The following is a 72,089-nucleotide window of genomic DNA, read 5'->3' as shown; positions in this document are numbered from 1 at the left end:
CTCTTTTTGTCTAAACTATTTATCGTCCATGTTTCACTTCCATACACGGCTACACTCAACACAAATACTTTCAGAAACGACTTCCTGAAAAATCAATACTCGATGTTAACAAATTTCTCTTCTTCAGAAACGCTTTCGTTGCCGTTGCTAGTTTTATATTCTCTCTACTTCGACCATCATCAGTTATTTTGCTCCCCAAATAGCAAAACTCCTTTACTACTTTAAGTGTCTCATTTCCTAATCTAATTCCATCAGCATCACCCGACTTAATTCGACTGCATTCCATTATCCTCGTTTTGCTTCTGTTGATGTTCGTTTTGGATCCTCCTTTCAAGACACTGTCCATTCCGTTCAACTGCTCTTCCAAGTCCTTTGCTGTCACTGACAGAATTACAATGTCATCGGCGAACCTCAAATGTTTTTATTTCTTCTCCATGGATTTTAATACCTACTCCGAATTTTTCACTTGTTTCCTTTACTGCTTGCTCAATATACAGATTGAACAACATCGGGGAGAGGCTACATCCCTGTGTCACTCCCTTCCCAAACACCGCTTCCCTTTCAGGTCCCTCGACTCTTATAACTGCCATCTGGTTTGTGTACAAATTGTAAATAGGCTTTCGCTCCCTGTATTTTACACCTTCAGAATTTGAAAGAGAGTATTCCAGTCAACATTGTCAAAAGCTTTCTCTGAAAAGTGTAGCAGTTGTCAGGTTGATAAAGAAAACACATCCTGTAGGTGGAAACTTATAGTTCTGCCCTGCTCTGTCTTCGTTGTATCTGCTAACTTCATCTATCATGTGTTATTTTGCTCATGAAGTAACAGAATTCCTTCACTTCATGTACTTTACAGTCGCCCGTTTTAACGATAAGTTTCTGATTAACCCTATTTCTGCTACTACTCACGATTTTCTCATTCCTTTCGTTTACTCTCAGTCCAAATGTTGTACTTAGTAGATGATTCATTTCTTCAGTACGCCGCGTAATACATCAAACGCTGACTCAGTGACGCAATGTCAGCAGTGAGTCTCATCATTGGTATCCTCTCGCCTGCAGTTTAATCGCACCCCTGAAGCTATTCTTCGATTTATAATCTGAGCTATGGAAAAGACGGTCTTCATCCTTGTCATACACCCTCTTCAATCCTACGACTTCGGACTTTTTCTTGTCTTTTTTTGTTCCGTCTTGGTTAATATACCCTAGTTTTCAGGGTATAAGATATATTTATTGACAATTGAGGACAGTGTAATGAACAACAATACATCAGTATTTACTTCGTTTGCAGAATAAAAATTATAGCTATTAGAAGTAGTATATTTTTAGGTTGGTTAAAACCTCCAAGTACATAGCAAGAGCAAGCTGCCCCTGGACAGCAGGTCAGGTGTTAAAGTGAGGCCACGTGGATAAGTGTGGACATGTGGATGCAAATCCATTATTCTATACTCACAGGTGTAGTTTTGCAGTTACAGCTGTGCAGAATATATCAGGTAGTAAATTATGTGATGCGTTTTCGGGGAAACTATTAGAGGCGGGTACGTATTAAAGTATCACTGTTCACAATGTCTGCACTTATACGACCAATATCGTGTGTACAAATACTACAAATTCTCAGAATAAATGGAGTGAACTTTAGCGGTATAAATACACACACACCAAAAACGTTTTGCATCACCCCAGTTCCCAGAACTCCTGAATATAAACGTTGACTGTGGATAGTGTAGCACAGACACAGTCCCTTTGACTGTTCAGAGATGTCACTACACCCGCCCAAAGATGTAAACAACCATGCATGAGCAACGCCTATTAGATGGAGGGGGTCAGACAGCTGACCAGGTCCAGTCATTCCACCAGGAAGGAGGTATACGGCTCGTATTGTCTGTAGTTCAACCATGCCTAGACGGTCAATACCGCGTTTCGATCGCGTCCACATTGTTACCTTTTCTCAGGAAGGACTCTCAACAAGGGACGAGTCCAGGCGTCTCGGAGTGAACCAAAGCGATGTTGTTCGCACATGGAGGAGATACAGACAGACAGAAACTGTCGATGACATGCCTCGCTCAGGGCGCCCAAGGGCTACTACTGCAGTGGGCGACCGCTACCTACGGATCATGGCTCGGAGGAACCCTGACAGCAACGCCACCATGTTGAATAATGCTTTTTGTGCAGCCACAGGACGTCGTGTTACGACTCAAACTGTGCGCAATAGGCTGCATATGAGCAGCTTCACTCCCGACATCCATGGCGAGGTCCATCTTTGCAACCACGACACCATGCAGTGCGGTGCAGATAGGCCCAACAACATGCCGAATGGACCGCTCAGGATTGGCGTTCTCTTCACCAATGAGTGTCGCATATGCCTTCAACCAAGCAGTCGTCGGAGACGTGTTTGGAGGCAACCCGGTCAGGCTGAGTGCCTTAGACACACTGTCTAGCGAGTGCAGGAAGGTGGGGATTCCCTGATGTTTTGGGGTGGCAGTATGTGGAGCCGACGTACGCCGCTGGTGGTCATGGCAGGCGCCGTAACGGCTGTACGAGACACGAATGCCATCCTCCGAGCGATTGTGCAACCATACCGGCAGCATACTGGCGAGGCTTTCGTCTTCATGGACGACAATTAGCGCCCCCATCGTGCACATCTTGTGAATGACTTCCTCAGGATAACTACATCGCTCGACTAGAGTGGCCAGCATGTTATCCAGGAATGAACCCTATTGGACATCCTGGGATAGATTATAAGGGGCTGTTTATGGACGACGTGAGCTACCAACAACTCTGAGCGATCTATGCCGAATCGTCGTTAAGGAGTGGGACAATCTGGACCAACAGTGCCTTGATGAAATTGTGGATAGCACTCCACGACGATTACAAGCATGTATCAACGCAAGAGGACATGCCACTGGGTGTTAGAGGTACCGGTGTGTACAGCAATCTGGACCACCACCTCTGAAGGTCTCTCTGTACCGTGGTACAACATGCAATGTGTGGTTTTCAAGAGCAATAAAAAATTGCGGAAATGATGTTTATGTCGATCTCTATTCCAATTTTCTGTACATGTCCCGGAACTCTCGAAACTGCGGTGATGCAAAACTTTTTTTAATGTGGGTGTATCAGCAGTGTCTCCTAAGTGTCGCAAGCTGCTTCCTCTCTCTTGTTCTCGCTAATACATGCACTTTTACTTTTGTGATGTGTAGCTGGAGACAGCTCCAGCAACCATTTTTAATTACCTCTTCCATGCGACGCCCAATGTTGACAAAAATCTTCGGTTTGTTTCCCGTTATAAAAAAATTAAATAAAAAGATTTTTAGAGAGGAATTTCACGTGTCCATTCGTTAGAACGGTCCAATATTAGTCTACTGCGATATTTGTTTTATCGACATGTTGTAACAGGGACAGTAAAACACGAAGAATAAACAGTAGTCCAGTACCAAGAGAACCACCATGGCCTGCGTTGACGCTACCGCCATACAGAAAAGCTGCTCTGTTGCTCCTGAAATACATATTATTCTGAGAATTTCGAACATCTTGCATCATTTTACAATGTCGTCTGCTTTTTCTAGATCCACTATCCCTAGGGTTTTTCTGAAGTTTCGCTTTCATTACACTGTTCAACAATAAAGTTTTTACGAAAAATAAAAGTACCCAGTTCTTACAGATTTTGGCACGCTGAATTCGAAAGTGACAATAACTTTTGCTTTTTAGCTCGTGTCCTCGCACTCTGCGAAGGTTTTTACATCCTTATTTCTGTTCTTTTTTTACTTTTTAGTTTTTTAATTTACTTATTAGTTTTTTTAGCTCTCGTTTTCATGTTACATCACATATGCCACTGAAATCACAAGTGAATTAAGCACACCCTTAGTGATATTGACTGATGAAGACCGGCTCCATGTGATATTACGTCAGTGTTCTGTGTCTAGCTAAGAGTCTGACACTGCTTGCCTTCCGGAGTTCTCCATCGGCTACTGTGAGTTTCTGATTTACTGTGTTATGCTGTTACGCCCCGTAGAGGTGTTGATGACAGCAAAAATTTATGTTACTTATGTACAGGTGCCATCCCTGGACACAAAGGAAGTACATTGCCACAACCAGTGAAAAAGGCTTATATCCTAGATTTCGAATGCCGTGTAGGGAACCAATCAAAAGCGTGAGCTCTTCGTGTTTTTTATACATATTTATCAAGTATCGATGAAAGGAAAAAAGTTTCCAAGCATTTTGCAGTGCCGACCACATGGCGCGAAACTACAAACGACCTAACAGATTGCTACTTCCGCTTGATGTCTCCACTCATAAAGGACTTAACAAGAAAAAGAAGAGCATCATACAGTAGCATCATATACGAAGAGTGATGCCATCAGTGCCTCTTGGAGTCAGTTTTCCCGTTCCGGACTCTACATTAGCCACACCAAAACTTTTCAGTGAAGATGTAGCTCAGCCATATACATTACATCCTTCCAAATGCAACTATCCCAGCTTTACACCATTGTTATCTAGTGAAATGCACAAAATTACGTGAACTGAAAACAGTGATCTTGTCACAGACTTCGACCTTCCGAAACGTAAGGCGGAACTATTAGCTTCTCGATTGAGGAAGTGGAATCTTCTAGAAGAATCAACTCGAGTATGTACTTTTCACCAACATTAAAGTGCGCCTCCGGTAGCTGAGTAGTCAGCGCGACAAAATGTCAGTCCTAAGGGCCCGGGTTCGATTCCCAGCTGGGTCGGAGATTTTCTCCCCTCAGGGACTGGGTGTTGTGTTGCCCTAATCAACATCATTTCATCTCCATCGACGTGCAGGTCGCCGAATTGGCGTCTACTCGAAAGACCTGCATCCGGCGAACGGTCTACCCGGCGGGAGGCCCTAGCCACACGGCATTTACCAACATTAAAGGCCATTCGAAAGGTTTTAAACATAACAAATGAAGAAAATTTGACGCAAGACCTTGAAGCCACCGGCCGCTGTGGCCGAGCGGTTCTAGGCGTTTCTGTCTGAAACCACGCGACTGCTACGGTCGCAGGTTCGAATCCTTCCTCGGGCATGGGTGTGTGTGATGTCCTTAGGTTAGTTAGGTTTATGTAGTTCAAGTTCTAGGGGACTGATGACCTCAGATGTTAAGTCCCATAGTGGTCAGAGCCATTTGAACCATTTTGAACCTTGAAGCCTTTTCATAGTGGTTCCAAAACTAGTTTGACAGCCATGCTATTACATAATGGCATATGCAGCCCTACCAGAGGAAGGTTGCTTCATGATAACAGCTACACTGTCGGAAAGAAACATCGCAGCACAAAGGAGTTGTGAAACAAAACGAAAATTCTAAGCGTGTTTCTACATATGAAAGATGACGTCTATTCAAATTACGCGCCAGTCGCATAATAGAGGTGCTAGTAGCACCACTGTGAGGATGCAAATCAGGTTTGCTTTAAATATATGCTGTAACGGTCGTGAGCGTTAGTTTCATTCGAGGTTGGACACGATGAGTTGATGTTAGTCAAGAATGCCTTCAAGACGATAAAGACGCATTTTCAACACCTCACTGAATCTGAACAGAATGAACATCCAGAGTCTCATAGCCGCATTACGTAACCACTCATGTAATGCGGCTACGAGACTCTGGATGTTTATTCTGTGGTACTACAGAAAACCTTGGCAGGAATGTAGCCACTGTACATGATTGCTGGCAACTGTCGTCCCGAAAATGTACTGTCGCAATAAGACCGGGCTCCGGACCGCAACGTGGTACTACCGAGAGGAAAGACCATGAAGTATGGCATACGGCTCTGGTGCATCCTACTGCATCACGAGCAGTAATTTGAGAAACAGTTGGCACGAACTATTTCAAATCGGTTACTTCAAGGGCGCAATGCAGCGTGCATTCCACTCGTCCCAAATCACCACCGTTTGTGGTTCCAATCGAGGGGCGAAGGCGGACAGGGTGGAGGCCTGTAGTGTTTCCAGATAAAAGATGGTTCTGCCTCGGTGTCAACGATGACAGTACGTTGCTAAGGAGGAGGTCAGCTGAGGACCTGCAACCCGCCTGTCTCCATGATAGACACACTGGACCTAAACCTGCAGTTATGGTCTGGGGATTAATTTCATATGACAGCAGGAGACTCTCTTAGTTATCCCACGCATACTGACTGCAAATTTGAAAGTCAGTATGGCGATTCGACCTGTTGTGGTAAAATTCTGTGTGGCTAGGGCCTCCCGTCGGGTAGACCGTTCGCCTGGTGCAAGTCTTTCGAGTTGACGCCACTTCGACGACTTGCGTGTGGATGGGGATGAAATGATGATGCTAAGAACATCACAACACCCAGTCCTTGAGCGGAGAAAATCTCCGACCCAGCCGGGAATCGAACCCGCGCCGTGAGGTATGGCATTTCGTCGCGCTGACCACTCAGCTACCAGGGGCAGACACCTGTTGCGGTGCCATTCATGAACATCATTCCCGAGGGTGTTTTACAACAGGTTAACGCTCGTCCAGATACCGCTGTTGTAAACCAATATGCTCTACAGAGTGTCAACATGTTGGATTGGCCTGCTCGATCACCAGATCTGTCTCCAGTCGAGCACATGTTGTATATCCTAGCACGACAACTTCAGCGTCATGCACAAGTAGCATTAACCATACATTGACCGACTAAGGCATGGAACTCCATCCCACAAACTGGCATCCGGCACCTGTACAACACAATGCATTTTCGTAGTGATTAAAATTCTTCTGGGTATTATGTCGCGTCATTGCTAAAAACTAACAACAATAATAAACTAAAACCGACGTTTCGGCCGAATAGCAACGGCCTTCCTCAGGGCTCGACTGGTTTTGCATGGGGATCGAAATTATTAAGCAGCCTGACAACATCAACAGAGAAGATAGCTACAAACTCAAGGCGTCCTGGCTGCCGGCCATCCCAGTCCAACGGGCCGCGGTCGGTCGCGGGGCAGTAGTTACAAGGGACACGGAAGTATCTCCACAGCCGTAGAGCAACTGTCAGTCCACTTCTGCGCACACCAGGAGGAAATCTTGCCGACCAGAAGCCGAACGCTGATTGGCTGACAGCTACCAATCGTTCACGACATGGACATCCACGAATAGCCTCTTTCCTTCCATTTTCCCTTACGTCATGACTAGCCAAACAATTCAGAGGGCCAATAAAAAGTTTTACAACAGTGACATCAGACATCGATAGTCTGTAATAAATAGAAGCACCTTTCCCAATGCAAAACCAGTCGTGCCCTGAAGAAAGCCGTTGCAATTCGGCCGAAACTTCGGTTTTAGTTTATTATTGCTGTTAGTTTTTAGCAATGACGTGGCATAATATCCAGAAGAATTTTAATTACTATAATACCGTCCGCAGAAGCCTACGTTCTTATCTCAGTGACCTGTATGGGCAGGAAATCTACAAACACATACGGAAACTGGAGCTGCTGAGGAAGAGGAAGGTGAAACTGCTGAATGATTTGGCGTTCCTGAAAAGGTGCCGAGATCATCATATCATCCTGAAATTCATCAGGGTACGGCCTCAAATCGATACGAGAAGAGCAAGAACCTTTTACTATCGGGCCAGCCATGCATTATTAAGGGAGAGGGTGCAACGCCTCCGGAGCTTCATAGACTACAACAACAGGCAACTGTACAGCATGCATTTATGGCTGTCAACTACGTTATCAACGAAGTACTGGGATAACATCGAGCGAATAACCCACAACCAGGCCTGCATGGAGGAGGACTTGGTCAGCCGTCGGCATAAATAGTAATTTGAGAAGCTAGCGGGAAACAAACACCACTCACAGCTAAGTCTGGATACAGCTCGTACCGTGGTTAACATCTCGACACAGACCATCAGTGAGACAGCGACGTCAGTTCTGTCCAAAGGGTTAAACTTCGCATTTACACCCACAAAGATTCCCACTGAAGAAAGCATTCAATCTGTGGAGGCGTCACTCCACCTAGTACCACGTGTCGAAGCAGAAAAGATAATGAAGGAAACTGTAAGAATTTTGCAAACAGCAAACCACCCAAAGCCAATATCACACGTGAAGAAAGACAGGCCATGAAGGAGCTCAGGAATAACAAGGATATTGTAGTCCTACATGCTGACAAAGGAAACGCTACGGTTCTGATGGACACTTCTGAATATGAAAAGAAAATGGACGAACTGCTAAGCGATGCCATTTACAGAGTACTAAGGAGTGACCCGACGGCGAGAATAAGCAGAAATACGAAGGCCCTCGTAAAGGACTCAAGAATTGATCCTGATACAGCGAAGAGACTAATCACCAAGGTGCCTGTTCCTCCTAGAATCTACGGAGTACCTAAGCTCCATAAGGAGGGTTACCCGCTGAGGCCCATAGTGAACGGAATAGATTCACCTACGAATTATGTTGCGAAACATCTGGCACCTAAGTTACGCCGTCTTGTGGGACAAACAGACTCCTACGTGAAAGACTCTTCCCACTTCATACAACTGATTACAGAATAGCGAATAAAGCCATCAGACATTATGGTCAGTTTTGATATCAAGTCTCTCTTCACTAACGTACCTATTGAGGAGACTATGCGCATTCTACAGGATCGGATCCATCCAGATATCCGCGATCTGGTGCCCTTATGCCTGTCATTTACGTACTTCACCGGGCGGGGAAAATATTACGAACAGTTAGATGGAGTGACAAAGGGTTCCCCGCTCTCCCCTGTACCTTCATGGAAGCCTTTGAGCAAATGGCCCTAGCTTCCGCTCCGTTAAGTCCCAGTTGTTGGCTACGATATGTGGACGACACATTCGTTATCTGGCCTCACGGTGAAGCGGAATTGGGAAACTTCCTCTAGTACTTAAACAGCCTGCACAAAAATATCAAGTTCACACATGAGACTGAAAGCAATGGTACCTCGTCATTTCTGGATGTGGAAGTATACAGAGCTGTCGATGGTAAACTGGGAGACAAAGTGTACCGAAAACCAACGCACACTAATCGGTACCTGCATGCGGAGAGCCACCACCACCCAGCTCAAAAGTATTCTGTTCTGCATACGTTAACTGCCCGAGCCTACCGGATAAGCGATGAAAATAACATTAAAGAAGAATTAAAAGAGCTACAACACACGTTTCGTGCCAACGGCTATGATGACATCATCATAAGAAAGGTAGCTCAAACCTAAGGGAGCAGAACACGAGAAGAAGGCAAAGAAGAGAAGCTTCCACTGGTGCACTTGCCATATGTAAAAGGCCTCAGTGAACGGCTAGGCAACGTCCTCCGCCGCGAGGTTTCAAACCGATTTTTCGAACCAGTCACAGGATCCACGAAATGATACGTTCCACGAAGGATGTAGACAATAATCTTAACACTGCAGGTGTTTACGAACTACGGTGTGTGTGCGGAGGTGCCTACACTCCTGGAAATTGAAATAAGAACACCGTGAATTCATTGTCCCAGGAAGGGGAAACTTTATTGACACATTCCTGGGGTCAGATACATCACATGATCACACTGTCAGAACCACAGGCACATAGACACAGGCAACAGAGCATGCACAATGTCGGCACTAGTACAGTGTATATATACCTTTCGCAGCAATGCAGACTGCTATTCTCCCATGGAGACGATCGTAGAGATACTGGATGTAGTCCTGTGGAGCGGCTTGCCATGCCATTTCCACCTGGCGCCTCAATTGGACAAGCGTTCGTGCTGGACGTGCAGAACGCGTGAGACGACGCTTCATCCAGTCCCAAACATGCTCAATGGGGGACAGATCCGGAGATCTTGCTGGCCAGGGTAGTTGACTTACACCTTCTAGAGCACGTTGGGTGGCACGGGATACATGCGGACGTGCATTGTCCTGTTGGAACAGCAAGTTCCCTTGCCGGTCTAGGAATGGTAGAACGATGGGTTCGATGACGGTTTGGATGTACCGTGCACTATTCAGTGTCCCCTCGACGATCACCAGTGGTGTACGGCCAGTGCAGGAGATCGCTCCCCACACCATGATGCCGGGTGTTGGCCCTGTGTGCCTCGGTCGTATGCAGTCCTGATTGTGGCACTCACCTGCACGACGCCAAACACGCATACGACCATCATTGGCACCAAGGCAGAAGCGACTCTCATCGCTGAAGACGACACGTCTCCATTCGTCCCTCCATTCACGCCTGTCGCGACACCACTGGAGGCGGGCTGCACGATGTTGGGGCGTGAGCGGAAGACGACCTAACGGTGTGCGGGACCGTAGCCCAGCTTCATGGAGACGGTTGCGAATGGTCCTCGCCGATGCCCCAGGAGCAACAGTGTCCCTAATTTGCTGGGAAGTGGCGGTGCGGTCCCCTACGGCACTGCGTAGGATCCTACGGTCTTGGCGTGCATGCGTGCGTCGCTGCGGTCCGGTCCCAGGTCGACGGGCACGTGCACCTTCCGCCGACCACTGGCGACAACATCGATGTACTGTGGAGACCTCACGCCCCACGTGTTGAGCAATTCGGCGGTACGTCCAACCGGCCTCCCGCATGCCCACTATACGCCCTCGCTCAAAGTCCGTCAACTGCACATACGGTTCACGTCCACGCTGTCGCGGCATGCTACCAGTGTTAAAGACTGCGATGGAGCTCCGTATGCCACGGCAAACTGGCTGACACTGACGGCGGCGGTGCACAAATGCTGCGCAGCTAGCGCCATTCGACGGCCAACACCGCGGTTCCTGGTGTGTCCGCTGTGCCGTGCGTGTGATTATTGCTTGTACAGCCCTCTCGCAGTGTCCGGAGCAAGTATGGTGGGTCTGACACACCGGTGTCATTGTGTTCTTTTTTCCATTTCCAGGAGTGTATATAGGAGAAACAGGGAGACCTATCAGCTTGCGAGTAGGAGAACATGAACGCTATGTACTATTACAACAACATAATAAATCGGCGATAGCGGAACACCACCGTGACTGTGGACAACCTATCAGGTTCCAGGAAGCCCGAATACTGGCGAAAGAATCGTGGATCCGAGAACGCAAAATACGGGAGGCGATCGAAATTATTAAGCAGCCTGACAACATCAACAGCGAAGATGGCTACAAACTCCCGGCGTCCTGGCTGCCGACCATCCCCGTCCAACGGGCCGCGAGCGGTCGCGGGGCAGAAGCTACACGGGACACGGACGTATCTGCACAAACAGCTGTAGAGCAACTGTCAGTTCACTTCCGCGCACATTAGGAGGAAAACTTGCCGTTGCAATTCGGCCGAAACGTCGGTTTTAGTTTACTATTGCTGTTAGTTTTTAGCAATGACGCGGCATAATATCCAGAAGTATTTTAATCACTATGACACCGGCCGCGGAAGCCTAAGTTCTTATAACAATGCATTTTCGTTTTCATGCTTGCATTCAATATTCCGGTTTAGCGTATGGCATTTAGACACAATTGTTATTACAATCAATATGCAAAATTGTAATAATTTGGTATTAGATACTCTTACAGTTACTACAATAGTTATACAGAATTATACAAAATTATACAAAATTACACATAATACACATGTTACAGTAGTTATACAAAGTTATAGTAGTTTGGAAGTAATTACAAACAAACATCTAATGAGTTAATATATGCAATTGATTCTGGAGTCGCCATCAGGAAATCTTCTGGAGTCCCATCATAGGCTGTCCTGGGGCAGTCTTCTATTATGTGCTGGATAGTTTGATTTTCTCCACATTGACATAGCGGCGATTCTGTCATGCCCCACTGGTAGAGGGAATAGGCGCATCTGCCATGTTTAGTTCTAATTCTGTTTAAAGTTGCCCAGGTTTTGCGTGATAAGTCAGATACATGGAAGTTTGCTGATGTTCTTTAAGGACCATTCTTGGTGCCAGGCGCTGGTTATGTTGAATTCTTCCTCTGTTGCAGATGTGGCTATTGCGGTTCTGATGGGTGACCTTCTGGAGCGGAGACGGCTCTGGGTGGCATCTTCAAAATTCTCATGGATGGGTAGATTCCGATTGCTCATTATCTTTTTGTACTCTCTTATAAGAGCGTTTGTGCGGCGTAGGTTAGGGGGTGGTATGTGGCTTAGTACTGGGAGCCGTTCCACGGGTGTAGTCTTTATTACACCAGCGATCATTCTCATTGTGTTATTGAGCTGTGCATTGATTCTATGGGTGTGGGGGCTGTTTAGCCATACCGGCGCACAATATTCGGCAGCTGAGAAGACGAGACTTAAGGCTGATGTCCGTAACGTAGTAGCTGCCGCTCCCCATGTCGTTCCACAGAGCTTCTGTATAATGTTATTCCTTGTTTTTAGTGTCTCTGCTGTTTTCATTAGGTGACCTTTGAAAGAGAGTGTTCTATCGAGGGTCACACCTAGGTACTTTGGGGTTTTATTGTGGGTAAGCCATGTGGTCTCGAATTTTATTCTGAGCTCCCTCTTAGCCGCTTCATTGTTTAGGTGAAAACATGATACTTCTGTTTTGTTGGCGTTAGGTTGCAGGTGCCATTTTCGGAAATATTCTCCCATCTTCTCCAAGTCAGCTGTTAGGGTCTCCTCTGCCCCTTCAAATGACTGACTTCTCGTTGCAAGGACCCAGTCATCGGCGTAGCCAAACTTCTTTGATCTTGTTTCCGGTATGTCTGCAATGTAGAGATTGAAGAGGAGTGGTGCAAGCACCGATCCTTGAGGTAGGCCATTTTTTAATTTCCTCGGTGAACTAATATCTGAACCCATGGTGACTTGGATCGTTCTGTCATTCAGCATGTTGTTTAGTAGGCGAGCTGTTAGTTTACATGGGATTATGCGGAGGAACTTATAAATCATGCCTTCTCTCCAGACTGTGTCGTAGGCAGCTGACAGGTCTATGAATGCTGCAGAGGTTTTAAGCTTTCTTTGGAACCCAGCTTCAATGTACGTCGTGAGTGAGAGAACTTGATCGACACAGCTGCGGTTTGGTCTGAAACCTGCTTGTTCGATTGGTATAGCATTGGGTATTTTCTGGCAGATTCTATTGTAGATGAGCCTTTCTAACAATTTATATATTACTGACAGTAGTGCTATGGGCCTGTAGCTCTTCGGTGAGTTTGTTGGTTTCCCTGGTTTTAAGATGGCTATTATTTTCGATCTTTTGAGGTCACTAGGCACATTACCGGTTTGGATGATGTCGGTGAAGAATCTCGCCAGCCAGAGTTTTGTGTATTTACCGCAGTGTATCAGGAGTTCTGGGTTAATGCTGTCGAGTCCTGGTGCTTTCCCTGGCTTGACCTCTTTGAGTGCTGTTTCTATTTCTTCGAGTGAGAAAGGGAGAGCGTATTCAGTTTCTGTCGCCTTATTCCTCAGATTCCTGAGTTCTCGTTTTATCTTGATCGTGTGTGCTCTGTCACTAGGGGCTCTGGACGTGGCCACTATATGAGATGCCATGGTGTTTGGGGAGACGTTTGCTGTCTGTCTTTGAATAGGTGCTCCACTTCCTAATTTCCTTAACAGGGTCCATGCTTCTCGGCTTGAAGTCTGGAAATTCAGGATCTCCATTGCTTCTGTCCATTTACGTTGTCTTGCAGTATCAAGACCGTGGAGAAGGTCATCGGCCAGTTCTTTGTCGCCCGTCTTGAGGAAGCGCTGGTAGAGCTCGTCACTGTTTTTGGACCACCCTGGGACATACTCTCGTCGGTATCCCCTAGGGATGTGCTTCTTGGCAGTGCTTATTACTGCTCCGATGAATCTTCTATAGTTTTTATGGGTAGGTGGTATCCATCCCAGACATTTATCAAGGTCTCGAGAGTACTTTTCCCAATTTGCTTTCTTGAAATTCCATCTGGGGCAAGGCATGGAAGTCACCAGTGGGATTTGGCTGCCAATTTCAATAATGACTGGTCGGTGCTGGCTATGAGGAAAGTCGCGCAGGACTTTACGGGTAGCTGGTAGTGGTTGGTTATTTCCGTCAGTTGAGGTGAAGCATAGATCCGGGTTGTATTCCTGCTCCCAGGCAGCTGATCTGAATGTGTAACGGTCTTTCGCATCAAAGATAAGGTTAAGATTTTCATTTTCAGCCCATTTCACCAAGGTTTCACCATTAGCATCACATTCCTTGTATTTCCACTGTTCGTGGTGGCTATTGAAGTCTCCCAGATAGATTGCTGGGTGAGGTTGAGCCTGAATTACTGATCTTGGCCATGGAGTGGTTGGAGGTTTATAAATATTTGTAACGGTTACGCTCCCAATTTTTACTGTGACATTATGGATTCCATCACCTGACGACGTGGAGATAAGGGAGGCATTTTCTATATCATGTCTGATGTAGGTTGCAACGCCATGGGTATGGTGGTAAGTGGCACCAAGTAATTCAGATCCGGGTATTTTGCCCCTTTTCCGCAGTTGTACTTCAGTACTACAATGTGTTTCCTGAATGGCGATCAGATCAATGTTGTCTTTCTTCAGTAGTTTTGATAAGTATTGGCACTTAGAATAGCTTATGCTCTCTATGTTGAGATGGCAGATTCGGACCGTAGGTCCAAGTTTCCTTGTTGGCATATCCTTAGGAGGACGTTTTTTGTGTCTACTTGCATAGTCAGGAGAACCTTTCACGGTTTGTCTGACTGCCATTATGTGCTAGCTCATTTAGCGTTACCCGGGGTGCACCACGTGGAGGCGAGCTAGCTTTACATATTCCGGTGACTACACCCATTAGTGGTCCAGCATTTAAGATTCGCAATGGCTTGTCTCGCGTTTGCGTTAATCTGTTATCATGCATTGTTAATCACTTAAATGTGTTACCTACACAAATGTAATCCCGAAATTTCATTACTGTACATTATTGATTTTTTTCGTCTTGTAATTTCTTCTGTCAGTGTATTTTACACAACAATGACTATGGTAAGCATCAATACCTCATATGTGCTGATTTAAAAGTCATCGGTATGCTTCAGGGCCTACGAGATAGGTACATTAGGTACTGTTACTATATTGATGACTGGGACAGTCGCACTACGGATTAACATTACAAACAGAAGGACTGGCCATGGTGAAAAGTTTTCTTGTCTGGCAAGAAAGATGTCTCCTACCACCCTCTTGCAAATTCTAGTCAAGGCCTGGTAGCACCGCAACATGCGAAGTTGATGAAGTTACTTGAAAAACCAGTGAATAAAAAACGAACGAGCATTTGAATACTTGCGTGGAAAATTCCCTTCATTAGTACTGAGCAGATGCAGCAGGAAGTATTTACTGGCCGGTAAATACGCAAGATCAAAAAAATGGTTCAAATGGGGAGCACTATGTGACTTAGCTTTTGAGGTCATCAGTCCCCTAGAACTTAGAACTACTTAAACCTAACGACATCACACACATCCATGCCCGAGGCAGGATTCGAACCTGCGACCGTAGCGGTCGCGCGGTTCGAGACTGTAGCGCCTAGAACCGCTCCACCACTCGGCCGGCTACGCAAGATCCTTGCAGATCAGTAATTCGAGTGAATTCTCAGCTCCGATGAGCTAAAAGCGTGGCAGTGCTATAAAAAAAAATTAACTCATTGTTCATGGGCGGTAAGTGCGCTGAAAGTGCATTGAACTTAGGAAAGACCCTATACGTGCCTATGAGAAACTGAAATGTAACGAGTCACTCAAAATTCACTTCACGTATTCACAGATCGACGTTTTCCGTGAATATTGTGGGGCGTTTAATAATGAACATGGCGAAAGCATTCGCCAACAGATCTCTGTAATGAAACATCCATATCGAAGAAGATTCAGTGCTTCACTGCTTACAGATTTCTGCTCGACTTTGCAGAAAGACTCGCATCTTCCCCCTAATAGTGTATGTTAAATTTAGCTAAACGGACCGTAGCTTTTCATGTACATAGTCTAAAGCAATTTGATCTTTTATTCCATATTGTTTGTGAATAGGTTATACTTTACTATTTTGCATTGTGGATATATTTCTGTGATATAGCATACGAAATATGTAAAAAACTGGTGCGTATCTTTAATTGTATAGCTCCGTTTAAGTATTATTGTCATTATTAATATCTTTGAATGGAACATGAAAAATATATGTGTCAGTATTTCGGTAAAAACATAAACTTCAACGCCTTGTATCTAAAATCCTACATCTACTTCTACATGGTTACTCTGCAATTCACACTTAAGTGCCTGGCAGAGGGTTCATCGAACCATTTTATTACTTCTTCTCTACCATTACCCTCTCGAATGGCGCGTGGGAAAAAGAAACACCTAAATCTTTCCGTTTGAGCTCTGATTTCTCTTATTTTATTACGATGATCATTTCTCCCTACGTAGGTGGCTGTCAACAAAATATTTTCGCATTCGGAAGAGAAAGTTGGTGATTGAAATTTCGTAAATAGATCTCGCTGCCAAGAAAACCGCCTTTGTTTCAGTGACTGTCACCCCAACTCGCGTATCACATCAGTGACACTCTCACCCCTATTGTGCGATAACAAGAAACGAGCTGTCCTTCTTTGCACTTTTTCGATATCCTCCGTCAATCCTACCTGGTAAGGATCCCACACCGCATAGCAATATTTCAGCAGAGGACGGACAAGTGTGATGTAGGGTGTCTCTTTAGTATAGATCCATCCGAGAAAAACGTACAGCATATTTGTGATTATTGCATAGAATTAAACACAAAATCACTGTCATATTTCTGGTAAATAAGTGAGTGTTTGGACAGTGACACGCTTGATAGATTATTGCCCATTATAACATGTGAAGAACATAAAAGCGACAGTAACTTCCTAGTGTGACGCTACAACGCAGTCCTTGCTATGAAATTTTTCGCTTGCTTAACACATGAAACTGTTTGTATACGATGTATTGTCTAGTGTAAATATGTATTGTAAATACTATGTTTAAATTATGCAATATTTAACACTGGCAAGTCAGGGCATATTTTGTTAACGTTGAAGTCAGAGAGATTGTTTTGTCGCGCCTCTGGGCGCGGGAGCGCGCCAGCGGGCAGTAGTAGCAGTGACGCCGTGCTCGGAGTAAGACGTACAGTCGAGTGCTGCTAGTCCTAGCTGTGTTACATCTAACGGATAGTGTGTGGATCTAAGTGCGACGGGAAAGTAATGGTCGGCATATCTGGAAGCATGGCCGGGCGAGTTATTATGGATTAGCAGCAGTAAAAGCCCGATGCCACATTGTGTCGCTGCCGTGGACTTCCGTCGATCCAACGACAACGAGAGAAGTAGGATCTACGTAATTTTCGTAGGATAAAATTGTAGAAGGCTTGCCAGTGACTGTGCTTTTCTCTGAAGTTGAACAATTAATAACAAGCACTTTATAATCGAAGGGTTGCAGTTACATTCCACCTGACAATAACACCAAGTAGGTTCCTTCCAATCCTTACCTTACTCAACCGAGTGTGTCACGCCATTATCAAGAGAAAATATGTTAATTATTAAATTATCTGCATAGACGGTGAAGAGAAAATTTCAGACTGGTTATCGTAGTTAATTGTTGCACTTAATAAGCTTACGCCAATCGTAGTAACTTAATAATAGACTGAAGCAATAAATTTGATGACTAAGATTTATTTCAATCCATATTCAGCTGAAGTTAATTCAAGGATATTTCATGAAACTATAAAGCTTATTCCACCTGACAATCCCCCAATTAATGAATTATTATCAGTCAAAACATAGTTAATCAATTATTGGCAATATATTACATTATCAGTAGATTAAACTGTGCAAAGTACCTAATTTTAAAGACAGAATGACAGTCCATTATTCAAAATCTCGATAGATAATTATCTGTGTTGTCAGCATTGCACTTAGCTGACAAATTATGAACAAAATGAATGTAGTTAGATTGTTATGACATTGTTTTATATGACTACTGAGCCTGACATAGCACTTACATAAAAGTTCCCGTTCCACCTGCTGCGCTACAAAGAGGTAAACTTTATTTTTGACATAATTATTCACGTACTTAACAGTGCTGTCGCTCATCAGTTGAGCTGGCGACCGATTTTTTAATTGCTTTTACAACTTAATCATTTCTTTCGGCTAAATTTCCACTGGCAAAATTTATTTCCAAATTACTTCCATTATTTCATTTACCGATAGTTATTGAATGAAATTACTTATTCAATAACGATCAGGTTATAACGTCTCCTGTTTCCTGCGGAATAATCATTATTTAATTCGGATTCGGATGCTTTATCCCGACGCGGGTAAACATTCATAATACACGGCCATTGTCAACTTGTAATTTCGCAAACCCCGGGAAGCAGGGGGGTCTTATACTAGCATGAACTTATCTAGATTTTTAATTGCCGTTTTCAACTTCAGTACATTCAAATCCACATAAACCATTTACCTTGGCCTTTTTTTTTTTTTAATGTTAAAGTCTAGTGATATGAAACGCAGTTTAAAGACTAGCTTTCTTTGCCATTCGACGTAGCGGTCTTTTCTGCCATGACTGTCCATAAACCAACGAAATGTATTATATGCAGATGATATACGCTATCATCTCCATGGGCCTGTTCTACGGCTGCATCATCTTCACGTCCCAAGACGGCTTCTTCTGGTCGCTTATCATTTATGTAGGGGCACACTTGCGCTTCCTCAACTTCATGGTGACCAACATGTCAAGCGGCGACAGCGACACGAAGTCTCCTAGAGGGTCTCCACAACTGGAGGAGAAGATGAGGCGACGCCTCAAGGAGTGCGTTTGCTACCACAACGACATAGACAGGTGGGACTCGCCGTACAGAGAAGGTAGGATAGCATCGGAGAAGCAGTCTTTTCAGAAATTATTCTCAATCTTATACTGGAACATTCCTCAAACTAAATAATACTATGATGCTTCAGTGAATAGTTTAATGAATTTCATGTCACAGGAATGTACATCCGCTGATGTTTTAAATAATTTTTTTTCCATTCTTTGCATTTTGGCCGTTTAAATTTTTCCAATTTTTTAATCAGCGTAATTTTAATGTGTAAAAACATCTTTTTTGTTAAAAAATTTGAACTGAATCGTAACTAGTTATAAATTTGAAATTGTCCAACAGCTCATCTAGTTTGTGAAACAATATGTCAACTTACTGAAAACTGCTGCATGCTGGAAACTCGCAGATTCACCTTACTGCCTTAAGTCTTCAAGTCTTCATAAAATCGTAGTAAATACCTTCAACCACTTCTGTTTTGCTCTCATTGAACCCATGCATTATTTTAAATTACGCTGCAGATTTATACACTAGGTACAGGAACTCATTTCTACTCAAAACAAAAAGCTGGCTATCTAAATTTTTTAACATTATCGTGTGACACTGTTTCCTGGTCTCGGAAGAAAACTTAATACACTACTCTCCATTAAAACTGCTACACCACGAAGATGACGTGCTACAGGGGCGAAATGTAACCGGCAGGAAGAAGATGCTGTCATATGCAAATGATTAGCTTTTCAGAGCATTCACAAAAGGTTGGCGCCGGTGGCGACACCTACAACGTGCTGACACAAGGAAAATTTCCAACCGATCTCTCATACACACACAGCAGTTGACCGGCGTTGCCTGGTGAAACGTTGTTGTGATGCCTCGTTTAAGGAGGAGAAATGCCTACCATCACGTTTCCGACTTTGATAAACGTCGGATTGCAGCCTATCGCGACTGCGTTTTATTGTATCGCGACATTGCTGCTCGCGTTGGTCGAGATCCAACGACTGTTAGCAGAATATGGAATCGGTGGGTTCAGGAGGGTAATACGGAATGCCGTGCTGGATCCCAACGGCCTCGTATCACTAGCAGTCGATATGACAGGCATCTTATCCGCATGGCTGTAACAAATCGTGCAGCCACGACTCGATCCCTGAGTCAACACATGGGGAGGTTTGCAAGACTACAACAGACTACAACCATCTGCACGAACAGTTCGACGACGTTTGCAGCAGCACGGACTATCAGCTCGGAGACGCCGGCCGCGGTGGTCTAGCGGTTCTAGGCGCGCAGTCCGGAACCGCGCGACTGCTACGGTCGCAGGTTCGAATCCTGCCTCGGGCATGGATGTGTGTGATGTCCTTAGGTTAGTTAGGTTCAAGTAGTTCTAAGTTCTAGGGGACTGATGACCACAGATGTTAAGTCCCATAGTGCTCAGAGCCATTTGAACCATTTTTATCAGCTCGGAGACCATGACTGCGGTTACCCTTGACGCTCCATCACACACAGGAGCGCCTGCGATGGCGTACTCAACGACGAACCTGGGTGGACGAATGGCAAAACGTCATTTTTTCGGATGAACCCAGGTTCTGTTTACAGCATCATGATGGTCGCATCCGTGTTTGGCTGCATCGCTGTGAACGCACATCGGAAGCGTGTATTCGTCATCGCCATAGTGGCGTATCACCCGGCGTGGTGGTATGGGGTGCCATTTGTTACACGTCTCGGTCACCTCTTGTTCGCATTGACGGCACTTTGAACAGTGGACGTTACATTTCAGAAGTGTTACGACCCGTGGCTCTACCCTTCATTCGATCCCTGCGAAACCCTACGTTTTAGCAGGGTAATTCACGACCACATGTTGCAAGTCCTGTACGGGCATTTCTGGATTCAGAAAATGTTCGACTGCTGCCCTGGCCATCACATTCTCCAGATCTCTCGCCAATTGAAAACGTTTGGTCAATGGTGGCCGAGCAACTGTCTCGTCACAATACGCCAATCACTACTCTTGATGAACTGTGGTATCGTGTTGAAGTTGCATGGGCAGCTGTACCCGTACACGTCATCCAAGCTCTGTTTGACTCAATGCCCAGGCGTATCAAGGCCGTTATTACGGCCAGGGGTGGTTGTTCTGGGTACTGATTTCTGAGGATCTATGCACCCAAATTGCGTGATAATGTAATCACATGTCAATTGTAGTATAATATATTTGTCCAATGAATACCCGTTTATCATCTGTATTTCTTCTCGGTGTAGAAATTTTAATGCCCAGTGGTGTATTTCCTAAAGCATATTTGATGGCAACCTCTTTGTACCTAATCTACTGTACTTTTTCGAACTAAATATTTTTCTCTCGTTCCTCTGTTTGTCATTTCAAGAAGACTATTTTTCACAACTTCCTTTATGTTCTTTTCATCCCGTTTGTACCCAGATTTCATGGAAAAAAGTAAAAATGTATGTTTTGTACTATACGTTTTGCCCACTACAATCCGAAATTGTTTCTTTCTATAAAATCTATCGTAGCTTTACACTCCCACTTAGGATAGACTGTTACAGCCAGCTGTATCGAGAATAAAATCAGTTGTAACTAAAGGGAGGCCTACAATAAAAATGTGGTATTATTTACTTGCAGACAAAGCACAACACTCAAAATTTTAGTTCATGCACCGAAAAATTGAAGAGGAACAGATAACTATTTTTCGACTCCCAAGCGACCTGCTGTTTTGATACGGAATGGTGTGAGTGCGTCTTGTTCTTCCGTAGCTGACACTGCAATGGCGCGATAGTTGTTGCCACTACCGCTGTAGTTTAGGAACAACTCTTGCCAGACACTACCCGCTGGTCGACTCTGCCCTACCATTTCCCGCTGCATACTACAGCGCAGTTCTGCATTCGCAGTAGTATCACCTGTGGCGATGATCCACTGTGCGTATGTTTCAGGTGTGTTCAGCGACTGAGTTCCCTGCTGGGCCCCGTGATGCTGGGACAGTTCCTCACAGACATCGTCACCATCAGTGCCAGTGCCTTTGTAGCTACAATGCTGGTAAGCATCCCACTGTCCGGTAAGTTTGTTGTCTTACCCGCAACACGCTGCAGAATGTGTTGTAATTTAGTGGCCTACAACGAGAAAGCAGGAGTTGTATTTATCACCAGGAATAGTCTATTAATATCGGCTTCCGCAGCTACGACTCGATTAGCGTTCGACAACTTTGACTATGAAAACGAGAGAACTCATGCAGGTCACCTACATAGACCCTAAGCGGAAGCTAGCTAGGGGGAACAGTGAAAACATTTTGGCAAAGAGGATTTAGTATTTAGTCTTTCTGTTACCCTCCGTTTCGGTACCATAATGGCGATGCAGGCACGGGTCCATTTATTGATTTAACGTAAGGCCAAAACCAATTAGGATTTCATGTCAGATCGGTAGATAATTTTGCTTTCGAACTAGTCGAAGACTTCACATATGGCTATTCATACGCTAATTTTTGCTTCTCTCATTTTTGTTTGACTACGAGTCTTTGTCTACGTTTCAGTATGAAGTGAAGCTCCCTTTGCTTTTGGAGCACTATTCTAACACGGCTGTCAAACCACGGTGGGTCTTTCCCATCCCTCACTTTTCCGACATATCTAAGGCCTGTTGCACAATAATCTTCATCTTTGTCCACCTAAATTCATTATTTTGTGTGTCAGAGATCGATGTTCGGGGAAACCTGCTTTTAGTCACTCTCGTTAAGCAGCTATATCTCTCTACCTCTCTTTTCAGTCCAATTTACAGCCGTATTCAGTGATGCTGTAATGGCCGTATAATCACGCATTTCTTTGCTAATTGAGTCCAAAACTTGGTGCCTGTGTTGACAAGGGCATGTAATATGTTATTCTGATTATTAGTTTCTTCGGCTAACTACTCAATATAAGTCTTGGATAAAGCACTTAAAATATAATTTCAGGCGATTTCCTGTCCACACTACCCACCAAATCACTTGAGTCTCACACTTTACAGTGGATAAGTTAAAATCTCCAGGTAAAATAATGTAACCAAGATATTTTCGCGCAACCTTCACGAAGCTTCATTTAAAATGTTCCGCCACTACGGCTTCTGAGGTAGGCGATCTGTAAATGCATTCAGTTACCATTTTTGAACAACCTTCAACAGTTATATTAACTCAAATTATGTCGCATTTGGAATACGTACCAACCTTATTTGACATTATTTAGTGATATAAACACGCACACTACACTAATTCAGGTATACATACCGACATCAGAAGCAGGAGATGAACAGATGGAGATAGCATACGAGGACATTGAATGTAAGTGGGATGATACTCTCATAATTGGAACGCTGGGGTAGCCGAAGAAATGAAATGCGGTGGTCTCAGTAGTAGGTATGAATACAAGAAAACTTAGAGTTGTACAGTAAATTTCTTCTGGTAATAGCGAATATACTTCGAAAAATCACAAATGGAGAAGGTGTCCTTGGAAAATTGTGGTGACAGGGACGGTACGAACAGGATTATGTCTTGGTGCAAAAAAATTCGCAAAAATGTGGTAATGTCTTTTGGGACTTAACTGCTAAGGTCCCTAAGCCTACACACCACTTAATCTAACGTAAACTAACCTACTTTATGGACAACACACACACACACACACGCACACCCATGCTCGAGGGAGGACTCGAACCTCCGACGTGGGGAGCCGCACGGACCGTGACCAGACGCCCCAGACCGCGTGGCTACCCCGCGCGGCCTATGTCTTGGTGAGACGATTCCGTAATCAGATATTTTAGCAATGATGAAGTGCAGGCTGAATTGTTAGATGGACGTCAGGCGGAAGTGTGACACAGTAATACTGAAGAACTGTGATGTGCGTTTAAGGTTCTTTAAGGTTGTGGATACTGCTCTACTGAGTACCACTGTATTTCAGTTTATGTGCACGGACGATTCTGAAAATGAAAGCCACAGAAGTTGAACAGGCAAATATAGAAATGAGGAACTTAACTCTGAAGAATCATTGATTAACGGAAATATACTTCAAATGATCGATAAATGAAGTAAGTACAAAAATATTCAGGAAAAGACCGGATTATAATTTCATTCATAAATCAATATAAGTCATGTAGGAATGGAATAAATAGAAAGCACAGGAAACCTAAGGCAAAATGGGTACGAGAAAAATAAGAAAAAATCGAAAAAGGAATGGTCGTCGAGAGGACAGTTTCGGCATGTACAAACATCAGCAAAAGTTTTGCATCACCACTTTATTTTGAACTGTATTGAAACAAAATGTTCGTGCAGCGTCAAAATCGTCTGTGTCGCAAGCCGAGTTTTTAACAGTACTCCCGAGTAGCGTCATTAGGTGGTAGAACGTGCCCTTGCTCGGATTCAGGCATCAGTCGGTCGCGGCATGCGATCGATTGCATCATCAAGCCAGCCATGATCCAGACTTTTCCACTCTTTAATGGTGATTTTGCGTAAGTCACGTAGAATACGAGTACATGGTCGTTGTCGACGCCCAAACAAACCTCGTTCTCGTCCATCCCATTTATGTTTGACTGAGTTCGTGTGCTGAGGTCAGGCAGTTTATTCCATTCTGATCGTCCTAGTATGCTGAAGGAAAGAATTTCCGAGAACAGAACGTTGATTAAGAGAGTTATCATTCATCCAGATGAAACTGTCACCGAAATGTTGGCAACACGGCCCCACTATTCGTTGCATAATGTCGTCCCTATATCGTAAACCAACGAGACTTCCTTTCAACAACCACTAAAGGTGTACTGTAGTCCCACGTAATGCCACGCTAGAAGATCCTCCACCACCACCTCCGTGTACATGTGGTACGCAGTTTTGGAGGCGTTGGATACTACCGCGTTGTCTCCAAACACGTTGTCTGCGATTATCAGGGTACTAACACATCCGAATTTCGTCCGTGAAAAGCGCCCAATACTGGGGCATGATTTCATGCCCATCTGTAAGGAGTCTACAGTGTTGTGGTGCACGACGTGGTACTCACCACTGTTGTTGGCAATGCAGATTCGCGTCATGCAATCGTCTCCTAACTTTTCATGTGATATAAGACGTCTCTGTAGCCTCTTCGAACGCCGAATTCAGTTCTGGATCACTCAGCCCACGGTACCTTCGATTCAAAAGTTGCAGATATCGATCACAATGAGCACCTGTCCAACGTGGAGAGCCTGTGCGTGTTAAGTCCTCAACACTACCCATCAATTGGCACCGATTCCATGCCCACACGTCGAATCCTGTGCACACGTCTAGCAACTTCTCTGATTGACAAGACTTCTGCGTGGATAGAGATTATGCACACCCGATCACTAGTCGTCATTATCCTTCGTGGCACGATGGATATTTACTCTAGTGTGCCACAGGCGTCTCTAATGCGTCCAGGGTGGTGCTACACTTTAGCTGAAATGCTGCAGTGCATTCGAGTGAATCGTTCTACCCATCATACTGCACATGGTAAATGTTTCTATCTTTACAAGCCTTCCGATCGGTAGAGGAACACCCACAACAACATTACACCATCTCGACGTATCTAGGGGACGAAAAACTTTTGTTGATGTGAGTTCAGGAGTGAAAAGTACCTCCGGTGAAATTAAAAACTTTTTGTCAACATTAAGAGTGATGAAAGAACTTCACGGTTAAACGAAGAGCAGAGGGCGGATAGTTGCGAAGATTGTACTGAAGGCCTCTACGAGGAGGGAAAACTGTCAGCTGACGTAATAAAAGGAGAAACTAAAATCGATTTAAAAGAGATAGTGGAACCGTTATTACAGTCATAGTTTGACAGAGCGCTGGAAGAAGTGCGATTGAATATGGTGAAAAGTATAGATAATATCTTTCGAAATACCCAAAATTATTGGGGGAAAAGGGAGCTAAACGACTATTGAAGTTGGTGTGTAGAATCTGTAGGATTGGCGACGTACCAAGAGACTTCCGGAAAAATACCATTCAAACAATCCCGAAGATGGCAAAGCCAGATAAGTGTGAGAACTGGAACAGAATCAGTCTAATCGCTCATGCACCTAGTTCCTGATAAGAATAATACGAGTATACACAAGATCTTTTAGACGATGATCAGTTGGACTATAGAAAAGGCTAAGGCTGCAGAGAGGCAGTTGTGACATAACGGAAGTTATACAGAAAAATTAAGATCTGTTCATGGGTTTGTCGGTCTAGAAAAAGATTAGTGTAAAATGGTGCAAGATTTCTACAGTCTCAGAAAAATAGGTATAAGCTAGAGGAAAACATGTAATATGTAATATGTGTAAGAACGAATGTGCACCCGTAAGAATGGTAGACAAAGAGCGAGCTGTTCGAATTAAAAACGATGTACGACAGAGTGCAGTCTTTCTCCCCTAATCTTCAGTCTGTATATCTAAGAAGCAATGAATGTTATTTTTAAGCCTTGGTCTTGCGGCGTGGCCAAGGAAAGCACATAAATAACTCAATGCACCAGTTACAAAAAACGAACACTTTTATTGGTAACATGGAAAATAAACAGTTCACTATTCTGATGTGAAGCCTGAAAATTAAAAACACTTCGGGTAGAAATAAAATTTCATACGATGGTCCATATAGACGTCTTGATCGGCGTTGGGTCGATGTCCGATTAGTGAGCTGTGCGCTGATATGGTCGGTGGCCGGGTCGGTGATGTTGCCGGTGTTGTTGAGCCTTGCTGAGTCGACGTCCTGTCAGGGTCCGTTACCGATTGATGGGCTGCAGCCAGCAGCCAGCATCACGCCCGGACCGAGAGTGTGTTTAGCTGTCACCGCGCTATACCTTATGTAATCCGGCGGATGGATTTACGTGCGACTTCCGCGGCGCGCGACTGAATGTAGTCCCACGACTTGCAGCACCGCGGACAGCTACTGGCGGGCGATGATTGCGCCTCTCGAGGAGTCCACTGCAGTCCCGTCTGTTCACAGAGGAAAAGTTCAGTTTGCTGTTGTCTTTCGAGAATAGAATGCGCAATTTGCTGTTGTGGTCTGGTACGTACACAGCGCGGTATGTACGACCAGAGTCCGTGTGTCCCTGGCTTCTGTAGAGGACGCCTAGGAACTAGACAACCCTCCAGCCACAGGTGTGCTCTACAGTGGTACGTGGCCAGGCGAGTTGCCAAATACTACAGTTGTCAAAGATTGGGATTAAAACTAAGGGTGAAAGAAAACCATTGATAACTATCGCTTATGGCATTGCTATCCTCAGAGAAAGCGATGGCAAATAACAGGACATATTGGATGAAATGAACAGAACACTGATCACAGAATACGTATTGTGAGTAAATCTAAGTAAAGGCGAAAGTAATGAGAAGTAGCAGAAACGAGATTAGTGAGAAACTTACCATAAAAATTGGAGACCGCCACATAGATGAAGTGAAGGAATTCTGCTCCCTTAGAAGCATCAGTAATTGGACTTCAATTTGAGGAACAAGTTTCTGACAAATACGACTGAAGCATTCGGTCTGTTTGGCGACCGGAAATGAAGAGCATCGAAGGGTTAAAAAGCGATGCCTTAGAAGGGTGGTGAAAATGGTTAAATTGAAAAGAAATGAGGAGGTTGAGGAAAGAAATATCTGGAGGAAACTGGCAAGAAAAAAAGACAGAATGATCGAACATGTGTTAAGATATCAGCGAACAGCTTCCGTGGTACTGTAGGGGAATACAGAGGGTAAGAACTGTAGAGAAAGACAGTGATTGGAATATATGCAACGAATAATTACGGTCGCTGGCTCTAAGTGATATTCTGAGATGAAGATGGAAAGGATATGAATTTAGAATTCATTGTTGTTAGCACTTGTTTTGAACCAGCTTTCTGTTCCTGTGCGCATTATTACAGTTTACAAGTCTTAAACCCTTTTATGGAATATTATACTACAGTAAATTTTTTTTCTCCGATTTGCCATACTACTTTCAATTAATGGGGCTGATATTCTTCCATGTCCTTATAGGGCCTTCGAGGAATTTCTCAGAAAACGCACATGTGCACCTTACATGTACTTTCCTACCCTAGTAGTTGTTTCCTGACTTGACCTGTCCTCTTTGAGACGCGTCCTTCAGTTCTCTACCCGCTAGAGGAGGTGAAGAAATTTGCATCCACGATATTTCCTCTGAGCTTCTGGTTTAAGCCTTTCACTCGGCTCCATTCCAGAGGAGCGTGATCGTTTTTGTTTTTGTGAACGACCTTACAAAACGTTAATTCGCTTTCCGCCCAGCACGCGAGGCCAACTGTCTTCACAAAAGCAGCCAGCCGCCCGTAGGAACCGACGATGGCCTCTGAGTACACCTAGTAGGTGCCACTCTCAAGGCATGAATCATTTATTTGTAGCCAAGTGTGCACCCACTGTGCTAAGCTGCCGGAGGAAGAACCTCCTAAACATCTCGGACGAGTCCTTCTGGCAAGCAGAGCCGGCTGTTCTCGTTATTTCCCTAAGGCATCCCATCACCCGACTTACGCTGGAGCTCCCCATGACTGGAAAAACAGTCCACTGCGTTTGTCTTGAGCATTCAGGAAGGTCGATCGCAGCGCCGACAGACGAACGGACGAGGCGTCCCGTGCTGACTCAGATGTGCTGTCAGCAATGGACAATACCTTAAACCCGTCATTATGGTGTAAGTGGACAGTCGTATGATTAGCATCCCACAGTCACCTTCCACCAAGACGCATGCGATCCCGTCGCTTTTCGCTGTTCATCGTTCGTGAAAACCTGCCATTGTTCGCTAATCAGTGTCTTTGTGCAATTTTGTCATATTAATCTGTAAAAAACACACCACATGTCATTAAGAAAGCATGTAAACCGTCTGAGGATGAATCACAACGATTCGAAACCGGTAACGGTACCCTTTGAATAAAGTAACTGAAAGTAAATTTGTGGCTGGTTGCTGTCCTAACACCATCAACATTTGTAATCACTGTCTTTACTAGAGAGCCGTAAGGTGCTGTGACACCAGAGACCCCATGCGAAGCTGTAGGAACCACATGGTAAGGAATTCGTCTCAGGTGCCCCATTGTCAACACAAACTGTGGCAGCGGTCGGAAGCCTGTCGAGCGTAGCCAGTGCAGCTTCCAACTGCCTCGAGACAATGGACAGCTCCCCCTTCATCCGTACACAAGCGGGCACAGACCCTATTCACGTTTAGTCATAGTTCGTCTGCACAGTAAGGAATGTAGCACTAATCCAAGCAGCCGTCAGATACAATCTGATTACTCTTACTGATTATCAAAACACCACAAAGAAACTTCATGCGATACAAATGCTCGAAAAATACGGAAACATTTTGTATAAGTTAATCAACTCCATTCAACATAGTACATAATCAGCTACTTTTCATTTATTCACAGAGGCACGTGAGGGCAAATAAACTAAAAGCTGTGTAGCGGGCACTGTTGCTGTCGCTAGTGCGTAGACAACTTCACAATTGCGGAATAACTGATTATTCAAATATACTGTATACGCAATAGTTGCAAAAATCAAACTAAGTCAGATGACAGTACCGCTAATGGCGGCGTAAAACTACACTAGAAAGCTAACACGAGGCAACTGCACGAACGGATACCTAAACAGGAAAGTTGACTGACACTAGGCAACGCAATTAAACACACCGAATCCTTCACAGAAGCACGTCACAACACATACTAAACAAAATCTGTGGCTGGGGCTCTATTTTGTTGCCAAAAATCTGTGTTCATGCTTTGTTACGCAGGTACTAACAAGGCTAGTGGTTCCACACAATATACGCAGTATACACCAGTGGTGCATGTACCTTACCTCACAAGCATCATTTATCGGGAGCGCAATGAGTTTCTCAAAGGCGGTTAATTAGCAGAAGTGGTACAAGGTCTAGAATTTTATAGGTTCCACAAAGGCTGAAGTATTAATTTTTTTAATTTTAGTCACCAATCATTATCCCAGTAATTGACGCTTACCCCCTCAATTATTTGTTGGCCGGCCGATGTTGCCGAGCGTTTCCAGACGCTTCGGTCTGGAACCTCGCGACCGCTACGGTCGCAGGTTCGAATCCTGCCTCGGGCATGGATGTGTGTGATGTCCTTAGGTTAGTTAGGTTTAAGTAGTTCTAAGTTCTAGAGAACTGATGACCTCAGATGTTAAGTTCCATAGTGCTGAGAGCCATTTGAACCAATTATTTGTGGGATGTATTCCAAACTCTGTCTTCCCCTACAACTTTTATCCTCTACAGTTGCCTCCAGTTCCATAGAAATAATCCTTGATCTCTTAACACATGTTGTATCATCCTGATTCTTCTTCTTCTTGTCAAGACTTCCATACGTTCCTTTCTTCCCGGATATGTGGAGAACCTCCGTATACATGATCTTATCATTCCATCTAATTTTTAACATCCTTCTACAGCACCAAGTGCTCTTCTTTATCGGTTTTCTCACAGTCCGTGATTCCCTACCATAAATTGCTGTACTCCAAACGTACATTCTCAGAAATTATGCCTTTGTTCGGTAATATTAGACTTATTTTGATGCCAGGAATGGTTGTTTTACCTGCGCTAGTCCGCTTTTTATGTCCTCCTTGCTTAGCCGGACATATGTTATTTTGTTTTCAAGGTAACAGAGTTCCCTAACTCAGGCTTCTTCGTAGTCACGCTTCGCTGTCTTAAGTTCACCGTTAATAATTTTTCTGGTACTCTTCATTACTTTCTTATCATCGTTTACTTTCAATCCAAAAATTTTTCTAAATCGACTTATCTTATGAACGTGTTCTGATTTTTCTGAACTCTTGCTTCCATTACCAATCGCAACGCCATCTTTAGTGTGTTTATTTTCTCGAAAGCCAGAAGTGATCGTCATCTAACTGCTCCTCATCTTTTTCCCTTTCTTCTGTATATTATTATTGTCAACAAGTTGGATGCGTGGACATTTCAGCTGATTGTCCGGTAGCTCTCGTACTTATCTACCCGCTCAATCTTCGGAATGGTGTGGAAAATACTTTTCCGGAAGTGTAATGTTTTCTCATCAATCTCATAGGTTCTACACACAAACTTATGTAGTCGTTTGGATGTCATTTCCTCCAATGATTTTATAAATTCCGAAGGAATATTGTCTGTCCCTTCCAACTTGAATAATAATTTGATTGCGACTTTCTTCAACAAATTTTGAAATACCGAAGGATTGTTATCTCTCCCTTCTGCCTTATTTGATCACAAGTCTTCCAAATCTATATTAAACTCTCACACTAACACTGCACCCCCCACCATACCACTTTACCCCCCACCATCCCACTTTACCTTCTTTTATCCCGTCGTCAGAATAGTCTTCCTCCTAGTAGTGGCCTTCTGTGTGTTCTTTCTATCCATTCCCTCTCTCCTTTGTGTTTGAGCAATGCCCATGGAAATCTTAATGTTGATGGCCGTGGTTTTAATTTCACCGCACAATGTTTTAAGTTTTCTGTTCACTGAATCAGTCATTCCGAAGACCAATTCTTTTCCGATTTCTTCACAATTTTCCTGCTGCTATTTCACCTTGGCTTCGCCATTTATTTCATTTGTAAGTGATTTATATTCCCGGCTTCCAGTCACTCACTGAACATTCTTGCACTTTCTTCGTTCTTCGATCAGCTGAAGCATTTTTTCTGCTACCCAAGATTTCTTCACAGTTATCTTCTTTATATCTATGATACAGTAAAAGCCTTGAACACTGGAGGTGTTTAATATTACCGATATAGTAAACAAACCTTTTCGTCTCTATGGATCTATTGAATCCTTGATACTTTCGTTTACGTATTTTAGTCCTGGCCTGCCCCCACTATTGATCCCTATTCCTGCTATCTCCAGTCCTAGTTAACTGTTCCTGAATGTCGTAGTACATGTTCCATTAACTTACTCCCTTCTCTTGTAAAAGTCTTACATATCAGTTTTAATTAATGAGAATTATCACAAATGGTTCAAATGGCTCTGAGCACTATGGGACTCAACTGCTGAGGTCATTAGTCCCCTAGAACTTAAAACTAGTTAAACCTAACTAACCTAAGGACATCACAAACATCCATGCCCGAGGCAGGATTCGAACCTGCGACCGTAGCGGTCTTGCGGTTCTAGACTGCAGCGCCTTTAACCGCACGGCCACCTCGGCCGGCAGAATTATCACAACTTATTGATTGCCATTTACTATGTCACTTGTAATTTCGTTAGTTTGAAGGTCAACATGTTTTTCAGAGTTTGCCAGAATCTTGATATCGGAGCTCTAGTTCTTTTGTGTGAGAGGAAAAACTTGGAAATGACTGTCTTATACATATTGTTAGATATATTTCATTTCTCACCAATCTTTTTAATAATTCTTCATTTGATACTTTATCTGTGCACTTAATTTTTAATCTTGTTTGATGGTACCACTTTTCAGATGCTAGTAGTGATTTTTTTTTTTTAAATTTCGGACTCTCGTTGTTTAATTATCATACAATGCAGATCTCCATACGTATCCTTTCAGAAACTTCTCCATCAATTCCACAACATTATCGGATGCAACCAAAGCTTTCTTATGGATGAAAGTTTTCATCGCCTGTGCCAGTCAATTTTGTTCGTACGCTGAAGAGCAAAAGAAATTGGTACACCAGCCTAATATCGTGTAGGGCCCCCGCGAGCACACAGAAGTGCCGCAACACGACGTAGCTTGGACTCGATTAATGTCTGAAGTAGTGCTGGAGGGAAACGATACCGTGAATCCTGCAGGACTGTCCATAAATCCGTAAGAGTACTAGGGGCTAGAGATCTCTCCTGTACAGCACGTTGCATATTATCCCAGATATGTTCAATAATTTTCATTTCTGGGGAGTTTGAGGCCAGCGGAAATGTTTAAACTCGAAAGAGTGTTTCTGGGGCCACTTTGTACCAATCCTGGACGTGTGGGGTGTCACATTGTCCTGCTAAAATTGCACAAGTACGTCGGAATGCACGATGGACATGAACGGACGCAGGTAATCAGACAGGATGCTTACGTACGTGTCACCCGTCAGAGTCGTATCTAGACGTCAACTGTACACGCCCCACACCATTACAGAGCCTCAACCAACTTGAACAGTCCCCTGCTGACATGCAGGATCCATGGATTCATGAGGTTGTCTCCATACCCGTACATGTCCATCCTTTAGATACAATTTGAAACGAGAGCCGTACGACCAGGCAACATGTTTTCAGTCGGCAACAGTCCAATTTCGGTGTTGACGGGCTCAAAATGGTTCAAATGGCTCTGAGCACTATGGGACTTAACTTCTGAGGTCATCAGTCCCCTAGAACTTAGAACTACTTAAACCTAACTAACCTAAGGACATCACACACATCCATGCCCGAGGCATGATTTGAACCTGTGATCGTAGCGGTCGCGCTGTTCCAGACTGTAGCGCCTAGAACCGCTCGGCCACCACGGCCGGCTGACGGGCTCAGGCGAGGCGTAAAGCTTTGCGTCGCGCAGTCATCAAGGGTACACGAGTGGACCTTCGGCTCCAAAAGCCCATATCGATGATGTTTCGTTGAATGGTTCGCACGCTGACACTTGTTGAAGGCCCAGTATTGAATTCTGCAGCAATTTGCGGAAGGGTTGCACTTCTGTCACACTGAATGACTATTTTCAGTCGTCGTTGGTCCCGTCCTTCCCGTATATTTTTACGTCAGAAGCGATGTCGGAGATTTGAGGTTTTACTGCGTTCCTAATGTTGACGGTACACTCGTGAAATGGTCGTACGGGAAAATCCCCACTTCATCGCTACCTCGGAGATATTGTATCCCATCGGTTGTGCGCCGACTATAAGACCACGTTCAAACTCACTTAAATCTTGATAACCTGCCATTGCAGTTGCGGTAACCGATCTAACAACTGCGCCAGACACTTGTTGTCTTACATAGGCACTGGTGACCGCAGCGCCGTATTCCTCCTGTTTTCATATTTCTGTATTTGAACACGCATGCCATTACCAGTTTCTAATAACAGCTGATTCCCAGCGCGTTATGACCAAGCAACGTTTATGGGTTACTGATAATGGCTAGACAGTGGAAAGAGGCATAGTCATTAAACAATTATGTTAGCATTGAGTGAAATAAATTTATATTGCTACGAAGTCCTTCACGATGGAGTTCTTGTTTAACCTGCCGCGTCATATATGGATAAAATCACAAGTTTCAGACTTAGTTCCGACGATACCGATGGAGGCAGTCATCGAAGGATTGAGATTTTATCCGAATTTGGCAAGTTATCTAACAACATTTAAATCATAAACTTTATTGTACGCAAATATACTACTGTTGTCTTCCAAACTACTAGATTACTTATGATGGACACTAGTTTCTTAACGAGTATATTATCTTCCGCTTATTTCATACAAGACTAGAAATGTTTTGTTCTTTCTACAGAAAGCAGACTCGGGGTGGCTGTTGAAGTATGGCTCGTATCTTTCTGGCACGATCGAGCACATGTTCCTGTTCTGTTGGTTCGGGAACGACATCTTGACGGAGGTAGGTCCCATCTCTTACCGATAAGTACTCCATCCAGTATGATTAATGTTAGGGCAGTGTGCCCTCCCTATGGATCGCCGACGGTTCACTGACGTTTGCGGCTTATCCGAGACAATTTCACTTCCAGTTGCGATCTGACCTCGTGCTATTCGCATAATGTGTAGCTATTAAGTTTATGGGTGTCTAGCGGGACCACAGAGAAGATATTAGTTTATGCTTTGCACCCATTCCTAAATTAGCAAATTCCTAAAATCTCGGAGCAGCGATACGTATCAAAAGTCCGGTAACAGGGATTGTTTCCGAATTAAACAGTTTATCAAAGTTTTGTGTACTCTCAAAACACAAAGTCAAGATGGCTTATTAATCAATACACGAATGTTCAATGTACTATCACACACTTCCCCATCGTAACAAATAAAGTGTGAAATAATTTCAAGACCAACATTGTCTGCATGAAACTAGTCCGCACGACTTCGAAGTCCAGCGACTGTCGGACCTCAACCAGAGTATTTTTCACACTCTCACAGAGTTTCTTCAACAGCTTGGCAGTTGTACCATTCTTCTGTGAAGTTCTCTCACTTAAATGAACAGAACCTCGCGACATAACTAGCAGAGGACTGCCAGCGAAACTCTCCAGTAAAATAGTGACCCAGAGCATCTCATCCGTTGGCCATTACGAGTCGCGCCGTTCGTTTTACTGAGCCATCGAAATCTCATTTCCCGCGACCGTTTGAAAGTTCTTCTGTTTAGCACATGAGTTCCACATGTCAGATGGCCGATGCGTCATCCCGGTGTTTGTAAAATTAATGCAGTTATTACATATTTCGCAATCTTCAAAATACTAAAATTGTCCTTAGCAGCTAGTTCAAAATTAGTAGAAAGTTATTACATGATTCCTTGCTAAGAAAGGACAGATCAGTAGCTTTTATGTAGTTACTATTTGATGATATTCGTCAAAATATGAAATTACTTTAAAATGATTGAACCTGCTTTTCTGATAGAGGGCTTCGTGGTAATGTTTCTTACTTACATGTGTATGGGACATGGTATGTGCTGTCAGCAGCTAGTCGGTGGCGGCAGTGAAATTACACTAGAGACCTCAGCGATTTACTGCAACTCCTACATTCTTTTGTTGGGTGTGTGGTCAACCTGTTGGTAATATCATCCCTCCGTCGACTCCCGAATAGGGGCACCACAGAGAAGATATTAGTTTATGCTTTACAGCCATCCCTAAATTAGCAAATTCCTAAAATCTCGGAGCAGCGATAAATTTCGAAAGTCTGGTAACAGGGATTGTTTCCGAATAGTGTCGGAGGTTCCATGCGGCTTTTCGCGGATGATGCTGTAGTACACAGAGAATGCAGCATTAGAAAATTGCATCGAAATGCAGGAAGATCTGCAGCGGATAGGGACTTGGTGGAGGGAATTGCAACTGACCCTTAACATAGACAAATGTAATGTATTGCGAATACATAGAAAGAAGGATCCTTTATTGTATGATTATATGATAGTGGAACAAACACTGGTTGCAGTTACTTCTGTAAAATATCTGGCAGTATGCGTACGGAACGATTTGAAGTGGAATGATCATATAAAATTAATTGTTGGTAAGGCGGGTGCCAGGTTGAGATTCATTGGGAGAGTCCTTAGAAAATACAGTCCATCAACAAAGGAGGTGGCTTACAAAACACTCGTTCGACCTCTACTTGAGTATTGCTCAGCAGTGTGGGATCCGTACCAGGTCGGGTTGACAGAGGAGATGGGGAAGATCCAAAGAAGAGCGGCGCGTTTCGTCTCAGGGTTATTTGGTAAGCGTGATAGCGTTATGGAGATGTTTAGCAAACTCAAGTGGAAGACTCTGCAAGAGAGGCGCTCTGCATCGCGGTGTAGCTTGCTGTCCAGGTTCGAGAGGGTGCGCTTCTGGATGAGGTAGCGAATATATTGCTTCTCCCTACTTTTACCTCCCGAGGAGATCACGAATGTAAAATTAGAGAGATTAGAGCGCGCACGGAGGCTTTCCGGCAGTCGTTCATCCTGGGAACCATACCTGACTGGAACAGAAAAGGGAGGCAATGACAGTGGCACGTCAAGTGCCCTCCGCCACACACTGTTGGGTGGCTTGCGCAGTATAAATGTAGATGTACATGTAGATAGGCTGGTCAGGAGCAACTAGTTCGTTTATCTAGGATGACAAAATTTCGAAACACAACGCAGTTATTAAGGGCAAGTACATAATTTTACAACTGTGTTAAATTCACTTGAAGTCGCAGATTGTGATGTTACAAGTCGTCCGTTTTACCACAAGCATTTCATTTGCGATTTCACAGTCTGGCGAATAACTTTCAAATGCAGGAAACAGCTTAACTGTCAATGTCTTAACGAGCGTAAAACCTTATTAAGTTTCCATTGAAAGATCTTAGGACATATTGATTTTGGGAACTTATGCCATAGCAATCAATTTAGCACCACAATCTTTCTGAGGTAGGGACATTTAGGAGGGGTTTCCACTCAGCCTCACAAGGCGATACATGGAGAGTGTAAGCCAATGTATTTACCTTGTAGGAAGAGGGATACTACGGCAGTAGAACGCCACAGATGGACGACGCACCCGGATCTTGAGATTATTATTCATTAAAACAGAGCACTAGCAGAGAGCGTCTCGTCAGTCGCATTGTCCAGCTCGTACTCCCATCGCGTTGCGCTATACAGAAGACATTCCACACCGCTCGTGCCAAAGATGATCGGTCGCTCTAGAACGAAGGTCCTCACAGAGTACGGAGCACTCTGGGGTGTGCCGACCAGTCTGCGTCGACGGGCGTGGGAGCACCAGCTAGCGGTGACGTAGGTGCGCGTGACCGGCTGGGCTGTGTGTGATGCCTGGCCCGACCGGTTCGTTTGTCGTGCAGCGTGCGGGAGCGTGCATGAGCGATCACGTCGTGATCGGAACTTGCGCGAGGCCTGATCGGACCATTTCTCGCAGAAGAAGAATTAGCGTGGCAGATGCCGTTTACGTGGTGGGGGCCAGGTGTTGCGGTGGTCATCAGGTGCGGCCTTACTGTGAAGTCAGAGGGTCTGTTGGCTCGTGCGGAGACGTGGCAGTGTGGCATAGCTCTCGTGGCAGCTGAAGTGTTGAGTGGCCTGTGTCGGTGTTGCAGTGGTCGGGGTGGGTGTCGTCATCATCCAACGACAAACACCATCATCATCAGTGTTCTGCCAAAAGGCAGGTTTTCACATGGTAGTTCTCCAGGCTGTCCGGTCTTCTACCATTCTCTTCAGGTCTGCATAATTTCCTCTTCCCTTTATGTCGTCTATCATCTTGTATCTCCTTCTTCCTCTCGGTCTTCTCCCACAAACCAATCCTTCTAAAGCATCCACTAGCAAAGCACTCCATTCTCAATGAATGTCCCAACCAGTTCATTTTCCTTTCTCTTACAACCTTCAGCAGACATCTTCTCTCACCGATCCTTTCCAATACTCTTTCATTACTCACTCTTTCCATCCAGTTTATTCTCTCCATTCTCCTCCACATCCACATCTCAAATGCTTCTAACCTTTTTTCATCCTCTCGTCTCAGTGTCCATGTTTCTGCCCCATATAGTGCCACACTCCAGACAGAGCATTTTCCAAGCCTTTTCCTTAGTCCTTTATCTAATTTGCCACGTAAGAGTCTCCTCTTTCTGCTGAATCCCTCCTTCGCTACGGCAATTCGAGTTTTCACCTCCTGGTGACATCTCAAGTCTTCAGTTATTGTGCTTCAAAGATATTTAAATTCACTTACTTGGCTAACGGTAGATCATCCTATTTTAATATTGGAAAGTCTGCGTCTTGTACTGATGACAATACTCTTTGTTTTTGCTGTGTTCATTTGCACCCCATATTCCACCCAAGCCCCATTCAGAACTTCCAGCGACAATGGAGGAGGACCATCTTCCAGTACCCTTTCCGGTTTGAGGCAGTAAAGCGAGACGGTGGTAGGGATCTCTTTAGTCAAAATGTCGCAGCTATGAATTCCACGTCTGAACGCTTTGTTGTGTTCTGAATAAGGAAATTGCAATGTAGGACGTATCGTCTCATGACGCAACATCACCTGTTCGCAGTGTCTGAGATCTCTATGAACGAATAACTTCAGCACGATGTGTGAAGACAACGAAGTGACCCATGTGTAGTGGATGCGATTTTTGAGGCGTCGTACAACTCACCGACGTCGGTCACTTGTAGCGTATAGTCTGCAGGAAGTCCAAGGGCTTCTCCATACACCACTGCTGCGAGCGAAGCCTGAAGGTCCTCTTTACATGCAGCACGTGTGCCTAGTATGACCCAAGCAATAGTCTCAGTCCATGAAAGCCCATGGCTCATGAGCGCTGCTTTCATTTTTCTATGCCACCCATCTACCAGGCCATTGCTTTGTGGGTAGTAAGCAGTGCTGCACTTTTGGTCAAAATGGTTCAAATGACCCTGACACTATGGGACTTAACATCTGATATCATCAGTCCCCTAGAACTTAGAACTACTAAAACTTAATTAACCTAAGGACATCACACATATCCATGCCCGAAGCAGAATTCGAACCTACGACCGTATCAGTCACGAGGTTCCGGACTGAAGCGCCTAGAACCGCTCGGCCACCTCGGCCGGCACTTATAGTCAGCCTCCCAGAGACTGCAAAGAGTGTTGAAAAGGGCAGCTCGAACTGTCCGATCTGGTTGGTCATAATACATTCAGGTCGGCCGGTGTGGCCGAATGATTCTAGGCGCTACAGTCTGGAATCCTGCCTCGGGCATGGATGTGTGTGATGTCCTTAGGTTAGTTAGTTTTAAGTAGTTATAAGTTCTAGGGGACTGATAACCTCAGGAGTTAAGTACCATAGTGTTCAGAGCCATTTGAACCATTTGAATACATTCAGGTATACCAAAGTGCGCAATTCATAGTTCGATAAAGTCCATGCGATGCTGTCTACAGTGTTATTGTGGAGGGGCCGCCTCCAGCCAGCGAGTCGTTCTATCTGTGGTAGAGAGAATGTAACAAAATCGTTCTGACTCAGGCAGTGGACTGACGATCTCAAATGGACGTGTTTGAAACGTGCTGCTGGGAAGGCAAAGTTGCTCTGTTTTGCTTTGATGGCAGGGTAAACAACATTGTGCTCATTGGCGAAAGGCACGTTTTACATTAGGCCACAGAAAACAGTCTGCAATCAGTCGTGTAGGATTGCTGGGATTGTGAAGTTTGTGAAATACTTCGAGTAACATGTAAAGGGGGCCAGTGGACTTGGTTTCGCCAGAGTGACATCACAAATTAATGTGGTCGTTGTAGAAGACAAAGTCCGTAGCTCAATCTGAAGGCACTCATGTCCAGCAGTGTGTATTTAAGTTACGGTTGAATCATTTGTTTATTCTTGTTCTATGCATTCTCACTCGCATTGTAGGGAGACTGCAGAACGTCATAAGACATAATCGGTGATGATACACTACTGGCCGTTAAAACTGCTACACCTAGAAGAAATGCAAATGATAAACGGGTTTCATTGGACAAATATATTATACTAGAACTGACATGTGATTACATTTTCACGCAGTTTGGGTGCATAGATCCTCAGAAATCAGTACCCAGAACAACCACCTCTGGCCGTAATAATGGCCTAGATACGCCTGGGCATTGAGTCAAACAGAGCTTTGATGGCGTGTGCATGCAGCTTCAATACGATACAACAGTTCATCAAGAGTAGTGACTGCCGGATAGTGACGAGCCAGTTGCTCGGCCACCATTGACCAGACGTTTTGAATTGGTGAGAGATCTGGAGAATGTGCTGACCAGGGCAGCAGTCGAACATTGTCTGTATCCAGAAAGGCCCTGCAGGAGCTGCAACATGCGGTCGTGCATTATCCTGCTGAAATGTAGGGTTTCGCAGGGATCGAATGAAGGGTAGAGCCACGGGTCGTAACACATCTGACATGTAACGTCCATTGTTCAAAGTGCCGTCAATGCGAACAAGAGGTGACCGAGACGTGTAACCAATGGCACCCCATACCATCACACCGGGTGATACGCCAGTATGGCAGTGACGAATACACGCTTCCAATGTGCGTTCACCGCGATGTCGCTAAACACGGATGCGACCATCATGATGCTGTAAACAGAACCTGGATTCATCCGAAAAAATGACGTTTTGCCATTCGTGCACCCAGGTTCGTCGTTGAGTACACCATCGCAGGCGCTCCTGTCTGTGATGCAGAGTCAAGGGTAAACGCAGCCATTGTCTCCGAGCTGATAGTCCATGCTGCTGCAAACGTCGTCGAACTGTTCGTGCAGATGGTTGTTGTCTTGCAAACGTCCCCATCTGTTGACTCAGGGAACGAGACGTGGCTGCACAATCCGTTACAGCCATGCGGATAAGATGCCTGTCATCTCGACTGCTAGTGATACGAGGCCGTTGGGATCCAGCAAGGCGTTCCATATTACTCTCCTGAACCCACCGATTCCATATTCTGTTAACAGTCATTGGATCTTGACCAACGCGAGCAGCAATGTCACGATACGACAAACCGCAATCGCGATAGGCTACAATCCGACCTTTATCAAAGTTGGAAACGTGATGGTATGCATTTCTTCTCCTTACACGAGTCATCACAACAACGTTTCACCAGTCAACGCCGGTCAACTGCTGTTTGTATATGAGAAATCGGTTGGAAACTTCCCTCATGTCAGCACGTTGTAAGTGTCACCACTGGCGCCAACCTTGTGTGAATACTCTGAAAAGCTAATCATTTGCATATCACATCATCTTCTTTGTGTCGGTTAAATTTCGCATCTGTAGCACGTCATCTTCGTGGCGTAGCGATTTTAATGGCCAGTAGTGTATTATCGGTTGCATGCACATATTCGGTATCGATTGTGTATTGGCCTATAATATCCAAGTGACATAAACGGCTGGGACTGGTGTCTGTGAACGGCTTGCGATCTCACTGATCATGCATGCGTCATGCATGATCTGTAAATATTGTTACATGGCTACCTTCGATGTCTTAACTGAAATAACGAACTGCGGAGTACACTGCGGTCAGTTAGTGGATGAATGCAGACCATTTCAGTTGCTTGATCCAGAGTTTCTGGGAGAAAAATCGGAGTAGTTGTGTCACATCATTGGTAGGCTCCTGAAGAACTGCTCCAGTTGTGGTGTCTCTCGAGTCACTTGTTAATGTCAATCGTGCATACGATTGCGGGTGTTCTAATGTGACAGCCTAAACCAGGAAATTATTAGCGCCGCGAAATGCTTCCGGAATTTCTGAGGTCCAACAAGATTTCCTTTTCCCGTGTTCGTCTTTCAAATCAGTTGTTAGAAGACTGTGCAACTGAGCTATCTGTGAGAAGTGTCGACAGTAAAAGCTGAGAAGCCTGAGGAATCCTCGTAGGACATCGACCGGTTGTGGGTGGGGAAGGTCTTCTACCAGCATCGTATATTCAGTTGTCAGTGTGAAGACAGATACGTTGAGAGTGTGCCCGAGGAAGGTGACTTCCATTTGCTGAATTTGTGATTTCGCCTCGTTAATGACCTCTCCGTCGTCCTGCAACGCGGGTACAATGTGTTCTAAGTGCAGTGAGTGCTGTCCGTGGAACGTGAGAGGACGAGTATGTCACAGACGTTTAAAGCAGAACGCGGCTGTCAATGAACCACTGCTATGTCAGTGGAGCATGTGTAAGCCTGTACGGCAACAGAGATACTTAGAATTCAGAAAAGAGTTACAATGAAAGTCTTTCGAATATCATTGGAATGCATCGGTACTTGTAGCTGGGCACGCTTACAATCGACTAGGTTCAAAATTACAGCGGCTGTGAGGGCGTTCATAAACTCATGTTTGTTGTGAATGGGGTAGCTGTCAAGCGCTGTTCGGTAACTGAGGTCCCTGAAATCGTTGAACAGCGTGACAGAGCTGTCTTTCTTAGAAACAACCTTTTTTCCGCAGGCCCAGGGCATATCAGAAGGTCGAGTAAATTTCCTCTTGAAGGAGTTCGTTAACTGAGGCTTTGGCAAATTGTAGATGTCCTGGGGCTAACTATCGTGGTTCCTGTCGAACCGGGGGTCAATCAGTAGTTCCACTACTGGCCGTTAAAATTGCTACACCACGAAGATGACGTGCTACAGACGTGAAATCTAACCGACAGGAAGAAGATGCTGTGATACGCAAATGATTAGCTTTTCAGAGCATTCACACAAGGTTGGCGCCTGTGGCAACACCTTCACGTACTGACATCAGGAAAGTTTCCAATCGATTTCTCATACACAAACAGCAGTTGACCGGCGTTGCCTGGTGAAACGTTGTTGTGATGCCTCGTGTAAGGAGGAGAAATGCGTACCATCACGTTTCCAACTTTGATAAAGGTCGGATCGTAGCCTATCGCGATTGCGGTTTATCGTATCGCGACGTTGCTGCTCGCGTTGGTCGAGATCCAATGACTGTTAACAGAATATGGAATCGGTGGGTTCAGGAGGGTAATACGGAATGCCGTGCTGGATCCCAACGCCCTTGTATCACTAGCAGTCGAGATGACAGGCATCTTATCCGCATGGCTGTAACGGATCGTGCAGCCACGTCTCGATCGCTGAGTCGACGGATGGGGACGTTTGTAAGACAGAAACCATCTGCACGAACAGTTCGACGACGTTTGCCGCAGCACGGACTATCAGCTCGGAGACCATCGCTGCGGTTACCCTTGACGCTGCATCGCAGACAGGAGCCCCTGCGATGGTGTACTCAACGACGAACCTGGGTGCACGAATGGCAAAACGTCATTTTTTTCGGATGAATCCAGGTTCTGTTTACAGCATCCGTGTTTGACGACATCGCGGTGAACGCACATCGGAAGCGTGTATTCGTCACCGCCATACTGGCGTATCAGCCGGCGTGATGGTATGGGGTGCCATTGGTTACACGTCTCGGTCACCTCTTGTTCGCATTGACGGCACTTTGAACAGTGGACGTTACATTTCAGATGTGTTGCGACCCGTGGCTCTACCCTTCATTCGATCCCTTCGAAAGCCTACACTTCAGCAGGATATTGCACGACCGCATGTTGCAGGTCCTGTACGGGCCTATCTGGATACAGAAAATGTTCGAATGCTGCCCCGGCCAGCACATTCTCCAGATCTCTCACCAATTGAAAACGTCTGGTCACGTGAAATTATAATCACATGTCAGTTCTAGTATAATATATTTGTCCAATGAATACCCGTTTATCATCTGCATTTCTTCTTGGTGTAGCAACTTTAATGGCCAGTAGTGTATTACGCGATGCATGGTTCTGTCACGAACAGCAAAGGCGGGTGCATGTATGCGTGAGGTGCCGAGGTCAGGAGCACTGTTAACAGACACTGTGTGCCGTTGTTTACTGACCTTTGGGTAGCTGTCGGTGGCCGGTGGCGTCTATCGTGGCATGGTGTAGTCTAGTCTGGAGGAGGGACGGGTGTGCCCGCACGATGGAGGTGCGGCCGCATCAAGCTGTTAGCTGTTTTGTCTCTGTCTTGCGAAGTATCTCGTATGTTGGTGTTAGGTCCGTGGCAGTGGTAGCGATACGATGTCGGAATTGGCCTTTTTTTTCTGTCGAGTGACTGCGTATACGCATTGCAAGCGGAAATGGTATAGCGTCGATGTCTGCGGAGAATGTCATCTGAACGTTTGGCGATTTCGCGGAGTGTGTCGTGAACCGTGCGATCGATGGGGAGTGCGACGGGCGATGGCTGTAGAGGTATGGAAGAGGTGGAGGTAGCTTGCTCTCGTCCGCGCGAGATGTGGTAAATGAGCATGGACTGTAAGACATCGGGGGAGAGCTGGTGGTGTACAAAATTTGAAACATCCCCTTAGAAAAATTTATGAATTACTGTACTGGTAAACCTCTTACGTTATATAATTTTCAAGCAGCTGAGCAAAATTGAACGTACTCAGACATTTCTCCCTTTACTTATTCTGATCATCACTAAACTGACACACAATATTTTTAGCGCAACGCAATCTAACTTACAATAACGCTACAAAATAATAGCCGTGACTAACAATAACCTATACCTTTCATGAATCACTTACCTCACAAAAATCTTCGTTACTCGAACTACTGCAATACAACGAGCGCCAATACTGCCAGGTAAATAAAAGATTCTAACTACTGAAGGCACTAACTACTGATAGACATAGTTAGTAAATGCAAGATTTTGGTGGAGAACAAACAATGTATTTACCTTTGTAGTGTTCAAATATCAGTTCATGACATCCAGTTTTACAAATTTCGTTTTTCTGACGGACACACGCCCAGATCGTCCGCTCTCAAAACTGTGCCATCTCTCTCCCCACATCCACCACCGCTGGTGGCTCACCTCCAACTGCGCAACGCTACGCGCTGTTCACATCCAACTGCCCAACACTACAATAGCGAATTTTCCAACAATGCCAACAAGCCACAGATTGCACACAGCACAGTCAGTGATTTTCATACCCCCAGTTTGATCTCATACATGACTTCTTGAAGTTGCGGTTCCTGCATGCGGAATTGTCTCTGTAACATCACCGCGTTGTCCGTATCGTATCTATTCTCCACCCAAGAAAATACGTATGATGATATCGGAAATTAGCTCAGTGTGGCCCACCAGGTGTCTGATCAGATGCATATACTTCGACAGGTCATCGAAAATGCCGGTTCTCTGAAAAATGTACTCCATGACCGTGAACCACAAGTACGGATTCTTGGCGTCGAAATGTGGTAATCTGAGATGAGTGCCGTCCGAACATGACGATTTACCGGTGGGCGCACTATGTCCGTGAGGTGGCTGCCGATTGTTTATGCGTAGTTGGCTGTTGCATGGAGAATTGCGATTGTTGAATTACTTTGTGTGGCGCGGAAGATGCAGGTAACGTGAACGTGGGGATCAGAGATGATTATAATCGAGAAGGCACTCGGAGCATTCTGTGAAATTCACAGGATTTAAGTCAACTAACGTGTTCATCGAATGCCGCCATTGTTGATGCAACGTGAGACAAATGTTGATTTCTTATAAATTACAAACAACTTTTATACTGAATTTTTACAACGCGGTCAACTTAAACAGGGTGGTACTAAGTCATAAGCAATCATCATTCTTCAACCGACAGCAAGATCGTAACATACAAGATAGAAAAAGAGCTTCATTCATTAGGTACAGCAAGAAATATCTACTGTTAGTGGCACTGTAGGCAATGTGGCTTGTTGGCGTTTTAACTGTTCACTGATTTTGGAATATAATTGGTGTAGTTTAATCAGTTTATTGAAGTACACAGTGAGAGAAAATACACTCTTTCTGCACATGCTATTTGAGAGATACTGGATATAGTGCAGAGTAGTATATACTCTCTAAGACAAAAAAAAGGTACTCCACGACGGAATTTTCCGACTAGGACCGAAATCGGTAGATGTGATGTACACGTACAAAAAAAAAAAAAAATAAAATAAAAAAATAAATAAAAAAAAATTTAAAAAAAAATTAAAAAAATGGCTACAATTTCAGAAAACTGGATGATTTATCAAGAGGAGCTTCACAAACTGAGCAAGTCAACAACGCGTTGGTCCACCTCAGGCCCTTCTGCAGGCAGTTATTCAGCTTGGTATTGATTGATAGGGTTTTCGGCTGTCCTTCTGAGGGATATCGTGACGAGTCACGTGCAAATGGCGTGTTCGATCGACAAAATCCCGAGCTGTCAGGAGGGCCCTGTCGTTATTACTCCAAAGATCCGGCGATCTTGCTGGCCCAGGCCAGGTTTGGTAAGCACGACGACAGGCAGTAGTAAATATCGCCTTCTGCGGGCGGGCATTATCTTGCTGAAATTTAAGCCTGGGATTGCTTGTTGTGCTGGGCAACAAGAAGGGACTAGAATATAGTTGATGTACAGAACTGCTGTAAGGGTGCCGCAGATGACAACAAAAGGGGTCGTGCTATGAAAACAAATGGCACCCAAAATAATCACTCCTGGCTGTCGGTGCACATGGCGGTCGAGAGTCAGGTTAGTATCCCACCGCTGAAATTTTAACCATTTGTTTGTACGTGAACTACCGATTTCCGTCTTGTTCGGATAATTCCTTCGTGGTACGCAGATTTTTGTATTAACTCAAAAAGTATGTTACTTACACAGTAGGCAGTTTCTGGCAACAGTAAGGAGCAGGTATTACAAAAGTATTATAAGATACTTATTACCAAAATGATTATAGCTAATTATTATATTCTTAAGGGAAATGGTTCTAAGTGAGAATTCAGTTACAGTAAACGTTTTTTAAAAGTCATTTCAAGACAGCGGTGCGGCAGCAATCATCTTGAGACATTGCTGTTGGAAATCTTGTTATGTTTTTTCTGTTGTTGTCTTAAGTTGGCTCTAAATATCATTCGCTTGTCATTCAAATCCTGCTCTTACGTTACTGCCATCACAATTAAGATCTAAAATTTTCTCCTAGCGACATCCCACCTGCGTGGACCTTTGTAAGTCCGATACTTGTGTAGCATTCCTTACAACTTGGTAATATTGCTCGATTGTTAGTGGGTGGTCGCTACCCTACTAATCTACTCAAACTAACTGTTGTCAATTATAATATGCAGTCGTCTGTGTGACGTCTGTTCCTTTGAACATGTCCATGTCCAATCACAGGACCGACTTGCGTAACTAAAGGGAAATTTGTATGACGTAGCTAGTTTGAGCATTGAAACAATTCAACATTTGTACGAATGCAGAGTCTCGAGGCGATAACATTGAATAAATTGTTCTCGGGTTTCCAACCGCGTCAATTGCTTAAAACTACCCGAGCTTTCGGCCAAGTACTCATTGGCCATTTTCAAGTGCTATGACTGCCGGTGGGCTGCTGGTGCGCCCTTATATACGCTAGCTGCCGGCTGTGACGTCACTGGTGCCCGTGACATTGCCATTTATGGGCATGTTTTGGGTCTGCGTTCGATGTGCCCTCTTCAACCGCGCGATCGCTGGCTCCCACGCAGCGATGAGCTGCAAACCACCGTCTCTATTCAGAGTGTTTGCGGTAATTTTTATTTCAATAGCTTCCTTTATTAAACTGTCCCAGAAGCCGTTTGTGCGAGTCACGACAGAGGTATCGTCAAATTACTTCCTGTTGACATGGGCAATGCCGCCGTAATTATGGAGTTCGAGGACTATGATACGAAGATCTGTGCGCTACTCAAAGAAGATACTTATCGGAAGCTCCCACGCGACCGGACATCAAGAATAGTAAGAAAAACATCAGAAATTCTTAAGCGATCTTCAGTGGTGGAAGACAGTGTGGTTAAGAATCTTCTCCCACAGGCGCCTTATGGTTTACCGAAGATACACAAGTACGGGACGCCATTTCGCCTTCTTGTGTCCACAATAGGTTCACCAACATACAAGCTGGCGAAGTACATCATATAAAAAAACTCAGCAGAATCAACCGTCTACGCCTTAGTGAGGATGATATTATGGTCAGTTTTGATGTAGTGGCGCTGTTTACGGATGTGCTTATCAAAGACGCTTTGGGCCTAATTTCCCAGTACTTTTTAAGTGGCGTGGTCGAACTATTTAGGCACACTCTTACGTCCTCCTATTTCGTGTACAACGGCCAGTATTACGATCAGACAGACGGCGTATCAATGGAGAGCCCGTTGGTTCCAGCTGTTGCAAACCTCTTCATGGAGGGTTCCGAGGATATTGCCATAGATACTGCGCCATTGAAGCCGAAGTGTTTCTTTCGATACTTTGACGACACGTTCGTCATTTGGCCACACGCACGCGAGAAACTAGACGAGTTTTTGGACCACCTCAATGGCATCAACAGTAATATCCTGTTCACCATGGAGGTGGAAAAAGATAATACATTCCACTTCCTCGACGTCCTTGTCCACCGTAAACGAAATGGGTGACTTGGCTACAGCGTCTACAGAAAACCCACCAGCCATCATCATCCAGCACAGAAGCACATAGTATTACAAACGTTGGTGCATCGTGCAAAGATAATACATTGCACATCCTCGACGTCCTTGTCCACCGTAAACCAAAAGGGTGCCTTGGCAACAGCGTCTACAGAAAACCCACCAGCCATCATCATCCAGCGCAGAAGCACATAGTATTACAAACATTGGTGCATCGTGCAGGAGTAATTTCAGACAACGATAACCTGCCCCATGAACTGAGCCACCTACGGAAGGTTTTCAGGAATAATGGCCACAGCGCCCATCAAGTGAAAGAAAAGATTTCTGGGAAATGTCAGAATAGCACCAGCGATGAAGAGCAAGAAAAGAAACTTGCTTTGCTGTCATTCTATGGCTCTGTATCGGGCAAGATAAGGCGCCTGTTGAAAAGACACAAGATGAAATCAATCTTCAAGCCACCAACGAAAATCCGTCAATTATTGAGACCAGTTACAAACGCAGTAGGTTCCAGAACACCTGGAGTGTACGAAATTCCTGGTGAGTGTAGTCAGAAGTACATCGGACAAACGGTGCGCACTGTGGAACAGCGCAGGAAAGAACATGAGAGGCATTATCGCCTACGCTATCCAGAGAAATCTGCATTAGCTGAGCATGCGTTAGAAAACGGTCACCACATAAAATTTGACGATACCTCTGCCGTGGCCCGCACTGACGGTTTCTGGGACAGTTTAATGAAGGAATCTGTTGGAATAAAAATTACCGCAAACACCCTGAACAGAGACGGTGCTTGCAGCTCAGCGCTGCGTGGGATCCAGCGATTGCGCGGTTGAAGAGGGCACATCGAACGCAGACCCAAAACATGCCCATAAATGGCAATGTCACGGGCACCAGTGACGTCACAGCCGGCAGCTAGCGTATATAAGGGCGCACCAACAGCCCACTGGCAGTCATCTCACTTGACAACGACCAAGGAGTGCTTGGGCGAAAGCTCGTGTAGTTTTAAGCAATTGACGCGGTTGGAAATCCGAGAACATTTTATTCAATTCAACGCTTGCACTTGAAAATTTATAACTGGACCAGGACTCGAACCCAGATTCTCTTCTTCTTGCAAACGGTCGACCTGACCGCCTCAGCCACCCGTATATGCTTCTTAACGAACTCAGAATTCCAAGTCCTGGTCACCACAGATGTTGTGAGCCCTTCCACTTTCCTCATTGCTCGCATCCTCACTGTATTCCCGCAATGGTACGCATTCGTATTGAAATAGCCGTATGTCGGTGGAGGAATGTCTGTTTGTTCTTTAGGACCTGTCGGAAAGACGAAACACCACACCTAAATATAAACAATTATTGTTAATTCGTAAATTTTTAACAACAATATTTCTAATTGAGGTTTCAGCTGTAATTAAATTTTTTCTAAATGTCACTTCAAGACAGCTGCGGCTGCAGCAATCATCTTCAGGCATTGCAGTTGGACATTGTGTAGTCTTTTTCTAGCTTTTGCCTTACATTAGCTCTGAATATCATTCGCTCATCATTTAAATTATCCCCTCCCGGTAGTGCTACCAAAATTAACACGTGACACTGTCTGCTGGTGACATCCCACCTACGTGGGCATTTGTTCGTCTGAGGCTTGGATAGCTCTCCTTACAACTCTGCAGATGCTGCTCGACCGTGGGTGGGCAATCGCTGCCATACTTGTCGGCGCAAACTGTGGCCGTTTATAATATATTCCTCTGGTCCTCTTGCACATTGCAACATTTTGTATAAAGTGATCTCTTAAGGGGGATAGGACGTCAAACCGACCGACTTGGAGCAGGAGAGGCACCACACGACAGTTTAATTTCCACTGTCTATACTATTACAAAAAAAAAAAAAAAAAAAAAAATCATAAAACTTTGTCAGCACGATCAGGAAGGATTCAGAATTCGAAAACATAACGAAATAATTTTTTTTTACATGTGAAATTTCATCATTTTTTCACTTACTAATGGCAGTATTTGTTGCTATAGGTACACTTTTCTTCATAAGTAAGAGAGATTCTTCGATGAATTGTGCACAGCATACTAGCCATACTTAAAGGTGTATGAAACTCTAGAATTTTCGAAAGCTATTAAAAACTGTGGTAAAAATTGAGGTAATCAACTATAAAATTTGTGTTTTTCCTAAACACGAAGTTTAAAATACAACAGTTCATTCGTTTTTTCATAAATTAAATAAATTCTAGAGTTTCATACACCTGTTAGTATGGTATGTATGATGTGCAAAATTCATCGAAGAATCTCTGTAACGTATGAAGAAAAGTGTACCTATAGCAACAAATGCAGCCATTAGTAAGTGAAAAAATGATGAAATTTCAAACGCAACAAAAAATATTTTGTTATGTTTTCAAACTTCCACTGGAATGAGTGTGAATCCTGAATCCTTCCTGGTGATGCTGACAAAGTTTTATGAATTTATTTGTAGAAGTATAGACACTGGAAATTAAAATGTCCTATGATGCATCTCCTGCTCCATTCGGCCCATTTGACGTCCTTCCCCCCTTAAAGTTAGACATTTATTGTTATACTAATAGCAACAAAGTAGGGTACGTATGTGAAAGAATAATACCGATTATCTGAAATGGAAGGCAGTAGAGTTACAGCAGTAACCCCCCTCGCTATTGTGGCGGCAGAGCCGGCTGAGGTGGCCGAGCGGTTCTGGGCGCTACAGTCTGGAACCGCGCGACCGCTACGGTCGCATGTTCGAATCCTGCCTCGGGCATGGATGTGTGTGGTGCCCTTAGGTTAGTTAGGTTTAAGTAGGTCTAAGTTCTAGGCGACTGATGACCTCAGATGTTAAGTCCCATAGTGCTCAGAGCCGTTTGAACCATTTTGTGCCGGCAGAGCGAGCGGCTGCAGCTGTCGGCGTACAGCAGCGACTGGGCGGACGCCTCGCCTCGCTTCCGGAAGGAGTTGCGGATCTTCCTGTGCCGCAGCCAGCGGCCGCTCATCCTCACCGCCAGCAAGTTCTGCGCCATCTCCAGGCAGACATTCCTGCGGGTCAGTCGACATTTGTACTTTGCTAACATTCCTTACGATGTCTGTACCACCGTACCGATTCTGTGTTGTATCAATTAGTACGATGCTACAATTGTATGATGTTGCGTTGACATCAGGACGACAACGGTTAAAATCAACATCAGGCCATCCAGATTTACTTTCACTGTAGGTTCCGTAAATCAACTAAACCTAATGCCGGAATGGCTGCTTTTATACGAACGCGACCAATTTCTTTCCCCATATTCCCCCTTTCCAATCGCGTGTGAACCGTGGATTTATTTTCAAAACTTTTCTTAAGAATTCACTTTATATACTAGCGACTCGTCAAGAACACTAACACATTTAATCACACTATGTGAGCGTGAAGTTGCCGGCCGCGGTGGTCTCGCGGTTCTAGGCGCGCAGTCCGGAACTGTGCGACTGCTACGGTCGCAGGTTCGAATCCTGCCTCGGGCATGGATGTGTGTGATGTCCTTAGGTTAGTTAGGTTTAAGTAGTTCTAAATTCTAGGGGACTGATGACCACAGCAGTTGAGTCCGATAGTGCTCAGAGCCATTTGAACCATTATTGAGCGTGAGGTAGTTGCCAGTGGGTAACTGATGAAAACAATTTTTTTTTCAATAAATGGAATTTTTATTTCTAAAAGCCCTTTTTTTTTAAACAGATTTAAAATTATAATCAGAAAGCACCCTGTAAATATCAAGTTACAATTTATTCAGATGCAGAAATAACAAAAAAATTTTTTTGGGCAGTATGAGCTTTCGGACTGTGAACATGGCCGCTGCCTTTTAACACGGCCGTAGTCACGACCGCTCACAACAACCTCTGAAAGACTACACTGGTGCAAATCTGCAACACACCAGATTACTTTAAACTAAAAATTTTAACAACTCACACAAACACATAAATTATGCACCCCGTAGGAGGGATGGAAATGGTACAAAATACTCACATTAAAAATTATTTGCCACCGAAAGTGCAACTTGTTTTTAAAAAAACTCTTATGGTGGAAGGGTGGCAACTTTATATACTAAAATGACCATTTAAATTAAAACCCATGAAATGCGGTCTTACATAAAATGTACAAACATGCTCTACATTACACATATACCACCTTTCAAGATGATAGGTATGATGAAAAATATTTCAGGAATTCGGCCTTTTCACCTTAAGCAATAAATTCGTTAACACCGAATCCGACAAACATGACAGAGGCAGCTATTAACGTACGGCAGACCGACAGACAAACAGACAGACACTAACTGCTTAACAAATGCGGACGAGAGACAGACGAGCAAGCTGGGGACGAGAGACTGACCAAGAAAACAAGTAGAATTTAACAAGTGAATGAACAGCATACCTCCAGTCACTTAACTTCTAATAAACTGCGATTTATGGCGAAGACCTGTCGCAGCACCCCCAAAACGCTCTCCCGAACCGTCCGCTGCCAGCCGCTTCAACAGACGCAGGAAGGCGCACCGATCTCCCGTCTCATGGCGTCGCAGTTCGCCCCGGCCAGACCGATGTCGTGGGTTAACTCCCGTTGCTCTCGTGTCGGCCGCGAAGCCACAACCTCTCGCTATACGGCGCGGCCCACTGGACTGGACGTGGCGACCTCACATGCGCCGACGTTCAAGACGGGCAAGTCATCTTGTGTCTCAGTGCGCGACCGACCAACCGATCGATCCAACCGCCAATAACCACTGCGTGAACAAACTCGAGGAGACTGGCGGCCTAACACATACTAGCACTCCGGACGACAGACACACTGACTGCCCCACACTGACCCGGCTGACCAACTGACCAGACTCACTCCGACTGACGAACTGCCCCTTTGCGAGCTTATAGCATCCCTTAAATGCACGTGAAGTTTTTCGCCTTTCCCACCAGAGGGACACACCAAAGCTGCGACTGACACAGCGGCGCCACCGCCAGAAACGGAAGGCGACTGCTTTACACTACGCGCTGCGGCGCGCTCTTCAAAACAGCAAATTTTACCACGGCTCAGTGTGCTCTGTTTGTAACGACTTTCTCGTCGGTACGATGATAAATTTTAATCTTTCACCTTTCCTCCATCCACAATATTATTTTCTCCTACCGTTCTTTCCATAAATAGATTTAATTGACGAAATAACATTAGTAACCGTCCTGCATTACCTTCAATTATCATAGTCACACATGTACGTCAGTTTCCATGGGCTAAACACTATGTGTTTCCAGTGGCTCTCCAACCCGCGTATAAAACCCAAGGACGAAAATAACTTTCGCATGATGTGTCACTGTCAAGAAACATTGTGCGATGAAAGTTGCACCATACATAGGAAGAACGATTACAGTTTCGTGAACAAGCAATAACGAAATACGCAATTGCACGAGCAGAAATGACACTTTTGTTCAAAGACAATAACTGTTCTGAACTCACTGCGATTTATGATGGTCCTCTGAACGTTACAAAAGGTGGGACGTGTTTCCTAACAGGATCTATGATCAAAGCGTACTGTAATGTGCGTCCATGCTCCCCGCAAGATTGACAATGGGTTATTGTGGTAGGATGTTCCATTCCTCCATCCAGTTCAGATGACAACTGCTGGATGGTCGTTCATGCTTAACGATCTTATCTCAAGGTCGCTGATGATTTATTGTGTCAGATTACGCAGGTTAACACTTGCACTATATGTATATTCAAGGTCACCTCACACTCCCGTCTCCTCGGGAAACCATCAAGGTCATCCACGAGAACACTTGCACTATCCACACACCTTGGCAAGTGCTATTCAAGACCATGATGTAACTTGATATTAGTCACATGACATAATACTAGCTGGAAATGTCTAGAGTTGTGGGACTACATTAAAAAGCTGGGAAATCCTTTCCTTCACCCGACACCCTAGCCCCCCCCCTCCCCCCGCCCTGGACCGACAAGATTTGTGATCCCCTTCACCCTCATCATCTTTTACAAGAAGTTCAGTTGTATAGGCCTCTTCATTCGAGGCCTGTCCGTCATGGGAAAGGGTTAGGATTTGCTGCAAACAATAATAATATAGTGGTATGGTATGGAAATAATAACAATGGTGTAACAAATTAACTAATGGTTTCTTATAAACAATTTTCTTTTTTTGCAATAAAATTTTTATGCAGTAATTAGTTGCTGTTCGTCAAAAAACTTATTCCGTTATTTACAAAGCTATTTGTTTCTGTAACATACAAACACAGTGTTTTCTTCCTAGAAATCTGTCTTTCATGTACAACAATTTACCATTTTGGTGAGTTTTTGCAATTTTTTTACAAATATTGGTTTTATTTATTGACTTATTATTTTTACTAGTGGCTTATGACTATCTGCGACACTTAATCCAGATGGACTTAAATACTATGTTTCCCACTTGTTTCTACATAGATTATTTACATTTTCTTTCTATATAAAGCATTTAGGTGAACTCATGGTCTAGGGGTAGCGTCTTTGATTAGTAGTCAAAATATCCTCGGTCCCGTGTTCAAACAAGCCACTGCTTAAGTTTCGATTAATAATCGGGATTGGCGACTGAAGAAGTCACCCTTATTCTGCCAATGGCCTTGGAAAAATGGGCAGAGGAGCGGACAGAGGTTCAGGTCACTCTCTTGTCCTTGGGGTGGGAAACTGCCCCTAAAGATGGAAGAACCAGCTATGATCAACGGCATGAGGATACAGGAGGCAATGGAAACCACTGCATTAAAGGTGAATAACGTGTATTCACACAACATGTGGCTTGTAATTGCAAAAGTGTCATGATTATCTGTCCATTGGTAAAAGATTCCCAAATAGACGCCCATTCGCATCTCCTGGAGGGGACTGCCAGTGTAAGGTGAACATGAGATAAAGATTGAATAACCAACGCAAGGATAAAGTTCTATCAGTCGAGGGTGGAAAGTCAGAAGCTTGAACGTGTTAGGGAAACTAGAAAATCTGAAAAGAGAAATGCAAAGACTCAATCTAGATACAGTAGGGGTCAGTGAAGTGAAATGGAAAAAACTACAAGGATTCCTGGTCGGGTGAGTTAATATCAACAGCAGCATTGAATGGTATAACGGAGGTAGGACTCGTTATGAATAGAAAGGTATGGCAGAGAATGTGTTACTGTGAACAGTTGAGTGATTGGGGTGTTCTTCTCAGACTCGACAGAAAACCAAATTGAAAGGATAATACAGTACGTAAAGGAAGATGAAAATCCAATAGTCATAGGGAACTGGAAAGCAGTTGTAGGGGAAGGGGTAGTAGAAAAAGTTAGAGGACAATATGGGCTTGGGACAACGAATGAGAGAGAAGAATGATTAATTGAGTTCTGTAACAAATTTCAGCTAGTAACAGCGAATACTCTGTTCAAGAATCACAAGAGGAGGATGTATACTTGACAAAGGCCGGGTGATACAGGAAGATTTCTGTTCGATTACGTCATGGTCATACAGAATTCCGAAATCAGATCCTAATTGTGAGGCGCAACCAGAAGCCGATGTAGAGTCAGATAACAATGTAATAGTTATGAAGAGAAGGCTGAAGTTTAAGAAATTAGTCAGACAGAATCAAGACGCAAAGAAGTGGCATGCAGAGGTACTAAAGAATATCGAGAAACGCTTGAAGTTCTCTTACGCTATAGATACAGCAATTCGGAGTATCTCAGTAGGCAGAACAGTTGGAGATGAATTGAAATCTCTAGAAAGGTCAATCGCGGGAGCTGGAAAGAGAAACATCGGTAGAAAGAAGGTAAATGCGAAGAAACCATGGGTTAAAGAAGAAATACTTCAGTTGATCGACGAAAGAAGGAAGTATCAAAAATATTCAGGGAAATTTAGGAATACAGAAATACAAGTCTCTGCGCAATGTAATAAATAGTAAGTGCAAGGAAGCAAAGATGAAATGGATGGATGAAAAATATGAAGAAATCGAAAAAGAGATGATTGTCGGAAATACTGACTCAGCATATAGGAAAGTGAAAATGACGTTAGGTGAATTAAAAGGCAAGATGGTAACATTACGAGTGCGACGGGAATTCCACTGTTAAATGCAGAAGAGAGAGCGGATAGGTGGAAAGAGTACATTGAAGACCTCTATGAGGGGGAAAATTTGTCTGATGTGATAGAAGATGAAATAGGAGTCGATTTAGAAGAGACAGGGGATCCGATAATAAAATCAGAACTGAAAAGAACTTTGGAGGACTTAAAATCACGGATAGATAAGATTCCATCAGAATTTCTCAAATCATTGGCGGAAGCGGCAACAAAACGAGTATTCACCTTGGTATGTAGAATGTATGAGTCTGACGACATACTACTTGATTTTCGGAAAAATATTATCCACAGAATTCCGAGGACTGCAAGAACTGATAAGTGCGAGAAATATCGCACAATCAACTTAACAACCCATGCAATCAAGTTGCTGACGTGAATAATATACAGAAGAATGCAAAAGAAAATTGAGGACCAGTTGACATCAGGAAAGATAGAGGCACGAGAGAGGCAATTCTGACGTTGCGGTTAGTAATGGAAGCAAAACTAAAGAAAAAGCAAGACACTTTCATAGGATTTGTCGACCTGGCAAATTGTGCAAGATGTTCTAAATTCTGAGAAAAAGCTATAGGGAGAGACGGGTAATATACAATATGTAGTATAGCCAAGAGAAAATAATAAAAGTGGACGACCAAGAGCGAAGTGCCCGGATTAAAAAGAGTTTAAGGCAGGAATATAGTCTTTCGCCTCTACTCTTCAATCTGTAAGTCCAAGAAGCTGTGATGAAGATAAAAGGAAGGTTCAGGAGTGGAATTCGAATTCAAGGTGAATGGCTGTCAATGATAAGATTCACTGATGACATTGCTATCCTGAGTGAGAGTGAAGAATTACATGATATGCCGAATGGAATGAACAGTCTAATGACTACAGAATATGAATTGAGAGTAAATCGAAGAAAGACGAAAGTAATGAGGAGTAGCAGAAATGAGAACAGCGAGAAACTTAACATCAGGATTGATAGTCACGAAGTGGATGAAGTTAAGGAATTCTTCTGCCTACGCAGCAAAATAACCAATGACGGACGGAGCAATGAGGACATCAAAAGCAGACTAGCACTGACAAAAAGGACATTCCTGGCCAGGTGAAGTTTACTAGTATCAAACATAGGCCTTCATTCGAGGAAGAAATTTCTGAGATTGTACGTTTGGAGCACAGCATTGTAGGGTAGTGAAACATGAACAGTGGGAAAACCGGAACAGAAGAGAATCGAAGCATTTGAGATGTGGTGCTACAGACGAATTTTGAAAAGTAGGTGGACTGATAATGTAAGGAACGTGGAGGTTCTGCGCAGAATCGGACACGAAATGAATGTGTGGAAAACACTGACAAGGGTCATGACGATAGGATACCTCTTAGGGCAACAGGGAATAACTTTCATGCCACTAGAGGGAGCTGTAGAGGGCAAAAACTGTAGAGGGAGACAGAGATTACAATACATGCAGCAAATAGTTGAGGACGTAGCTTGCAAGTGCTAATGAGAAATGAAGAGGTTAGCACAAGAGAGGAATTTGTGGCGGGCCGCCTCAAACTAGTCAGAAGACTAAAAAAAAAAAAAAAAAAGGTGCAGCGTTTACATTTTTTTTCTATACACGAGTACGTATACAGTATTTACATTTTATTCATTGCCTTCTGATAATTTGGAAAACAGGAATTGGAAATTGGTTGTAAGGACTATGGGACCAAACTGCTGAGGTCATCCGTCCCTAGGCCTACACACGAATTGAACTAACTTACGCTAAGGACGACACACTCACCCATGCCCGAGGGAGGACTCGATCCCCCTGCCAGAGGGGAGGAAGGGGGGGGGAGGGGAGCCGCCCGAACCGTGGCAAGACGCCAGACCGCACGGCTACCCGCCGTGGCTGGGAAACAGGAACTATTAGCAGCAGGTGAAAACAAATTGCACACATACACACAAATATATACAATATTTACACACATATACGGTGTGCTGTTTAGTATACAATGTAAACAGTATATGCATACACAGTGTGCAATCAGGCATGCATACTAACAAACACACAACTATGACAAACGCTTCATCCAATTATTCAGTACATACTAGCTCATACTTCTACTATTTACAAATAAATGTCCAGCCACACAATCACTCAATGAATAGTGTAAATACGGGAAGGTGCAGAGCTCATCTCCACAGATGAACCATTTATCGTCATGATACGAGAGACTTTTTTCATCAGCAGCGCATGAAGTACCTCATGCCCTCACGACTAAAAGTTACCTGGCACACCATATGCGGAGCGGTGCCAGTGCCCTTGAGCAGGCATCTTATCTAATCCTCAATCATGAGCACCTTTCAGGCCGCACGATTCTCGCTCTTAGCTGACCTCTGGGTGGCACCTGCATCTGTGGGATATGAGTACATTTTCGACTCGAGTCCCACAAACTCCACAATCTGCGAGCCAATCGCCTCGTCGTTCATAGGGCCGATAACCTTCTTGTTTCGTGTGTTATTCCAAAAACATCGCATATCAAGACTTGTCAGGTCCGTCGTGATCATACCTATTAACTTCGTATTGATCACACCCTTTCACCTAATAGGTGAAACTATCTGTGTCGATGTAAAGCAACTCTGGATCGAAAAAATTTCATTTCACAAACTCGTTGTGGAATCAGGACAAGTGGAGTCAGGAGAGGTCTAGAAAACAACTACCGATATAGACAGGCTTTGTGAACTGCACTTAAATCTTGAGCATCTCCACAGTGACAAATCCTTCGCTTAAGATGGTGAACTGCATAAAACTCGGCATGGCGATGTAATCTCTTGCACCATAACGTCCATCACACAGGTAAACTAAATAAACTTTGAGCTATTCTCCAACATTTTGCATTGTTTTCCCGAAAGCTGAATTATTCATTAACTTGTAAAAATCATTTTTAAGTCACAAATCACGAGCGCGCTTTGTTTGGTGTTTCTGAAGTGCAGAATATATCCCAACTTATCCGCCAGCATTGTCAACAGCTTTGGAATGGAACCATTTCGCTTGATGGTGTTAGGACAGCAACCAGCCACAAATTTACTTTTAGTTCCTTTATTTAAAGAGCACCGTTGCCGGTTTCGAATCGTTGTGATTCATAATCAGACGGTTTACACGCTTTATTAATGACATGTTGTGTGTTTTTTACAGATTAATTTTCCTAAAATATAAATAATACATAATTATAAACACGCCACACACAGATGGCTCAACCGAGCGAGGTGGCGCAGTGGTTAGACACTGGACTCGCATTCAGGAGGACGACGGTTCAATCCCGCGTACGGCCATCCTGATTTAGGTTTTCCGTGATTTCCCTAAATCACTCCAGGCAAATGCCGGGATGGTTCCTCTGAAAGGGCACGGCCGACTTCCTTCCCAATCCTTCCCTAATCCGATGAGACCGATGACCACGCTGTCTGGTCTCCTTCCCCAAAACCACCACCACCACCACAGATGGATGCGTTACAGAATTTCGTTGCATGTGACTTACATGAAACGACGGTTTGGAGTATTTGTTTTCATAACATGCGTCCAACAGATGTAAATGCATTCCCACTGCATTCTTGTTGTTGCATACGTAAATTGTTCGCAACGACAATCTGTAACGCAACCATCTGTGTGTGGCGTGTTTATAATTATGTATTATTTATATTTTAGGAAAATTAATCTGTAAAAAACACACAACATGTCATTAAGAAAGCGTGTAAACCGTCTGAGGATGAATCACAACGATTCGAAACCACTAACGGTGTCCTTTAAATAAAGGAACTGAAAGTAAATTTGTGGCTGGTTGCTGTCCTAACACCATCAACATTTGTCTTCAAACAACAGCCACGGTCTCCATCATGTCATCATATGACAAAATTGCACCATTTCGCTTGGCTGAGCACTTAATGGTTCAAATGGCTCTGAGCACTATGGGACTCAACTGCTGAGGTCATTAGTCCCCTAGAACTTAGAACTAGTTAAACCTAACTAACCTAAGGACATCACAAATATCCATGCCCGAGGCAGGATTCGAACCTGCGACCGTAGCGGTCTTGCGGTTCCAGACTGCAGCGCCTCTAACCGCACGGCCACTTCGGCCGGCTGAGCACTTTAGACACAATGGCATGACATTGTGAGCATCATGCATATACACTACTGGCCATTGAAATTGCTACATCAAGAAAATGCAGATGATAAACGGATATTGATTGGACAAATATATTATACTAGAAATGACATGTGAATACATTTTCACGCAATTTGGGTGCATAGATCAGTACCCAGAACAACCACCTCTGGCCGTAATAACGGCCTTGATACGCCTGGGTATTGAGTCAAACAGAGCTTAATGGTGTGCACAGGTATAGCTGCCCATGCAGCTTCAATACGATACCACAGTTCATCAAGAAGAGTGACTGGCGTACTGTGACGAGCCCGTTGCTCGGCCACCATTGACCAGACGATTTCAATTGGTGAGAGATCTGGAGAATGTGCTGCCCAGGGCCGGAGTCGCACATTTTCTGTATTCAGAAAGGCCCGTACAGGTCCTACAACATGTGGTCGTGCATTATTCTGCTGAAATATAGGATATCGCAGGGATCGAATGAAGGGTAGAGCCACGGGTCGTAATACATCTGAAATGTAACGTCCACTGTTCAAAGTGCCATCAATGCGAACAAGAGGTGACCAAGACGTGTAACCAATGGCACCCCATACTATCACGCCGGGTGATACGCCAGTATGGCGATGACGAATACACGCTTCCAATGTGGGTTCAACGCGATGTCGAAAAACACGGATGCGACCATTATGATGCTGTAAACAGAATCAGGATTCATCCGAAAAAATGACGTTTTGCCATTCGTGCAATCAGGTTCGTCGTTGTGTACACCATCGCACGCGCTCCTGTCTGTGATGCAGCGTCAAGGGTAAACGCAGCCATGGTCTCCGAGCTGATAGTCCAAGCTGCGGCAAACGTCGTCGAACTGTTCGTGTAGATGATTGTTGTCTTGCAAACGTCCCCATCTGTTGACTCAGGGATCGAGACGTGGCTGCGCGATCCGATACAGCCATGCGGATAAGATGCCTGTCATCTCGACTGCTAGTAATACGAGGCCGCTGGGATCCAGCACGGCGTTGCGTATTACCCTTTTGAACCCAACGATTCTATATTCTGCTAACAGTCTTTGGATCTCGACCAATGCGAGCAGCAATGTCGCGATACGATAAACCGCAATCGCGATAGGCTACAATCCGACCTTTATCAAAGTCGGAAACGTGACGGTACGCATTTGTCCTCCTTACACGAGGCATCACAACAACGTTTCACCAGGCAACGCCGGTCAACTGCTGTTTGTGTATGAGAAATCGGTTGGAAACTTTCCTCATGTCACCACGTTGTAGGTGTCGCCATCGGCGCCAACCTTGCGTGCATGCTCTGAAAAACTAATCATTTGCATATCATAGCATCTTATTCCTGTCGGTTAAATTTCACATCTGTAGCACGTCATCTTCGTGGTATAGCAATTCTGATGTCCAGTAGTGTATGTGGGACATGCCAGTTCTACCTCAAGAACGTATCCCTCACCAGCATCCCCAGCTACATCATGGATCTCGTCCTGCAGTCTGACGATTTCCTCTTCAGGCAGCCATCAGAACCCTCTGAATGGCAAACTTTGTTACACTGCGTGCTGGTACAGGTTGTTTACATCCAAGTAAAGGATGCAACTTAAATCATCAGATAGCCCATCCTCCGACTCCCTCACTCATGGGTTATTCGCCTTGCCATGCCTGTGTCTGCACTGGCAAAGTCCCACACGAAACTAGCGTTCAAAGAAGAGCAATATGTCATTAGTCAAGAGGTCAATCCTGACACATGTCTCCCTTAACAGTACCACCTACAAAAGTCTTGATTTGGTGAAACAGAAGGCAGGAATCAGAATGTATGTGCCCAGGCCCACATTCTAGAATTTCTGGAAAATGTCTGCGAGCAGCTGTATATGGCTGTTCATGTACAAACTAGCATATTCCTCTCAATTAGAAACTTTCACTGCTTGTTCGTAATCCATGTCCATTATAGTAGTGGTCGTTATTTCACTGAAACTGCGGTAGTGTCGTGCAATGTAGTTTGAGGGCAGTGACTGTATATTGCAGGTGATGTCCGCTGATACATCAGCGATAACCTCTCCGCTGAAGGAGATCAGTGACTGCACAACGCCGGTGCACTAAAGAAAACTACCTAGATGTTCTGGATATTCCCAGATATACTACAAAGCTTCAGCAGGAGGACTATCATTTCATTATTACATGTTCTAGCAGGTGAAATCAAGAAATATTTGTTATGTGCTTTTGAAAATTTGTAAGATACTTACTGAAAGACATCGTAGTTTCAATTTTGTAGACTATTACTTTTTTCCTACACACTTTTTACCATTTCTATGTGATATTTCACAGAGATTTAACTTGCAGATTCAAATGTTTGAAACTGACATGTTTCTTGTTATGTATTACTCCTGCTACAAACATTATGATGTGAATGCATGGTGCCACGGTGATGGGACTCCTACTAAACTGCATGGTGTTGTTTGTAAAAAAGAAAATAATAAGTGATTCTATTCTAAACATTGTGTTTAAAAATTGTAATAATATGTGTGTAGGTCACAGTGGCCTAGGAAATGTCAGGTAATCTATGGGATGTTACTAACTAAGCCAGAGTATATACATCTTTTCAAGAACTTGTGTTTCGTGTTATGGTGAGATAGATAAGTCTCGCTCCATCTGTTCGTTACTGTGATCTGCTCCCCGTGGAAGGCTGGTTATCAGGCCCGAATAAGCAGCAAGCCTGTGGCTATTATTGTATGTCTGTATGGGACACTTTTGCGTAAGTGTTAACACAATGGCACTGGCAGGAGTATCAGAGATGGCGGCGCATCAGAGATGCTGGAGGAAGCAACAGTAGCGCTGGCAGAGGTAGTGGTGGCGGCAGCAAAGGTCGTGGTGGTAGTGGTGGCACTTGAGCACACTGACTTTTGATACGAAGCTATATACGTATTTTTACAGGTGGTTGCAGAGGATGTGGGATGTATGAGAAATAACAACAATACACATTGTGATTTGTTTATTTTTATGTAAAAATTTCATTGTGTACTGGCAGCACAACAGTCTGTAAATAGCTATCATCTGTATGCCCTAAAATCACCTTGTATCCTCTTTGAGGCCATAGGCAGCATTCACTATATAGGAATTCCTTCAGTGAACCAAGCATCTACAGAGTTGACAGGTTCTGCACTTACAGACTTGGTACAAATGGAATGCAGGTGTTGATACACCACTTCACCTGGTACATATACTACTTTTGCTCCAACAGTCAAAACACTCATAGGAAACTACTTTTCATTTAGGGATGCTAATGGCACAGACTTCTGTGCCAATCTTTGTAGTACAATACTGAATGTTTTAACTACATGCTTGTGTCCAATTATGTTAATTCCAGCATTGTCTCATTAGACGCTGTACTATTGAGACCTTATGGCCATATATATGAACATCTATTGGAGTATGTGATAGATCACATTTTTCTGCCATCTTATTCTTTATATACCCCATAATATTGCACAAATATTCCCCCTTTTATCATGAATATTGAACTCTGGTACCAATGTATTGTGTGTTTTCTACTCCAACCAACACAACAAAGTCGTTAGCTGATGATACACCCCCATTTACACATTTAGATCGACTTGCTGTCCCATTATAAGCGCTGGTGATCCCTACTGCTTTTGAGGAACTTGCCTGCATGTTGGTGGGCTGTGATAGTGGCTGCTACTGTGTCTATAGCCGTGATACAGTATAATTGAACACCAGCTCCAATAAGTAAGGAAGACCATCCATGGGACTCTGCTTCTGTGTGAGTGTGGCTAATAGTATGTAGCAGTTCTGTAACTACGACAAAAGAGGCGCGTTTGCTTCCTGGAACAATAACAAACCATAAGTTTAATCGAGTATATATCTATTAATAACAATATTAAAATTTATTATAATGATATTAGACATTTGATTTCATATCTAACAGTCGTATTGTTCTTATAGCTGGGGGAGGTTTCTGTTTCTACTTGATTCTTCATCCTTTTACTGTGAGGATCAGATCAGAATGAGGAGGCACAGGCGGCTGGATTCATAATATAATAAAGGGGAGATCTCGTTTGCATTTGACCCAGCCCTCATATTGGTGGCCGACCTTGAATATAAGTCACCCAGTTGTATAACATGCCACCGAAAGTTAACCTGGCGCCAGAAGAGACCCTGAGATAAGTTTGTTATCTTGCTGGTAGTAGTACTGATAACCGACTGCCGAGGTGTTATGGTGTGCAGATATTTCCGTAGCACCTGTCATCCTCTAACAAATATTTCTTTATATCTAATTGAGAAACAAAATACTAACTTTCATAAATTTAGCTTTAAAATTTTTTTCAATATAACGAAATATTTTCTTAAAAATTTTCATCCCCTATTGCACTTCCTTAGCGGCTGACTTTCCAGAAACATTGAAACACGTATTATTTATTTCTAAGCTACAAGTCGAGTAACAACTGTCGGAGACGTAGCCTTAAAAGTCCTTTTGTAGTGCTTTAGTACCTATTTATTTTCAAACGAACTTTCACCCACTATTTTACCCTCTTGTGATTGAATTTCCAAATATGCTGAATATGTGTTTTTTGTTTTCTGACTGAGAAACGGAATACCAGTTTCTGTAGATCTAGCTTCAAAATTCCCTTAATAACGGCATACTTTCAAAAAGTCTTTCATCCCCTATTTAATTCCCTTAGGAATGGAATATTCGACAATCCCTTCTTAAACGACACCTACAGTAGAAGATCCACACACTTTCCAAATTTCAAGTTTCTATCCTTAGTGGTTTGGGTTGAGCGATGATGAGTCAGTGAATCAGTCTGAGCCTATTTCATCCCCTTACGGGTTGAATTTTCAAAACAGTGAAATACGTATTTTTTTCGTCTTCAACCGAGAAGCCAAATACCAGTTTCCAAAGAGTAAGCTTTAAAAATTCTTTGGCAATGAAATATTTCCATAAAACATTACATCCCCTATTCACACACATAGGGGTTGAATTTCCAGAAACAGTGACATGTGTATGTTTTATTTCTAACAGAGAAACCAAATACAAATTTTCATAGATTTAACCTCAAAAATGCTTGCACAATGAAATATTTCCGTAAAAATTCTCATCCCCTGGTGCCCCCCCCCCTCCATATGGGTTGAACTTACAAAAAAAAAAAAAAAACTGAAGCACGTATTTCTTTATTTGTAACTGAGAAGTCAAATACCTAGGTTTATAGCTGTACATTTCTAAATACTTTAGCAATTCTTTAATAATGAAATATTTTAAACAAAATTTTTCAAGCACTATTTCACACCCACAGTGTTAAATTTCCAAAAATGCTGACACATGTATTTCTTTATTGCTGACTTAGAAACCAAATACCAATTTTCGTAAATGCAGCTTCAAAACTGCCTTAATAGTGAATATTTAAAAAAAAACCTTGATCCCCTAATTCACACCCAAAGAGTTGAAAATTTGAAAAATCCCTTCTTGAACGACGCCTACAGTATAAAATCCACACCTTCTCCAAAATTCAAGTTTCTGTCGTTAGCGGTTTCGGCTGGGCAGCAATGAGCCAGTCAGTCAGGACATTGTCTTTTATATGTAGAGAATGTTCCATTGTCTCTTACATTAGAGAATTGTAGAAAGGCATATGTACTTACAAATCCACATGCAAGACAACCTCTCTACTTGAATTAAACAATCTGTTCACTAAACATTTTTTGTCATCTACATAACGTGTTTTATAGCACAACCACTTTAATTAAAAGTTATTTTCATTAGAAGTAGGAGGTTGCATATAATTACAAGTGCTGGATCTTTTGTACTGCGTTAGCAGCGTTGGTTGTGCTACAAATACAATTAATATTTCGGGTAATTTTTTGTACCAGCCATAGATGACATATGGCTGCATACTCTCCGCCTTATTATCCATGTTCACTGAAAGATACGTCATAACTTCTACACAACGAGTGATAGCTCTTTCAGATGACTTAAAGGACAGTTTAAACTGCCACAATCATTACTATGTTAACAATTACGTGCCTTTAGTATCGCCGATGTTACTTCTTTTTCTTCTTGCATGTGATTAACCAAATGATTTCTTTTGCAGCTGATGAACGCCTCCTATTCGTACTTCGCGCTGCTGAATCAGCTGAGCTCCGAATGACTGATGTCGTGCTGCCTCCCTTACATCAGTTCTTTTGGAAATGTAATGGAATATGGACAGGTTATGATTAGCAGATAATTGTCTGCCTCAAAACTTTATCTGGGTTCAGGGGTTCTGCCGCTGTTTGCCCGTCACAACCACAGAAGAAATACGCGCCATGAAGGATACAATGCTGTTAAAACACTGATATGAGATTGTTTAAATAGTCTGCACTAATTATTAAATTGATCATATTGTTTTACATTAGGTACTCAAATCACGTGCCTTACACTTCGCCGAGTTAAACGTTTAGTGACAAAATTATATTCATCATGTTTGTGCCGTCATAAATGACAACGCTACCCCACGACATTAATTTACAACTACCAAAATAGTTTACTGATAATTGCAGCAGAAGATTTCGCTCGTAGAATTGAATACCATAATTGAATGTGTGATAAATTCTACCACAGACTTTCACCCAATGTACTTTATGGAATTCGGTTTAGAGACAAGTAATGAAATGACTAACAACTTACCCATCTTTATAATATATGAGACAATATATGAGTAAATTACTTTGACTGTGTAGCTTATAACTTCTTAGGTTGTTACTTTTATAATAGTACAAACAATAAAGGAAGACAACAAGTAATGAGAAAAGCAGTACACATTCGGCTTATGTAACCCTTTATTGTCCACTACCTTCAAAGCTTTTGATGCAATATGGCACTTCTTCCGCTTCAGATGAAGACGTGTCATTTGAGTAGTCTATGTTTGTGTACTATGAAATGTCAAAGGATCGTCACTCACAGAAAAAAACTGGAGAAATTCAGCTTGTAAGACATCGTTTGATTCTTTTTTATTCAACCCAAACATGGTTCAGCACTTTCTGTGCTAACTTCAGTGGATTTTATTTATTTTCTTTCTCACGTGATGCTATGAGATATGTGATTTATATCATCCAAGGATTCTACACTTATTATGGCTTATTTTGTGCTCTAATTTCGAATCCCTTTTTTCACGTGTTTTTGCTACTGCCAGTTTTAATTGTTACATTTTCCTCTGGTATATTTTATCAAAAATACAGTTTTTCCGTGAAATTTCGGGTGACGTGTCGGGTGTCTGTATCTTGCTGCTGCGTTATTTGTGCGAAGCTTTGTGCCATCTTCAGAATACACCTTAAGATGACCAGAAGTTTCTTTGCCGAAATTCCGCGACAGTAAGTTACAAACATACGTGTACAATATATCAGATGGGTGTGTAACAGCTAAAAACAGTAAAAGTAAAAATATTGAATGTTTTAACTTGCCAGAAACAAAGTAATGAAATCTACAGCATCAATAAAGGAAATCTTGACGAGTAACAGAGTGTATGGTAGATGCAAAGCAACCATGATACATAACTGAAAGCATTATGTGGAAAAGAAAAAAATAAAACACGCTGAAGATAGCACAGAAAGCGCTGCAGCTTGTTTGAGTTAAACTAATTACATGGTGTCTTGCATAAGGCATCATTTCTCTCAAATCTTTCTTAGCACGCATGGAAAGCAAGAAGCGCCACAAAATCCAGAAGATTACTTAATCGCTGGATATGTCCCCCTTCACTGGATGATCGCCTGACAAGGCCCCCATCCAGCACGTCTATACTATGGTTGGTCGGCACTTTGTTCGCCACAGTTCATCAGCAAAAGACGGTGTTCTGTGGATACCGGTATCAAGTATGAAAGGACAGTAAGAGTCACAAAGCTTTCAGGCTCTGAGGCACGTGACGTTTTCCAACCAGGCACTAAAGTCGAAATTTTATGTTCATTTTTGTAGTAGTATTTTATATGTGTTTTGCATACAGTCAGTCTATAGTTTAAAATTCTCTGCACTATTCTTAGAACTGTAATGTGCCACCCAGGTTCGCTTTGAAATTGACGCGTTCACATAGCAGCTTCAGACCCTTTTGTAAAAGATAAACTAGCTACATAATTTGCAAACCACTGTACCCTATGAAGCTATAATTACGGAAACTATCAGTTTCTGCTTTGTAGATAAATTTTACAAGCACTTTTAGTAGAAAAAAAAATATAGCCCTAGATTAACTCCCTTTTTTTTATCATCAGCCTTCTTTCTGTTTTGACGCAGCCCGCCACGAATTCCTTTCCTCTGCCAACCTCTTCATATCAGAGTAGCACTTGCAATCTACGTCCTCAACCGTTTGCTGCACGTCTTCTCATCTCTGTCTTCCTCTACAGTTTTTGCTCTCTACAGCTCCCTCTAGTACCTTGTAAGTCTTCGTTCATGCCCCCACAAATATCCTATCATCATGACCCATCTCCTGGTCAGTGTTTTACACATATTCCTTTTCTCTCCGTTTGTGCGCGGATCTTCTTCATTCCTTGCTCTATTAGTCCACATAATTTTCAACATTCTTCTGTAGCACCACATCTCAAATGCTTCGATTCTCTTCTGTTCCGGTTTTCCCACAGTCCATGTCTCACTAACATACAATGCTGTATTGTAAACGTACATACCCAGAAATTTCTTCCTCAGATTAAGGTCTATGTTTGATACTAGTAGATTTCTCTTGGCCAGGAATAGCCCTTTTGCCAGTGCTAGTCTGTTTTTGATGTCCATCTTGCTCCGTCCGTCATTGGTTATGTTGCCGCCTATGTATCGGAATTCCTTAACTTCATCTACTTCGTGATCATCAATCCTGCTATAAAACTTTTCGCTGTTCTTATTCCTGCTGCTTTTCATTACATTCGTCTTCCTTCGATCTACTTTCCGTCCATATTATGTACTCATTAGAAAGTTCATTCCATTCAGTAGATCATGTAATTCTTCTTCACTTTCTCTCAGGATAGCACTGTCATCAGCGAATCGTATAACTGGTACCGATTCACCTTGACATTTAATCCCACTCCTCTACCTTTCTGTTATCCTTTCTGTTATTTCCGTCATTGGTTCTTCGATGCACAGATTGAATGGTAGGACGCCGGCCGCGGTGGTCTAGCGGTTCTAGGCGAGCAGTCCGGAACCGCGCGACTGCTACGGTCGCAGGTTCGAATCCTGCCTCGGGCATGGATGTGTGTGATGTCCTTAGGTTAGTTAGGTTTAAGTAGTTCTAAGTTCTAGGGGACTGATGACCACAGATGTTAAGTCCCATAGTGCTCAGAGCCATTTGAACCATTTGAATAGTAGGGGCGAAAGACTACATTCCTCTCTTACACGCCTTTTAATGCGGACACTTCGTACTTGGTCGTCCACTCTTATTATTCGCTCTTGGCTCTTGTACACATTGTATCTTACCCGTCTCTCCCTGTAGCTTACTCCTGTTTTACTCAGAACTTTGAACGTTTTGCACCATTCTACATTGTACAATGCTTCTTTCAGGTCGACAAATCCTATGATCGTCTCTTCATTTTTCCTTTGTCTTGCTTCCATTATGTACCGCAACGTCAGAGTTGCGTCTATGGAGCCTTTACGTGTCCTAACGCCAAACTGATCGACATGTAATACATCCTCAGTTTTCGTTTCCATTCTGTATATTATTCTTGTCAGAACCTTGGATGCATGAGCTGTTAAGCTGATTGTGCGATAAGTCTCACGCTTGTCAGATCTTGCACTCTTCAGAATTGTGTGGATAATATTTTTTCGAAAGTCAGATAGTATGTTGCCAGACTCATACATTCTACACTCCAAAGTGAATAGCCGCTTTGTTGCCACTTCCAATTATTTTAGAAATTCTGATGGAATGTTATCTACCCCTTCTGCATTATTTGTTCTTAAGATATCCGGAGCTCTCGTAATCTCTGATTCTAATACTGGATCCCCTATCTAAATCAACTCTTGTTTCTTCTTCTATCATATCAGACAAATCTTTCCCTCATAGCGTCTTTCAATGTACTCTTTCCACTTACCCGCTCGGGATGGTCGGGATGGCTCCTTTGAAAGGGCACGGTCGACTTCCTTCCCCCTCCTTCCCTAATCCGATGAGACACATGACCTCGCAGTTTGGTCTCTTCCCAAAACAACCCGACCCAACTTATCCACTCTCTCCTCTGCGTTTACAAGTGGCCGGCCGAGCGGTTCTAAGCGCTTCAATCTGGAACCGCGCAACCGCTACGGACGCAGGTTCGAATCCTTCCTCGGGCATGGATGTGTGTGACGTCCTTAGGTTAGTTAGATTTCAGTACTTCTAAGTTCTAGGGGACTGATGACCTCAGATGTTAAGTCCCATAGTGTTCAGAGCCATTTGAACCATTTAAGACTGGAATTACCGTTGCACTCTTAGTGTTACCAGCCTTGCTTTTAGTGTAACCCAAGGTTGCTCTCACTTTCCTATACGCTGAGTAATTCCTTCCGACAATCATTTCTTTTTCGATTTCTCCCATTTTTTCCTGGAGCCACTTCATCTGAGCTTACTTGCACTTCCCATTTATTTCATTCCTCGATGACTTGTATTTCTGTATCCCTGAATATCCTTGAACATTTTTGTTTCTTCTTTCGACGATCAACTGAAGTATTTCTTCTGTTACCCATGGTGTCTACGCAGTTAATTTCTTTGTACTTATGTTTTTCTTTCCGATTTCTGTGATTGCCTATTTTAGAGATGTCCATTCCTCTTCAACTGCACTGCCTACTGACGTATACCAAACTGCTGTGTCTATTTCCTTAGAGAACTTCAAGCGCATCTCGTCATTTCTTTGTACTTCCGCATCCCATTTCTTTGCGTACTGATTCTTCCTGACTAGTCTCTTAAATTTTAGCCTATTCTCCATTGTGATATGAGTATACATCGGATTCTGGTTGCGCCTCAAAATCTAGTATCTGAGTTCGGGATCTCTGCCTGACCATGATATAATCTAACTGAAATTTTCCCGTACCACCCCGCTTTTTCCAAGTATACCTGCTCTTCTGTGATTCTTGAACAGAGTATTCGCTGTTACTAGCTGAAATTTGCTACAGAACTTAATTAGTCTTTCTCCTGTTTCATTCGTTGTCCCAAGTCCATATTCTCCTTCCCCTACAACTGCATTCCAGTCCCCAATGACTTAGGTTTTCCTCTCCCTTTACTAATGTGTTACCCTTTCAATACCCTCAAATACTTTCTCTCTCTCTTCAGCTTGCGACGTCGGCATGTATACCTGAACGATCGTTGTCGATGCTGGTTCGCTGTCTATTCTGATAAGAACAACCCTATCACTCACTGTTCACAGTAACACACCCTCTGCCATACCTTCCTATTCATAACTTATCCTACCCCCGTTATACCATTTTCTGCTGCTGTTGATATTACCCTATGCTCATCTGACCAGAAATCCTAGTCTTCTTTCTATTTCACCTTACTGCCCCCCATCGCGTATAGATTGATCCTCTGCATTTCCCTTTTCAGGTTTTCTAGCTCCCTAACACGTTCAAGGTTCTGATATTCCACGTCCCGACACGTAGAACATTATCCTTCGGTTGGTTATTCATCCTTTTTATCATGGTCGCCTCCCCCTTGGCAGTCTGCTCCCGGAGATTCGAATGGGGAACTATTCCGGAATCTTTTGCCAATGGAGAGATCTTCGTGACACTTTTGCAATTGCAGGCCAGATATCCTGTGGATACACGTTACTTGTATTTAATGCATTGGTTTCCATTGCCTTCTTCATCCTCATCCCGCAAGTCTTCGGCCGCCAACGCTGATTATTAATCAAACTTTTAGCGGTGGCGTGTTTCGAACTCGGGACCGAGGACG

At 43.7% G+C, this 72,089-nt stretch overlaps 1 protein-coding gene across 1 annotated transcript; it reads left to right on the top strand.

Moving 5' to 3' along the window:
* Positions 1-18,575: 18,575 nt before the first annotated feature.
* On the top strand, positions 18,576-66,393 carry LOC126481162 (odorant receptor Or2-like). The gene is made up of 5 exons (XM_050104730.1): positions 18,576-18,659; positions 21,559-21,661; positions 34,002-34,103; positions 50,909-51,064; positions 66,321-66,393. Exons 1-5 carry the CDS (start codon positions 18,610-18,612, stop codon positions 66,375-66,377), a joined length of 468 nt encoding a protein of 155 aa, XP_049960687.1. The 5' UTR covers positions 18,576-18,609; the 3' UTR covers positions 66,378-66,393.
* The last annotated feature ends 5,696 nt before the right edge of the window (positions 66,394-72,089 follow it).

The sequence above is a fragment of the Schistocerca serialis genome, chromosome 5 (assembly GCF_023864345.2).
Source record: "Schistocerca serialis cubense isolate TAMUIC-IGC-003099 chromosome 5, iqSchSeri2.2, whole genome shotgun sequence".
In the NCBI taxonomy this organism is placed as follows: domain Eukaryota; kingdom Metazoa; phylum Arthropoda; class Insecta; order Orthoptera; family Acrididae; genus Schistocerca; species Schistocerca serialis.
Note: the sequence above shows the minus strand (reverse complement) of the source record. Positions and strands in the feature narration are given on the sequence as shown.

Coding starts and splice junctions, on each gene's coding strand:
- LOC126481162 (XM_050104730.1), top strand. CDS start 18,610: ATGAGGCGACGCCTCAAGGAGTGCGTTTGCTACCACAACGACATAGAC. Junction 18,660..21,558: donor TACCACAACGACATAGACAG/GTGGGACTCGCC, acceptor CGTATGTTTCAG/GTGTGTTCAGCGACTGAGTT. Junction 34,104..50,908: donor GGAACGACATCTTGACGGAG/GTAGGTCCCATC, acceptor TTGTGCCGGCAG/AGCGAGCGGCTGCAGCTGTC.